Source organism: Vanessa atalanta, chromosome 12 (assembly GCF_905147765.1).
Source record: "Vanessa atalanta chromosome 12, ilVanAtal1.2, whole genome shotgun sequence".
Taxonomy (NCBI): domain Eukaryota; kingdom Metazoa; phylum Arthropoda; class Insecta; order Lepidoptera; family Nymphalidae; genus Vanessa; species Vanessa atalanta.
Window position 1 is genome coordinate 10,052,069 of NC_061882.1, and position 64,413 is coordinate 10,116,481.

Here is a 64,413-nt window from a genome sequence, read left to right on the forward strand (position 1 = left end):
TTTTACACGCACTTTTAAGTCTCGAGACCAAATTAAATAGCTCGTCGATATTACATAACTATTTTGAATAATGAATATAGTTTTGCATTTCAAAGATTAAATACAAGATATATTGACCGATCGTAGCATGTGCTTAACTTTTCTTATCACGTACATTTTACACTGTTGAGCTAATTATTAGGAATGATACAGGCGCTTCTCTAACTAGTTAATCGGCCTCGATCATCTAGTCTGATTTTGTTTTTGAAACAAATCTACCGAATTGCTTAACGTTACACACACAGACAAAGTACGAATCGATCGAGTTCGAATAACTATAAATTGTCGTAGCCAAATATCCAATCGAACAGATGAAGAAACACCACAAAGAAGAATTCCACTTTGAATGTAAAATAATTTCTAAAACAAGCTGATCTTAGTCCAGCCATTACAGATAATTACGCGAATAACACTAATTAGTGAAGAACCAACAAGTTTGATTGTATTATTTGTTCCTAATCCCTATTGCCAGCACTCGATTTTATATTACTTTTGACGTAGGCAGGCAGATTGGCAAATGGGCCATCTGATCATATGTGATCATTGCTGAGCATAAAAATTGGCAAAGTAATAATTATTAACAATTCCTTACATTGCCAATTAGCCACCAACTTTGAGAATTCATATGTTATATCAGTTGATTGGCTTACTCATCGTTTAAAACAGGACACAAAAGTACTATTGCTGTTTGGCGATGGAATATTTAATGAATGGGCGATACCACCAAGCCGCAACTAATCATATATTCTATCGCCGAACAGCAATACCTTGATTGTTGTGTTCCGTATTAGAGGTGTATGTGAGTCAGTGTAACCACAGGCACAGGGGACTTAATATCAAAATTTTCGAGGTTGGTGGCCCGTTGGAGATGTTAGGAATGGTTAAATTTTCTTACGGCGCCATATTGTCTGGTCACCATTAAGTGACTGATTTGCCCGTACGCCAAATAATGGTCGAAATCTGCTTCTTAAAGAGTTAAAAAGATATTATCCCACTAGTGGAACATTGGCTTACTTTTTCCCCTCCTGTGACAATATTGAATAAATGTTTTACAAAATCTCATTTAGGTCACATCGGTTTATTTAGTAATAGCGACCTGCCCGGCTTCGCATATGTACATTTTAATATAAAAGATAGAAGAGAACATAATTGATTTAATTAGAATTTTCATTATTATTATACATAGATCAACCATAATTATACATACCTTGGGTAATTTTAACTATCCATATCAAATTTTGTTGTTACAGCCAGTTATCCGACCTTCAATAACGCAACGAATATTTTTTTTGGAGTCACGCAATTTAGAATCGGTGATATCGTCTATTTTAATATTAGTATTCATTCGAATTTTAAAGTGTAAGAGACTTTTTTAATCTATTTAAAATTTCCAAGAAAACTAACATAATGTATTTGAATAAAGATTAAATAACAATGAATACTATCTTTGACTGTATACGTCTATAAATGTCATAACAATCACTTAGATATAGCATCTACTCTTAATCAATATTTATCGCAACTAACCTATACTTTTTTACTAATTATTATCAATATAAGTAAGGAACATTAATAAAAAGGTACTTTACCGTACTTTTTCTGTACGTGTTTCAAAGGTCTACAATTTTTTAGCACAATAATATGTTGGTGTTTCTTCTACAATATAGTCAACGTTAGCCGTGTAAGCGTGTAAAAATAGTCGTTATGATCGAATACCGTCATAGTTCAGCCATTTTGTAGATATTATGTTTGCAAATCTTCTTTGTTTATCGGTCTTTCTATTAGTTTACAACCATATCAAAACCCGTTGATTGGCTTAGAAAAAAAGCGGAAATACATACAGAAACAGAGATATTTTTTATTTGTAGTCCGTAAAAAATATTGTAAACCTTTTTAAATTTGCTCTATATAATATAAAAACATCGTGGGTTAGCCCGCATGTCTCGGATAATATTCAGCCCCATTAGTATCCTTTCTGTAGAAGCTTGTTAGAACTACCTTATAAGAATTCTTCGGTTTATCCAGAAGTGATGGTGTCATCATTTAAAGGCTATTTCTTGACTTTATAATATCAAAGTTTAGAAAAACGGCCAGCGGCACAAATGGGTCGATCATGTTGAGACTGGATATAAAATGTTTAAGCAATATGCGGCTTAAGGGGCGTTTTAAGCCACATAAATAGAGACGAAAATCCCGTAACCGACGCTATGTGACATAAACGTCAAACAAACGTTAGTGGAGAGCACTACATTTGATAAGGGGACGTTTTTATGTTTCTTTTTTTTTGTGGTATTTTTATTGACATGTTCGGAATACTTTTCTAAAATTCTGGAGGTTTATACGTGCATTGTTATAGCTATTATTTGTATTCGATTTTAAAGAATATTACGTTAGGCACAGTGAAATTCAAGGTCGTATTTGAATATAAATATTATATTTGGGCTATTGTATTAAAACTTGTATGATACAAAAACGTTTACCGACTATCATAATATATACTGTTGTATAACCTTAAATTTATACTATTGTTAGATGTGCATTTTATAGCCAAAATAACGATATTTTCAGTCTATTTATGCCGGTCCATATATTCACAGAACATTATATTAAAAAAGGCCCAAATGAAAAACTACGCATGTCTTTATTTATAAAAAGAAAAATATAAAAAAATATATATATATATGAATGACACATGTAAATTGTTTTTTCATAAAAAGGGTAACAACCGAGTTTCTTGGCGGTTATTGTAGGTAGACAACATTCGGAACTGGTCGTAGTTTGAAATTAAAATTACCTTTACAAGATTTTTATTCGAAAGTGCTTTAAACAGCCGACTTGAATAATGTTTATTTTGATTTTACATTTCAACATACGAAAATGATTTAGCTATTTTAAATATAAAATCAAGAAATAACAATATATTTCTCGTTCCATGTAACCACATCTTTACCGCGGCACTACAATTTTCCTAAGTGTCAGAAGCAGTTTTCTTCAACAGTATACTTCGTAAGCTTGCGATCACACTCTGCCAGCCATCAGCCGAGTGGTTTGTCTCGGTTAATGAGTGTTTTAAGTTGCAACGTCTCACCTACTTTTAAGTACTCATTAGCGGATTTAATTGCCTCGGTGGTTTTGTGGTTAGATAATAGGCTGACACCGAGGTCCTAAATTCCAAGCTCCTGTTCGTACTAAGAAGATAGGTATTATTATTGTAAAGGTCGAGGTTATGAAGTAAACCGTCCTACACATGCCTTTGAAAGTATTTGAAGTTGTTAGTCCCGCTTATTTCGTTCGTATCGCAATGCTTTCCAATTCAAATATGGAAATGAAATAGTAGAGACTGTACATTCATATTAGAGAATAATTTCCAAATTTCCCCCTCCAGTTAAGCGTAAAGATTAATCGTTGGATTTTCAAATCACTAGGCGGCGCGCGGCGGCCCGTGTTCCATTGACTATTAAATTATTACGCTTATTCATTTTAATTACCAACCAACTATAACATCTATTCGTGTTAGCATTAATAAATTCCAATTTTAATTTCCAAAACAAATATCGAAAACAAAGACAACTTTAATAAATGGACTGGAATGAACTTCCTGCCCTTATCCCAAATTTATTTGGGATCAGCGCAGCATGTCTTCTTCTTCCATACTTCTCTGTCTGACGTCATCTCACAAGTAATATTATTTCTAGCCACATCGGTTAGTACCTATATTTATTTAAAAAACATGTATTTATATAATTAACATTACTTTTTTTTAAAAAGTTTGCATATAATCAGAGAACGAACAAAAAAATACAATATTGTCGTACCGATTTAAAACTATGTATAAATCTATACTAATATTATAAATGTGTACTTCATCTGTCCGTAATGCTTAACCACTGAACCTAATTTGATGAAATTTGGTATGAAGCATACTTGAATCCCAAGGAAGGATATAGGCATTTTTTGTCCCTACACTTGACGAACAAACCCTAGCCCCTAACAAAAATTTCTAATTATTTTTTAGTCTTATTTACATAAGAAGGTTTTACAAATCAAAATTATAAATCATGGCGACATGAAATTGTGGCAAAATTGGTAACAATGTGTTCCAGTTGAATTGTATTTTATAATAATATCATATCAAACATTTCTGACATAAGACATTTGTAATAAACCGTTCGTGGTTCTTAACTCTTCACGAGCCAACACATTGTACAAGAGACTTCCGGTTTGGATACAGTCCAAAATTTTCCTCTTAATTGTTAATGAAATTAAACACCCACTGATATTACTCGTTATATATGGAATATCGTTTGTTTCATTTACAATGTCATTTCGTGAGGCAATTTTAAAGTATAAAACTATCACAGCGTTTTATGTCGTGCTTCAATATTTAAATTGTTTTTGTATGACAATATACGAAAATGGACTCTTATATTTACAAAAAATATTCCTAAGCTTGTATGATGACTTCCGTGGTGGAGCAGTGTGTACACCGGTTTTCACGGGTACGCCACTCCGTGGTCCCGGGCTCGATTCTCGGCCGAGACGATGTAGAAATAGTTTATTAGTTTTCTATGTTGTCTTGGGTCTGGGTGTGATACCATCGTTACTTCTGATTTTCTATAACACAAGTGATCAGAGTAATGTATGTGATGTTGTCCAATATTTATATATTTATACTTGACTGACTCGTTGATTTAGTGTTTAAATAAGGTTGCAGTTTAAAAACCTGGATTTGAGTGGGTTAGTAAAATGTTATTGGGGTTTTCTATTTACGGGTTAAAGGTAGTGCATCGGAAAGCAAATTTAGCTATTGGTTCTTTGCCTTAACTCTCTACGGTAATGTCGAATTAGATTGAAGAAATTGTGAATTAAAATATTTTCTCCTGTCTAGTTAGCACCTACTAATTACATATTTTACCGCTAAACAGCACTAGTTAGCTTTTTGTGTTCCAGTTTTAAAGGTGAGTAAACCAGTGTAATTACAGCCACTAGGTACATCTTAGGTCTCAATGTTAATCGCGTTGAGATGAGATAAGAGATGGTTCTTATTGGGCCAATGTCTATGTCTATGAAAATATATAAAAATATCGTAAATATGTATATCCCTCTGGAGGCTCACCTGATGGAAAGTAACTATCACAGCCCATGGGTGTATACAACACCAGCGGCCTTGCAGATGCGTTGTCGACCTTTATAAGAATTAAGAAGGCTTAGAATTTACTTCATAAAATGCAGTTTTCCTCACTATGTTTTCATTTAATTTTCTCCTCCGCTCCTTTATACAAGTTTGTCAAGTGAGTGATTGGGGGTCTTAAGTAAGACGAAAAATTGATTATTTTTGCTTAAATAATATAACTTTATTTTATTTATTTACCCGTTTCTGTCGATGTTCTTTTGTTCTCTTTCAGGTTAGTGGTCACCACCGTCCATACACATCATTAATAGCATTAGCATTAGCAGCCCGTAAATGTCCCACTGCTGGGATAAAGGCCTCCTCTCCATTTGAGGAGAAGGTTTGGAGCATATTCCACCACGCTGCTTCAATGCGGGTTGGCGGAATACACATGTGGCTGAATTTCGTTGAAATTAGACGCATGCAGGTTTCCTCACGTTTGAACCCGAAATCATCGGTTAAGATGCACGCGTTCTAACCACTGGGCCATCTCGGCTCATTAATAAATATTAATCATTCTTTACATCGTCAATGCGCCACTCACCTTGGGAGCTAAGGTGTTAAGTCCCTTGTGCCTGTAATAACATTTTTTACAAATTCAGCGTCATTCAAAATTTAATTTACTATAATTTGAAGGCCCAATGTTAATCTTAAGACTAGTTAACTACTTAGAATATATTATAGTTAACAAGTTTACAAACACAGACGGATTCTCATAAACAGATAGGTAGGACAGAAAGTTGATTTTTCCCATAAATTACAATATATAACAAAAATAGGAACTTAACGCAGAATAAAGCTTTATAAGTGTACGTTCTGAGTGATGGCGCACCGCGCATGCAGACCCGCTAGCAAAATGCCATTGAATCGTGTATCCGATCGCAATTTCAAACAGGTTCAATAATTTCAAGTATATGTTACGTGCGAGGTGCGCCATCACTCAGGACGCTCTCTCAATCATTAAAATCGGTTAGTTTTAAGGTAATTGGTGAACACATAAGAAAAAAACAAGTGAAAGAAATAGCCTCTTCAATCCTCATTTTTGAAGTCGGTTATATAACCGACATCAAAAATATTAGTGATATGTATTACTAATATGTACTAGCTCAGCATATTTGGATACTGGATAGATTGTTTGATACTATACTGTATTTTATCTAGTTCTTTAAAAATATCATGACATTAGTAAAAAATATAAAGTCAATAAAAAACAAACGAATATTGGACTATAAGCTAGTAATACGTTTATTTATAATTGCTAATTTTTTCATATCATATCTTAATTTTTTCATCGAAACGTCCAATAAATAAAATAGGAATAATGTTCAAATTACGTAAAACCTCTAAAAACCTTGAATTATCAGGTTGAACATTAAAAGTAAAAGTTGTAAAGTACCCAATGTTTATCGTCACCAATATTATAATCGACATTGTAAGTGACTTTGTCTGCCAGTCTGCTTCCACGTGAAATTTTAAATTCACTCCGTATATATTACAGGTAGTTTTCTTTATTGGATTTTCATAATCAAATTTTCATACAAAAATAGTAAAATCTCGTCCATTTTTTAAGTCAAAAAGCCGGTAAATTTTCACACATTATTCTCGCTTGTTTCCACGTGCACTCATTTCAAGCATTAATTGGTGCGAATTCTGACGTCATTTATAACATACGACCGGATTTCAGCACGTAATTGTATACGCAATTATGCGTTTTAATTTATTTTACCCCACTTCAAAGTGTTAGCTGGTATTTTACTGTTAAAATATAAAGCACTTGAAATTTTGAGGAGTTATATTATATATATTATTTGGATATTAAAAAAACTATAAACTAACAAATAAAAAAACAGCTAATCGTCTTTCAGCTTAAGAAACAAACCTGGATTGACCGTCAAGACACAATTTTTTTTTAACAGGTACTTCTGCCATTTTTCTACGTAAATCGAATTAAATAAATAAAACATATAAAAGAAACTCTGTATGTATCTGGTGCTTTTTCACGGTCAAGCCTCTGTTAGCAAGCTCGAACCCTAAAGAAGAACATATATATACTTTTTTATGCCTAACACTGATCCCTAAAACACGTACGAAGCCGAGAACGAGAGCTAGTTCCATATACATTATGAAACATCGAAGTGCCTCAAGCAATGTTCATTCATCGTCATCTAACACTGCGTGCGAAAGGTGCACGAGGTATTCGACGATACAAAATCATTAATAATGAAATGGATGTAAACGAAGAAACTCTTCTAGTCGAAGTCGGAGGTTGCGGTGATCTCAAATCATGATCACGGTAGATACAGTTCTATTAAAATATTTATTAACATAACAATTTAATTATTAAGTTAATAAAAATACAAAACACCGTTGAAACTGGTAAATCTTAAACCAATTTTGTATTTAAAGCTTCGTTAGTTAGTTCTAGTACTTTCTAAAAAAAACCTCACAAATAAGACATTTTCACTATACTAATATTTTAAAAATTACAACTAAAATATGCTAACCAAACTTCAATTCAAGTATGTAATTATAAAGTAATGTCTCGCTCGTTCTAAAGTTATTAAGCAAATCTTTTTTTAAAAATACCAAGGAAATATTTAGTCCAAGGTTAAAATAAAGGTTAATTTTAGAATCTTAAAAACTCATGAAAATTGTTATCAACAATAACAATCAATAAAGTAAATCATGTAAAACCTGCAATATTTTTAATGATTACGAATTAGAATTTTCAATGAATTTATGAACAGTAAATTAAAAAGACCTGCCCAACTTAAATTGGAGAGCCGTTTAACACCATTGGTCTTTTCAGGTCATCAAACTATACAGCTGGGCCGGAAGAAATTTGAGGAGACTCAAAGAAGAATACGTTTGGGCTGGACGGCTTTCGAGAGGTTCTTCACTTAATACCAGAGCCTACCTGCAATGATGTACAGTTCCCAGACGTAGACACTCGCCGTAGGACTGGTCCAAAACTCCACGGTGCCTCAGCAATTGAACGCGCAAAAAAAATAAAAATTGAACTACGGCAAGATATATTTACGCATAGTCTCAAAATCTTGTGTTATTAGAGTACAGTTTGAAATTAATTATTTTTGTTATTATTTTTCGTTTTAGATTTAAATTATATTGTTATAATCAATAGTATTGATATACAAACATATAAGGGCATGATACTACGCTGTTATGAAGTGAACGAACCAAACTATGGATTTCAATACAAAATTTGTGTAAAAATTTGAATACTTGGTTAAAATGATTATTTCAATGGCGTCTTGAACATTGATACAGTATATGAGTATTTATTTTTAGCGTGATTTTACCAAATCTATATAAAAATAAAATGGATCAAGTATCTATTACCTTTTATTTAATGCCAGACTACAAAAAAAAAAACATTAAAACAACACATAAAACTTATACGAAAAGATGCAGCTCGGTTTGGGAAAAGTATATACAATTTTATTAAACAAGTAGCGTTCGCTCATCTGGTTACACTGGCTCACTCATACTTCAAACTTGAACACAAAAATACTAAGTACTGATGTTTGACGGTAGATGAGTCGGTCATCGGTCTGATGAGTGGGTGATACCTATCCAGGCGTTGCACAAGATACTTGGTGGTAGGGTCTGAGTATTTTACTTCCGCTATTTTGACTACAAACATTGTATTAATTGGTATCGATCTGTCAGTGATCAGACTCTTTTTATTCGATTTCGTTTCCAGCTTTTGCATCAATTCAAACGATACGAACCCACAAATCAAATTCAGTACAGCTATAGATAATGAAAACAATAAACTCGTGGCTCAAAACAAACCACAGAATACGATCGTGAAATAACATATTATTCAAAATTGACTTTAATAATCATAAAAAAACACGTATCAGCATAAGTTAAGTGTTGTTTTCAACATTTATTTAGTGAGATACGAAATGAGATCTTACAAAATAGTACCGCAGGGGCTCAACTCTTGGCCAGCGACAATCGTGTCGTACGATCGTATTACAACTATCATACAAAGATCGTATCGGAAACTGTAATCCCAAATATTCTTCTCTCACCGCAACGCATGAAACCTATCGCGGTTAACCGCGTGCGTGTTTCCAGTTTCGACTCCCTGATAATCTTTTAATCCGGGATGCTTTATGTTAACCGCGATTGTTATGAATTATATGATATACGTTTATTATTGTATTCTTCTCACTTTATTTATTACAGAGAATACAGAGACATGAGCGGAATCAAGAAACCAAATTCGTTTAATTTAAAGACCAATTTATCCAAGAACAAAATAGATTTTTAAAATAAGAACATCATTTATAAAAATAATCTTATCTTTTACAAAAAATGCCATAAATATCGCTATCCGGATCGCTAGTTATCTATAAATCAGGTTATACATCGCCAATGGAATTAGCAACATGTGTTTAATTAACATAAAAACCTTGTTTGTATTTATTAATCAAAATAAATTTCAAATTACGAACGCTACTCACCGTCATAATTTAAACTATTTTTAATTAAATCTCAGATATCTTGACAAATGAACACTATTTTACAGCCCAAAGCTTGTTTCTTTTAAAAATAAACGACTAATAAATGTGTATGTCGCGTGATTATTTAAATAGTAACACTATGTAATTTAATATAAGTAAAATTTATGGTTTTTGAATATAATATATTACTTGTACATTTTATGTCGGTTTAATTAATCGGATTAATATATTAGACGAGATATCTTTGATTTTCAATTAATACTTAAGCGAAAATTAATTGAAAATCTACTTACGATACTCGTCAACGAGACAGCCTTTAATTAATATATAAATTTGTTTATTTTGCTCGAAGAAGTGGAAGGATGTTAGATGGTGGTGATTTGGTTGGCCTAGTTGGTGGAACTTGACCGGAGATATTTCGATCCATTTCTTACAAGGCTTGAGCTATTATATACTTTGAATCAGAAATCTCAGAATAAGTACGTCGTAGTTATGGTACGTAACATAAATAAAGATTGCACTTGTATTTTTATTGAAAAGCAAATCCTGTGCAGTTCCTTTAAGAATGGCCACCCTGGTAGAAATCGACCAAAAGGAGGTACCTAGTTTATTCAATGGTACGGCATTGTGCATGCCCATTTTGGTAGGTGTCGCCCACTAATCAGATATTCTACCGCCGAACAATAATACTTACCTTCAGTTGTGTTTTAGTTGAAGGGTGAGCAAGCTAGTGTTGATAAAGGAATATGGAGCATAACAATTTAGTTCCCAAAGTTAGTGGCACATTGAAGATGTAAGTAATGGTTGAAATTTTATAAGGCGTCAATATCAATAGGTGGTGGCAACCACTCACCATCAAGTTGCCATTTAGCCTAACTATTTTATAAAAATTAATGACATCATCATCAGTTAGATGGATCCGTGACCAAAACCAGTACCTTAATATGTATTTAAAATTCTCGAAATAATAATTTACCCGCACAAAGTCGGGTTGCTTGTAAATTATATTTATGACTTCTTAAATATAAATTTTTCAACGAATCTTTCTCAGCGTTTATAATGAGACGCTTTATTTCAACGTCGGATTGTCATTTAAGCTTATCCTTGTTAAGAATTTGCATTCCTTAAAGAATTTACTTAATTTTCTAAGTAAGATTAAGTGTATAAAAAAGACAAAATGTGATGGTCAAATTTAAATTGCAACTTTAAAGATAATTTACTTCATACAAACTAGAGTTTTGAATAGCCAGTCCAGTCGTATCAGTCAAAGTACATAAAGCTGAATCCACGTGACAGTTAAAGGTAAAATTTGGTATGATTGGGATGTGTTTCCAAGAAATTAAATACCTCCAAAAACTCGTTCAAATATGGAATTCACGCGAACTCACCCAAACATAAATTACTGTTAAAGATTTTTAGTCAACCTACACCTTATTTTATATTGAGCTTATAAAATGACAATTTTCAGTAAAAACAAGAGAATTCTTGCAAATGGTAACAATTTTATCTTCCAATTGTGAATGATTATTAAGATTATTGATATAAAACGTAAACTATTTTACATTGACGAGTACTCAGAGATTTGGGAACATCTCCCGGTACAAAGAGGTAGCACCCGGCAAGCTATCATTCGCACGCGCAAAAGCACGAACCACGTCCAAGTACTCCGCATTTGTGTAATGATAAGCTATACCTAATTACTGATGACGGGTCACACTCACACACAGTAGATTAGGTATACTCGTAAGATCGAACGCTAGGCGCGCGCGCGGGTAGACTGACATAAGAACCATACGGTGGCTCTCGACCTACTGACCTAATTAGCCATGGCCCACGGGACGGGGGTTGCGGGTGGCAAGCGGCACAGTACAACACTACGCCGCACGCGCCGCTGGCAATGTGTCCACGCTTCATTTATTCAAATCGTATTTTTGGAAATTTGGACAAAAATTAAGTACCTATTTTTTTTACATAATTCGAATGAGAATCATGTAGCAAGTATTCTCCTTAAATATTGATAGTAATTCACCAGTCACCCTGTATATAAAGGTTTTTCAATGTATATATTTACTCTAGTTTTCATCGGCTTTGTATCATTTTACAAAAGTTTATTAAAGCTCGTTTAGTTGTTTTCATATTTTACACAGAAATCAATATAACGCTCCGAATCCGAGCTGTTATAGCGATGTTATGAAACCACTTCAATAAGGAGCAGGTTATCAGAGTTGGAATTTCGTTTTTGTATCTGTTCCTCGATAGCTTCAATGACTGTTAGCAGATTTTTATGATTTTACAATAAGTTATAATAGATCTTTTTACTCACGAAGGAGTGCCCCTTCACGCTAAATGATTATCGGCGTTCATTACAATAATTAAGTGACGCTTGTCTCGTTAGAAGATGTCTTAATGTGCGTAAGACGACGAGTAAAGCAAAGCAAAAAAGAAATTATATTACATTTGTTGAGTTTATTTTATTATATAAAGGTGATAATTCAACAAGGAGGGCTGTGAGGGAATAGAGCGTACTTATTCCTCAAAGGCCGGCAACGCACCTGCAACCCCTGGTGTTGCAGATGTCCATGGGCGGTGCTAATCACTTTCTATCAGCAGGGCTTCCTGCTGATGGAACATCCATCAGGATGTTGTTTGCCCATGTAACATAAAAAAGTGGTACTTTTTATTTAAAAATAGTGTATCCCGATGAGTGGATAATAAATGAGTTGTTCTAAATAGGTAATAGTTTGAGTGTAGAGTTGAAAATTAAAAAAATCGTAAGTTGTATGCTTCGCCTCTTGCCCTTCGCCTTCTGCTTGGAAATTTCATTATAATATCATAATTAAATAGATTATACTCTGAAAGCGGCTTGATTAAATGAAAAGTAAATGTAGCAACGCGACTAGAAGAGCCTAAATAACGTTTATTATAAAAAAAAAATCTAAATAGTATTTTAGCAATTTATCCTTTTTACTATTTCTCGTTATTATTCAATTCTATTTCCAAGAGCTAATTTTAATTAAACGTGTATTACGTTTTATTAAATTATTATAATGTTAACGATTCTGTTTAAGACAAGCCAAAGAATAAAATTGAGATTTAATTTCGCTGAATATAATCCGATTTTGTTCATTAAAATGTTATATTGTTTATTTCTGTCTGTGGCTTCAATTATAAAGATTAGGGTTCCGTGGCTATAATTCAAAGAATAAACATTATTTATTCCATCAAAAACGCCACTTTTTAATGAATTACTAATATAGCTCAGAAAATAGCCGGCATGGCGCTGTACGGTGAACCATTAACCATTAAAGTGATTGTTCGGTACAAGTCCTTCTGCAGATGCCACACATGGTAACAGTCGTCAAGGCGATATGTTGTTAATGAATGTTAGTTGTAAAGTGTTATGAACAAAGGCGACGCTACTCGAGAGCGATCCGCCCTGAGAACACAAGGCGGAGGTGATGGCAGACGTCTAGCGGTTTCGGATGGCAGCCGTCTCATCCCTCTAGAACTAGTGCTTTAGCCCAACGAGCCCTGGATCACAGACGGCATCACAACTTGGGTTCAGCAGGGCTGGCGACAGTGGCAGGGATTCGCCCCCTTTTGAGTCACTGGATAGCGAGAAGAGATGAAACACTCACCAACAGACTGACGCAGGCGCTTACTGGACATGACGATTTCGATTAATATCTCCAAGGGATAGCAAGGCGGCAAGTATCACCGTCTTGCCGCGAGTGTTCAGTGCTACTGGATATGATGCATTAAACCCTACGGAGTGTACCCGTGGACTAGAGGCATTCCCTGGTAGCGATTTTTGTTGTAAGTCTTTCACTCTCTCTCTGATTTAACTTATATATATATATTTACACTTTGTGATTAATACCATGCTGGGCAGCGAGAGATCTCCGTCAACCGAGTAGATTGTCTCTTTTTGCAAAAGTATCATGTCACAGTAGGAGGCAACGAAGCGAGACCAGGACCAGCGGAGAGGTCAGCAGAGGCATCCTCTGCTGACTATCTAACTTCGCCTAAGTAGATCTTTGAACCGGGAAACCTTCTAGCTTGTAGATCCGCTTATTAGGTGTGTAGTCCCACATACCCTATCTAGTCATGTGGGGGAAATAACTTCTACAATCAGTCTGTCCCTTCACAAAGAAGTTGAGTTAACTTTGCAGATCGGGAATTTTTTTTTAAAAGAATAGTAGCAATGCCCAACTTAATTAAGGAATTACTAATATTTCCTATTTACCCCTCCTTTTAATCTTATCACTTCTGTTGGGAGTGGGAACGACAATAGCCCACGGGGTCAGGATCGATGCGACTTTCTCATCGCTAGGCGGCCCGTAAGCCATTGGCAAAACAAATATTACGAAATTTTAATACTGAACCCTGAGTAGCTAATGTAAGGTAAGTAATTCCTCCCACTTAGCAAAGGGTAACATCGCGGTTTCACACGCAAGCTTCGTAACAGGGTGATGAATCACTTAATTCGTTCTACTTAATCGACCCCGCAGGAATACGCTGCTGCGCTACATATTTTTATCGCCGGTAAGACTACCTGAATTTATCATGTTTGTTTACGTACGTTGGTTATCGTTCTGATCCATCATTTTGCCTCATCTGTTATTCGATTTTGTCAAATGAGATGAGAAGTTAGCGTCGCAACAGTGAGCTCTAGGTAAAGTTAATATTACTTATACTTAAAATACCTGCAAGCTAATTTTTCTCTAGTTAAGTCAGTTGTAATTTCTATTAGTTTTAGATCAATTGCTGACTATTTTTTACTATCTTGAAAAACTGTCACAACATTGATCAGTTTGTTTTTGGAAGAAAGCACGAGTCTGTACGTAACGCCATGCAATCACACACGTTTAACAAGATATGCAAATACAGCAAACATTTACTGAAAAAAGTCAAACGATAACTGTAGTAAGTAAACGTTAAGCACAAATACTCCGGTAAACTCAAACTCAACTGAAACTCAAGTTCCTTTATTCAATATAGAAGCATTACACTTACTGCATTGATAGTCAAATTAAACTCTACCACCGGTTCGGAAAAGGAAACACCCTGACCTGAGAAGAACCAGCGAAAGAAACTCAGTGGGTCTTTTTTTGTCAATACATATATTGAATATAAATAGAAATAGCCAGGAAGCGATCGTACTATCAATAAACTCACTAATTGTATAGTAACCTTTCACACACAAGCGTTCCTTAATTTTTTTTTTTAATTTGCAACAGAAGCAATTTGAACGCTTTCTGGGATCCTGTTGTAGAACAGTGTAGTAGTAATACATTGCCCCACAAAAGAGTTACTGACTGTATGCGGTCGAGTAACAGGAGGAACAAATTTGTGTTTGTTCCTTGTACCAATGCTATGAGAATCACATTTTCTCATAAAATCATTAATATTTTTCTGTAAGCAACAGTTAATATCTTGATATCTTTAAATTTATACCTTAATGATTCTTTCTTAATACCGTAAGGCATTATACTGTGAAAGTAAATGAAATATACTAAGCGAGGCGTATCAACATCGGTAAATAATCTAATTTTTTTGACCGCAAATGCTGCAGAACTCAGTCTACTCGCCAACCCGTTAATATGGGGGACCCATTGCAACTTGGCATCAACAGTAACGCCACTGTAACTGTACACTTCGGTTACAGGACTCTACAAGTCTACATAAAGAACATTCTCTTTTCAATATAGATGTTTTGACGCATTATTATTAAATGGTATAAATATATACAAAATATAGAAGATAGTTTTGTCCAGCGCCTTTTGATCACCGTCGATAAGCTGCCATTTGAAACAATCAGTAGTTGAAGTTACGTCAATTGTCACTCGGACTTCAAAGCCACCGTTTTTAACTTGGAATCGGTTCGAATGCATTTCCGATCTTCGAGTTCGTACTGCAAATCTTCGGGTTGCTCATAAATAAACCTGCCAATATTCCAGTTCTGATTCAAATTTTGTCCATTCGAAGGCTCAATTAAGGATGTTAAAAGTGCAGAAATGTTTATCTTAGAGGTATATTAAATGCAATAAACCCCTTTTCCACGCTTTTTATCATTAATATATTATCTTGTATGAAGTATATTACTTTATCGTTATAAACATCTTGTTTTATAAATTAACTAAAGAAGAAAACATCGCATTTTCGGGGTTAAAAAATCAACATGTAAATTAAATACATGCACAAACTAGAACGAGAACTAGAACTGTATACGTGTCCCATCTACGTTACGAATGAATAGTCAATCCAAATATACAGACATAAAGATTCGATAGAATTATGTCTATTTGTAACATTTGTCTCTTATAAATTACTAACTTGATATATTTTCTACTACTTTTCACTATTTTTTTCAGTACACAAAATAAGGAAAAAATATTTGAATAAATAAATACTAAAAAAAAAAAGATATATACAAGTGTACACTGTATTTTTAATTACTAAGTTTTGACTAGAAAATACGATTACACTATTCCAAATTAAGTTATGGATTCAATCATAGAGTATTTTAAGCATTTTGTTTGGGCAGTCCACATTTCTTCTATTTAATAGTTTTCCTACTATCCCTCAGTATTATATACGGAACTAAAGTAATCTCAATAAAATTGATATTACTAAAATAGAGCTTGAAAATTCTCAAGCGTATCAGAGAGACAACGTCGGGATTTTCCTTTATGCTATTCGTTACTACTTTTCTTATCAGAAATGTATTTATAACTGCGAAATTGAAAACAATCTTCAGTACATTTGAGGTCAGCATCGCAAATATGTCTGATAAAGTTGCTGTTGTCACTGGTTCCAATAAAGGTATAGGCTACGCCATAGTCCAGGAACTCTGTAGAAGAGGAGTTGGTACTGTTTATGTAACAGCGAGAGATGCAAAGAGAGGTCAAGAAGCAATCGAAAATTTAAAAAAAGAAGGTTACAAGCCCCATTTCTACCAACTAGAAGTCACTGACAAAAATAGCGTAAAAGCTTTGGCTGAACATTTAAAGAAAAAACATGGTGGTTTGGATATTCTTATTAACAATGCTGGAGTGATCACAGCAGACTTCACGAAAACTACATATGAAGACTCGAAATATGTTATCGACGTTAATTATTTCAGTATATTATTAATCCAAGAATACCTATTCCCGGTATTGAAAATCAACGCACGGGTTATAAATATGTCGAGTGATTGTGGTCATATTTCTAATTTGAAAAATAAATACTGGATCAATCGACTGACGAAGCCAGATATCAAATTGGATGACGTAAATGCTTTCGTTAATTGGTTTCTAGATTCAGTTAAGGCTGGAAGTGTAAACGATGACGATTTTGCTGAAACATCTCTACTTGCTTATAGAATTTCAAAAGTTGCTCTGTGCGCTTTAACCAGAGTCCAGCAGATGGAAATCGGTCGAGGGATATCTGTGAACTCCATGCACCCCGGCCACGTTAAGACAAATATGACGAAAAATTCTGGTTTCCTAACTATGGAAGAGTCAAGTCGTGTCCCAGTTTATTTGGCTTTAGATATTGATCAGTCAGTGAAAGGTAAATACTTCTGGTATGATAAGACTGAGAAAGACTGGACCGATCCAAACTTAAAGTTACATTGTGTTTTCGAGCAATTTATGAAATATATACAAGGTGCTAATTAAAAGGATATCAAATATTTTGTAAAAATAATTATTTTGCTATTATATGCGAAAGGATTATAAAAATGTCGTTTTATTTAATATTAATCAAGTTTAATATGGACATGATTGAAGGTTATTCGAGCACGCTGCTCCAATGTAGGATATATTTTTTTATGTTGCAATAAATTATATAGCGTTATAAAATCTTATGTTAAACTATTATCAAGTTATATATATAAAGGTGAGTATTTAATATAAATAAAGTACCAATATCTCAAGTCATCCTCCTTTAAATAAGCGTTTCCACAGCACAATGAATGTTTATTGCGGAACGAAATTGGCTGTCCTGCCGATGAAATGGATTGACCTCTTAGGGAATTACTTGCACAGATTTTTTTACCTTATTCACAGGTATAGAAGAACCAGTTTTCCTTATCAAAATTATACAAACTGGTCAAGTTTATAGTTGAATGCATAGCAGCCTGTAACTAAGCGAGCTGTTTCCGTTCAACTATATAAATGTATATTGGGTATTGTAAATATCTTCGTTCGCTTGATTGTTCATAATATAATATGCGGTCTATAAGATTCTCTATGAAATAATTGATTCTCATTCTCTTCGTGATATGAATAAATTTTAGGATACGTACAAATATATTAATGTATTATTATTTTAATATTACAATTGTACGTAATTACCAGTTTCCCAATCCTAAAGTAAAGTACTAACAAGTAACGTCCCACTGCTGGGCAAAGACCTCCTATCTCTTTTAAGGAGAAAGTTACTCCACCACGCTACTGCAATGCTTGGTAATTCGTGATAGCTTATCCTATACCATATGCAAGTTTCCTCACTTTTTCTTACTTTTACCACCAAGCACGAGATGTATTAATTGAACACAATTTAGCACTTCAATTCAGTAATTCTCCGGGTTTGAAATCCAACATCTGTAAAGATTCATGTCTTCTATCTACTGGACAATCACGACCCCAATCTTAAACTTTTACCTTAAAAAATTAAGTAGTCGCTTTATAAATACTTTTGAATAGTTAAGCGTTAAGACTGATTCGAAATGTGGGTTCTTAGGAAATAACAAGAAACACAGTAGCTACGCCTGTTTTAATACAATATTGTACAAATCACATACAATTATTTCATTTCTATACGAGATCTAACAATCACACGGATTGCCATGTTTTCTTATCAGATACATAGATGTATATTCTGAAACATATTTGTTTTACTAATAAGATAATTTTCGATATCAAATAAAAGCTATTCTGTAAGAAGATACTCGGATCTCACTGCAGAACACAAGCGTAAAATGCGAAATTAAGACTCTTAATGTATACGTTTACGAGTACACGTATCGAAATGGCGTATCACTTTAAGTCGGAAGTAAATTCTTACGGAACCGCTCACCGCTGCTTAGCGGCAGCTCAAATAGACTGTGGAATGTTATTAAAATTGCGTATGCCCTAAGAATGATTTATTAACTTTATTAGGATCTAAAAATGAAGCTTGGTATAATTATTTTGTTTCCAATTCTTGAATTATATGGAGTTGTGTCACTTTTTTATGGCTTTTATTTGTAACAGCAGGCCACAGATAGTTCCGCCAATGTCAAATGTGACTCTTTCAACTTTTGAAATCTCTAACAGACATAAAATACACAGCCTAAGCCGGTGGGTCTTACATCGTGAAATTTTGTGCAGGAATATGGAATGTAAGCGTATGTGAGAGAAATTTTCAAAATTCACAACCTAAGATTATGAAACTATGGAAGGCCATCTTTTCGAAAGTTAGAAAAAAGGAGAAATATGCATCGTTGCTTACAAATATATAGCTAATTATATTATACATAGTTAATAAATAATTAACGTAACGTGAGTAATTATTCAGTAGATGTTATTATTTGCATAATCTGCTTGTAAACATTTAGATTATGTTATCTGCAAGCGTTTAGCGTTACTCTGTTTATGTACATCATTATCATTATATAATATATATGTATGACGGTGCTTCTAAACGAATCTTTGGATTTGTTTTTAATTGTAGATATAGCTAATGAATGAAACCAAGTGCGGATAACTTACGTGCTTTCTGAGGCCCAGTGTAACACTTCAAACGTCTTTCCATATTGATACTTTAGAATTTCCGGCCATGGAAACTCAATATCTATGGTGCATTTTTGGTACATGCATGGTCATACATTCTATTAATACTAGGATAAACTTAATACTCCAAGTACTCGATTATACAGGGTTAGTAACTCTTTTTTGGGGCAATGTATACGTTTTTATAACAGGATCCTAGAAAGTGTTCAAAAATATTCAATTGTAAAATTTAAATGAATCGTTAAAGAGCGTTTGTGTGCTAAAGGATATTATAACACTAATGACTTTTTAGTTGATTGCACACCTTAGGAATGACATGATCGCCTCCAGGCTGTTTCAAATAATGGAAATATGTTAATTATAATATTTGTGAAAATAAAACTAAAAAATATATATGTATCCCGCTGAGTTTCTTTCGCCGGTTCTTCTCAGGTCCGAGATGTTAATTTCCGAACCAGTAGTAGATTTTATGACTTTGACTTTGGTGGTACGAGGAATTGTAACCCAAGACTTTGCAATCACACAAATCGTAACCAAAGTCATTCATTCAGTCGGTATTTTAGTAAATAAACGAATGAGGTAATAAAAACATATGTTGTAATGTGAAACAGCTATCGTTTTGCCTGTGACGGATTTATATTATTGTAATAATAAGAAAAATACATTCGTTTTATTAAGGAAACTCAATGTCTTCTTTCTTTATTTACTTATTGGTTTTCTTTTAATATAATTTTTTCCCCCGTCAACTTCGATATTTTTCTGCTACGACCCGTGTCGTATCGTGTGGTGTGTTTGTTTATGTTTCGCTTCGTAAATTATGAGCTTGTCACAGTTATAAAGTCCAAAATCGTCCCAAGAAATTGAATATCAATATTATTGACACGAGCTTTAGCGAGTACAATTCAAAATAAATATTCCAATGAACCGTTAGAATATAAAAAAAAACTTTTGCATAATTTATTACATTGATGTAAAAAAAAACGTGGAAGAGCGTCCCAAAATATTTTGTTTTAAATTTTACTAGATATTCATATTCAATTTATTGTTAACATTTGCCTGCCTCGACTATCGATAGCTTCATTGGTTTAGTGGCTGGCTCATAAATTTCAAGGTCCTGGGTTCCTTCCGTCCTTCCTGGGTTTGGTCAGAAAATTGTTACAGGTTATTTTTGACAAACAATGCTCAGTACCAGCTGGAAGTTTAGTAGATGGCAGTGTTTACAGTCCCGTGCCTCGGAAAGCACGTAAAGCCATTAGTCTTCCTCCTGATTACAAGAATGATGCAATAGTGCGTACGACGATGACGAGATGTTAGAGCACATATTTCGGCAAGCACATATTAGCCAGCTGCAATTTCCCGTGACTACAGTGGCCAAAATCAATCTGGAGAAGATACATACACTACACCAGAAAAACATGTATAAAATAAACAAAACTCTGATCATATAGCAATTTGATCAACTTATTTTATTAAAATTATAATTTGCGAATAAACGTCAAAACTATATATTATTATAAAATTTATTATTTAAATTCTGAGAAATAAAATAAATTCTGACACATCTATTAAATCTCAGTTCACGATTGCATTATAAGTGGAAACCTAACGATGGGAAATGTATGCGCATACATTTTATACATTCGCGCTATTGAACGCGACTGTACAGATTTTTTACGTAAATTTATTTCATTTGCCATTTTTCTACGTGAAGGTATTATTTGTAAATATTTGAACCTGAATGACATTTCCATATATATTTTTTATTGATTTCACTGTATTTAGAATTGAATATGATATGATCGCCGGTGACACTTCCGGTGATAGCAACGAATTTTAATTGCAAAATGAAATTGGAATTCAATATTTCCGTTTTCATTGAATTTTATTTTTAAGAGGCAAAAAATATCATCTCAAAGTGTGCCTACAATATTTTTCAACTTTTAATTATGCACTAATAGATTTACAAGTTAGCAAAAATAAAAAGGAATATTCTGGGTCATCCTCCTCTCCTTTTCCAAACATTTGACGAATACGTTTTTTAAGTCATTTATTATTCCTGTAGAACTGATAAATGAGCTACCCAATCAATGGTAATTACTACCCATATATTGGTATTTTAAGAAATATTCATCATTCCTCATATCAAAACTGCGCCAACCTTAAGTTATGTCGGAACAGAACAACAGTAAGCATTGCTGTTTGGCAGCATATATATGCTGAGTTGATGGTACCTACCTAACGGGCTTGCACGAATGCCAACCACCAAGTTTTTTACTGGTGCACACGACGCTGGTATACACGACGCTGCTCAAATTCTCTCGCATAGATTACACAAATGACAAATAAGTTGTTCTTCCTCACGAAGAGATCTTACATCTCCAAGTTAAAAACAATGTTCATAAGTCGATCATATACGCTTCCATAAAACAAATTTTTAGTTTTCAATACTTTAACCAATATCGATTTAACAGCGTTATATTAATGAGGATTTAAGCAAAATATATTTTTATTCGAAATCCGTTGTAGTTTTGTATATAGTTACACAATAATGCAGCTTACGTAAACGCTTACTGACATTCGCCGACTTTCTGATAACTTAAGGTCAAATTATTTAACATACTATTAATCCATATCAACATTGATAATATATTACTTTTAATCTATTTCTGTTAGTAAATACTATTGTTAATTTACAATTTGAATTTATTTTTTGGATTCAAATCGTTAGGTTGTTTGTTAAAGAGCCCTCTTATGGTCAAGAGGCACCCCTCATAAAAATTGACACTGTAATAAATATTTACCAATTTTTTACACCGCCTTGGAAACTAAGGTGTTACCTATGTCTCTTGTACCTGTGGATACACTAGTTCCCTTGCTCTTCAAACAGAAACACATGCTAGTGGTAGAATAAGTGATGAATGGTGGTACCAATGAATATGGGCTTAAACAAAGCCCATAAAAAGATGTGCATTACAGTAGCACACAATTAAACAACAAAATATAAATGATGAAAAATGTATATCTAATGAAGTTTTACAAATTATTTACAAATATATTTGTAATTATTAATGAATAGAAATAATTTTTTTTTAAAGACCTGAATGTATATTAGTATAGTTTTGATTTCGACCTAACTTACATCACTATAGTTTAACTAGTTATTATTATTAATTGTCGTTATTCAATTGTCTTTATAACAATCAATCTCAAAATTATCAGTCCTTCAGATTACAAGAGGATAATACCTAACTCCACTTATACATATCAAACAGTATTTCCTCATTGTAAGACATACAAACACATTGAAATAACAATTTCATACAACAGACGAGTTTTCCAACACAAATAATTGTTGTTCGGACAGGAAGACATATTGAATCAATTTGTTTGCTCGATTCTAACTCGGGACAGTTGGGGAATAAATCACAAATCACTATGAAATATTACGAACGACGTACCAGTCTGAGGTGATACCCGCCGACACTATACCAGTATAAAACTGAGGGGTCATAATAAATAGTTGACGCAACTTAAATAAAATTCAACAGAAAAGCGCCCATAAACTCAGGCCCATTCGTTTCGGAATATAGTTTAGTCTTTGCGGAAATAAATGTTGGGAATTCAATGAAAATACCGTTGTTAGACTGTAAAAAATTTACTACGAGGTGTAGATGTGATCAATCAGTAAGATTTAAATAATAAGTAATCTTTCTTTGAAGGTACTGATAGTAGATGACATTTTGAGAAGTTATCACTGGCTCAACAGATATTTTACCATCAATTGGTAAAACTCTTTTCTTAGTATGAAAGTTTGATAAGTTAACATAAAAATGAACATAGGGACAATGCAACTGGGAATTTCTTAAAAGAAAAGCCCAATAGGTTATATTAGATTCGATCCGAGAACTTAGGATTCCGAGACCTAGCCCTAAAAGGTAGCCAATAATACACAATCTTACTCCACTTGCCACTGATGATTTGGTATTTAAAACATATACATACATAATACATAAGCAGCCTGTAAATTTCCCACTGCTAGGCTAAGGCCTCCTCTCCCTCTGAGGAGAAGGTTTGGAGCATCCACCACGCTGCTTCAATGCGGGTTGGTGGAATACACTTGTGGTAGAATTTCGTTGAAATTAGACACGTGCAGGATTCCTCGCGATGTTTTCCTTCACCGACGAGCACGAGTTGAATTATAAACACAAATTAAGCACATAAAAAATCAGTGGTGCTTGCCTGGGTTTGAACCCGAAATCATCGGTTGAGATGCACGCGTAAACATACTGAATTTTAAAAACCAGGAACTTATTACCTCCAGAAACAAACTATAGACCAAAGACAGGGCCAATACATGTGAATAATAAAATTAACCCTTTCCCAAAGGTATATAACATAATTGTATAATAGCAGTAGTTTACATTTAAAAGAGTTTCTAGTTAATAGTTCGATGTTTAAAACTACTATTTGTTTTTTAAACTCCAGTACAAAGAATCATTCTATTATCTTTCAAAACATCCCTTTGAAACATCTCGTGACCGCAATCCTGACAGTTTTTTTCAAATAATTAGCCTTGCTTCACTGAATACAAATATAAAACGCTGCCAGTCTTCGTGACACAATACTTCTAAAAGAATACATTTCACCTTTACTAATATTTTATTTTAAAAAAAAATAACCAATGGATCTTTTATAACTAATGGTAATGTAACCATTTTTTTATTTAAGCATAAAATTTACAATTGTCGGATTAAATTATGAATCAGAAATTAATCTAATTTAATATTTGTGCATGAAATCGAATTGAAAAAAATTATATATCTGAATCAACTAGATCATTATCTTCAGGAATAAAACAGACACGGAATGGCGAACATTCCAAAGCCTACCCATTCATTCAGATATTGCACGAAAATAAACTGAAGAAATAATAGCCTACTTCACGCAGCAGAAGGTTTTCCCTCTCATTAGAAAAAAACATTGGGGAGAATGACTCATAAGCCTCAGGTTGGATAGTATGACTTTGTACCTCATTTCATCCCGTCTTTTAGCAAAAATATCATTAATTATAGTAGGAAGTTTCAACGAACTAATTTAGTATCGTTTTATTTTCATATTATTTTTCTATAATACTATTATTATTTAATTAGTGGGTCATATAAAACCTAAAATTGTCCTAAATTTTATCAGATACAATTAAATTTTAAAAATCGAACTTTTATTCAAAATTTCAAATCAACTTAAAAATAAAACAAGGAAAGGTCTCTTAATGCTACAATAATATAAAATAAATTTTAATAAATTGAATTAAATTATATTTTAGAAACATATTTTTTAATAAATTGCTAGGGATAAGGATTATATAAGGGATACGATATATATGTATATACATGGGATAGGGATAAGGATAGGTCGGGACAACTGGATCGTCTGATGACACGTGGTCACCACCGCCCGACTCTGACTCAGACTCTGGCATAGTTAGATATATTAACCATCTCTTACAAGACCGGTGCTCCACAAGACTGACACAGGCTAACCCACATTTTACTTTCAAACAGACCTATTCAATCACGAAGTCGAAACTCACCGATATTATCGTTTGGCGATAGAATATAAATTATGAGGGAATGATACTCATAATGGCAAATAAAATATAAGAATCTTATATTGTATTTAAAATTTTCCAAAAGAAACAAAACTGTGATTGGAATAAATTATAAATTTCATTAACACAAATGCTTAGGTAAAAAAAGTAAGGGCCGCCCTAAGCCAAGGGTCGATGTACCTTGACGCAAAACAAATGGAATTTGATCGATTATGAAAATTCCAATATTCTCGGCCTTAGAATATCCCAACTTTAAATTCCCTGATCGACTCTGAGGAAATGAATTCCACTTCGGCCTAATGAAAATTCTTTAATACTTCTCCTTAATCTCGAAATTTCTAACTTGGAGTCGAATTTTACTATTTGAATGAATCCAACAAAATTGAAAAGAAAATCTTTTTGCTTATATTATTGCTATGCGGAAATCATTGTATTTGCGTTCATGTTATCACAATTTCCGTGTTTACGATTCTTCGTATCTGTTATTATCTGTATTTATTACTAGTAAAAATCAATGTCTTCTCAACTAGGAATTTCATGTAGACTTGAAAATGGGCGCCAATCTTCGTTTCTTAATCTAAATACACACTAAAGGAGGATTGTGAAGTTTCTATTTTAAGGGGGTTCTGCAATCCTCAGTCTGCATATTTATATAATGGAAATATTCAGTTTCACTGTTTTTACATCACCAAGACTATCAGATTTGACAAGCTTGTCTCGTAAAAAAATCTCTAATACATTTAGCTCATGAATATGATAATTCTTACCAAAAAGGAAAATGATTATTATAAATGATAATTAACTCTTTTGTTACAAAAATATCGCCAACAACCTTGTCCAATGTAATCAGTCCAGTCGTACGGGAGTTCATTACACCTACAGAAGAATGATATATTTATACATAAGGATAGGAAGAAAAGAGATAATTTAAAAAAAAAAAGGTCGAAAACTACATTTCAAAGTCACTCCTCCCATTTAATTCGAAAACACAATTTGCATCCGAGTGCTTCGAACATTGAGACCAAAAATAAAACGTTTGATAAAATTCAATGAATTCGGAGACACAGCGGAGGGATCGCGATAAGACCGAGACGTTGTTTTCTGTATCTCATTTCACTTCATTTACTTTGTTTTGTAAAAAATCTTCAAAAGTACGCGGTGTTTTTTCAGCTCTTAAAATGTTATGGTGATTTACGTGTGACGATTCTTATTTATTCAAAGCAACGTTCATTAATTTCTTTGTTTTAATTGTTCATGAAAAAACATTAGTTTTACTAAACAACATAAGAATTATTTACATTACGCACATATGTAAATTAATCAAATATACTTATTATACAAATAAAAAACTCCCATTGTAAATAACTCTCCAGTTAACAATCAATATAAATAGATGTATTCATAAATTTTCTAATATTTGACGAATAATCGTTGGCTGATCTTTATTACGTACTAGCTGTACCCGCACTTCGTGTGCGTTTGAATTTAAGTTATTTGGACATTGCAGCGTGACTTTATCATTATTTTATATAAAATTCTTAAATTAACGAAGCCTAAGTTACTACTTATTACATTAATTATCTGCCAGTGAAACTCCCGTCAATTCGGTCCAGCCGTTCCAGAGATTAGCCGGAACAAACAGACAGACAGACAGATAGACAAAAATTGTAAAAAATGATATTTTGATATATGTACCGTGTATACATATTTAGTAAAAAGCGGTTATTTTAATATTACAAACAGACACTCCAATTTTGTTATATGTAGAGATTATATATACAATATTTGGGTATTTGAAGAAACCTGCTTCGTCGTTATATGAACAAATAACGTCATTAATATTTAAATAACCGTAAAAATATTATTGCAAAATATATTACATCTATTTCGTGCGTGCTTCTAATATTACATATAAACTTTGGATGGATGGATGTTTGTTACTCAATCACAACAGAACATAACATACATATATTAAGAGCCCGTAAATTTCCCCCTGCTGGGCTGAGGCCTCCTCTCCCTTTGAGCAGAAGGTTTGGAGCATATTCCACCACGCTGCTCCAATGCGGATTGGTGAAATACACATGTGGCAGAATTTCATTGAATTTGACATATACAGGTTCGCCTGGGCTTGAACCCAAAATTATTAGTTCAGATGCACGCGTTCAAACCACTGGCCCATCTCGGCCCTTCACACCAGAACGGCTGAACATATCTGAATGAAATTTGGTACATAGATTTTCATCTCTAATACTTGCAGTTAACCTCCTCTCATCCTATTCCCGTCACACGCAGACGAAGTCGCGGGCGGAAACTAGTCAAAATATGAAATTATAATAAATTTAAAAAATGTATCATCATATAAAACCTCTTTGTAAATCGAACAAAAAAAAAACTATTTACATTCAGATAGTTGAGAAACAAAGATAAAGTTTACACTATACGTTCACTAAAGACCGTTTAAAATATTCATACACTCCCGCAAGACATTCTAATATAACAAGGATTCTGGAGAAACGTATTGTCGTCGTGTTGAAACATTTTAAAGTGACCTACATACATCCAAGAGCAATTCAACTTGTTTTAATGCGGGATATGTTTTGACTTGAAATATTCGTTTATAGTATTCACTATTTTGGATTCAGTAAGCTATTCGCTGAATCAAATAATAATAGAAAATTTCACTTTGGAGAGATTTAAAGAATATTTTAATTAGGTATTCTATTTTATTAAAATTTATAAATGATGTTAAATTTAAGTCGTATCTAGACCCAAACGAACAGCTCTTAGTACTGAATATGAGCAATTAAAATAACCCCTAAATAAACTTCAAAGTTTTGGTACATTATCCGTCTAAATTTATCTTCATCGCACAATATTTTCAGAAAGATAAATAACAAATTACTAACTTTCTATTGATGTCGTTCTAACCGTTTTCTGTCACGACGGTCAAATTCAAGAGCCAACTACGTAAAACAGGTGATAGTGCAGAACTTTGTGTGCTAACACATGTGCGCTCTCTTAATGCGATGGCTTGGCAAATCAGACACGAGTGAAAACAGTTCCGGCACAGGAGCAACGGTTTTCCTTGCCTTCTGAGACTGTGGAGTGTACACTCCGACTTCAAGACTCCGGGATGTAGCTGAGAGTTTTTCGACCGAAACACCCAAAAAATCTTTTTATCTCTGAAACTTAGGGCCTCGAAGTCAACCTTATATCAAGTCACTGGACCAACGCTGCAGGTATTCTAATTTAACTACATACTTCATATCAACCAAATACAATTAAATGGATATATATCCTGCCTGGAAATAAACAAAAATACCAACTCGCGTGGAGTTGGTATTTTTTTATCATAGATTGAAATGATTTTGTAATATGCTTTATTTATCATAGAATTGTTCACGTAAAATTTTGATTTATTAATAGGCTAAGTTAAAAATAACAGTGGAATCCTATTATACAAATGAATACCGTACTCCGGAATGTATTGATTTTGCGGTGTTAGGAACAGGGTGTGTTTATACAATGATTATAACTGCTTATTTCAAACATATGTATATTATTATGAATAAAAATAACATTTTTGTTAAGATATTGTGACGTCACTGTCAGCATACCCACGTTATAAAAAATGTCCTAAGATTACAGATAGATCGGACAGGACATTTTTGCAGAATGTAAACAGTTTCAATGTCTGTAGCGTTGCCCCAAAGCAACTCTATTTCTATTATGTAAGTACCCTGAAAACTACTAAAGGTAAATAATAAGTTGTTAAATGCCTTATTTTGTCCTCTTTAGAACATCCTTCGGAAATTCAAATCTGAACTTCAGTACATCTATTTATGACCGTCCTTGAGATTTACATTACGAACTCGGAGCTTGGAAATGCACCATTCGACTAGACTTCAAGTCAAAAATGGAGGCTTTGCAGTCCGAGTCACAATTGACGTAACTTGAACTACTGATTGATTCAAATAGCAGTTTATTGACTACAATAAGAGTTCTAGTCGAATTTATTTTTAATCGTACTGAATTATGGAGGTTATTTATAACCCTCGCTATTGAAATGAAGGCTTTATACTGTTGAAAATAAGACTCAAAATTAAATATTATACAATTATAATAGCGAGTGAAGTACTTGAAGTTAGTTACATACAAAGTAAATATTTATCATTCAAAGTTAAAGTAACATTCGAAGTTAAATATCAAGTTAAACATCCTCTGTATTCCAAAAGAAGTTATTCTAGGTTATGTTTTCTCAAACCCTAACAGAGCTCGTCGTTTAAAAATGAGCTAGATTTCCTTGTTTACTTTAAATTTTCAAACTTAAGATCCGTAATGGCCCAGTGGAGTGTGAGTTCAAATATGAGTTAAATTAGTTGGGTTTTAAATAAAGCTATTTCTTTTATGTTGTCGGTTTGCCAACGGGCAAATGGGCTAACCGTTGGTAAGTCATTACCAACACCCATAGACATTGGCACTTTAAGAAATAATAATAATTTCATACAACGCCAATACGCCACCGATTATAGGAACAAAGATGTTATGTCATTTGTGTGTGTTATATGTGTGTTATATTGGCTTACCCAGACTTCAAACTGGACCACAACAGTACTAAATATTGCTGTTTGGCGTAGGAATATCTGATGAGTGCTGGTACATACTCAGACGAGCCTGTGCAAAATCTTACCACGATTTTTTTTCCATAATCTTTATAATTCATCTAGTGTTCCACAAATGTAATCTAATCTAGACTAGAGCAGCGGTAACAACCACTTCTACTTTACACGAGAGAACAATTGCCCAACATTGGGAAAATTTATTTACGATTTTTATTTATTAATTAATAAGTCTCAAACGTTAATTTAGTCCACTAACTAGGTAGTCTACTACATCAACAACCTTTTGGATAAAACGGGTTGACCCTTTAAATGTTTGTCTATTCATTTTGTACTAATTCACTTACTATTATAACCTTGTTGTAATTCAACAGCGTCATAACTATAAGTACAAACAAAGAAATAGAGAAATTCGATTCACGTATAAATGTGTCAAGTGAAATTCTTGGGAATATTTCGTCGGAATATTACATAAACTTTTAGAGAGGCAAGAATTATTAAAAAAAAAACGACAATATAATATATTTCTATTTTTAGTATTCCAAATAATGTCACGGATATATATGTCAGATATTATCTCGCAAATAACATATACGGACTTAAATAAATAAAGAAGATACATGTTATATTGCGTAACAAATAAAATAAAAACTACATATTAATATTAAAACGTGAACAACGAAAATTGACGTAGGTATATATTTTTTTAGTATCAGTTATATAAAGGGGATGGGGGATGAAACTTGTATCATTTGGAAGGTACTATATATGGATATGTCTAAAATATCTGGTCAGAACATGCCCGTGATGTAAGACATTGAAATTTATAGCTGAAACGAGTATCTTATACTGGTTTTCGCCCACGCCTTCACTCGCGTTTTAGGATTTGGTCCGCAAGTATTAAACATAAAATTAAAAGTAAGTAGCCTATGCCATTCCTTAAAGTTCAATCTTTCTTCATACTAAATTTCATCATTTTCTATTCAGTGGTTTAGCTGCACAAGAGCAACAGACAGAAAAACAAACAGACAGACACAGCTACTTTCACATTTATAATATTAGTATAGATAATAAAGGAAACGATAAATAAATAAAAAGACCAAAAGTCTGCGGGTGTATCTATTTTCCATCGAAACGGCGTGGTAAAAGGCTCCAACCATTCTTTACAATAAGAGCGGTGATACTTAAACCCAGTAGTGGGAGAATTACGTTAACGACATTACTTATTTTTATTCTATATGAACGAATAAAGATTTTAACGGAATAACATTATAATTCTATCTTTAAACTGAATGAAAATATGTAATCAAACTAAACGAGACTAATGTTTATTAAACTTTTCATTCAATTACGATCTTGGGACAAAATAATATAATGAAAATATTTACGTTTAAATTTCACACGAATGTAACTCGTCACGATTTGTGAGAATATATCAATACATTTACAAGTCCAAGCCTATAATGCAAGACGTCACACGGCTCTGTCGCTGGTCGTTAAGGTAAGACAATACCACAACTGACATTCCAATTACCCAGTCGCGATCCGCAACGGTCTGTTCGCGATGCGACTCATTTATTTACAGAGAAATGAGAGGCAAGAAATAATTGGTTCGCTACTGAAGTTATCGTTGATTTTTTTTGTAAACAGTCAGTGTCCGGCGTTTCGTTATTTCGTATTATGATGTTCTGATAGTTTTATTTGTTCAACTAGTTTGATACACTTTTTTATTTAAAATTTAATATAGAATATTATCCGACACTAATTTATTTATAATTAATTAAGTTGTAGCTTTTTATGATTACATTTTGATTTCTATTCGAATTTATACTGAACATAAATCATTGTCTCAATCTATGAATGTGCTACAATTTTAAAAAACTTCTCCAACTCTTCTTTATTTTGACAATCTAGGTTAACATTTAAATCAGTCCAATCTTTTTCGGTTTTATCGAACCACATATACTTTCCTTTTATGGACTGGTCACAATCCAATGCTAAATAAACGGGCGTTTTGCTTGCTTCTTCTACTGTCAATTCTCCTGTTTGTTTGGTCATATCTGTCTTTACAAATCCAGGATGTAGAGAGTTTATTGAAATGTTCCTATCGATTTCTCTTTGTTGAATCTTGGTTAATGCACATACTGCAATTTTAGACACAACATATGGAATAAGACATGTTGATGCAAAATCTTCCTCATTCAATGAACCGTTTTTTACTGATGTTAAAAACCAGTTGACAAATGAATCGATATCTTGAATCTGTACATCGTTTTTCGTCAATCTTTTAATCCAATAAACGTTTTTTAATTTCGATACATGACCACAGTCACTTGAAATATTGACAACTCTTGCGTTATATTTTAGTATGGGAAATATATAATCTTGTATATTGAAGTAACTTTTGTAATTAATTTCAATAACACGTTTGGCCTCTGAATATATTACTCTGTTAAAGTCTTCTGGTACTATAGCAGCGTTATTAATCAGAACATCTATACCGCCATGCTTTCCTTTTAAATAATCGGCGAATTTCTTTACACTCAGAACATCACTCACATCGAGTTGATGAAATTCGGGATGAAAACCTTCTTGTTTTATCTTTTCTACTGCTTGTAATCCTCGTTGGGTATCTCTTGCTGTTAAATATACAACACCTACTCCACGTTTGCATAGCTCTTTAACAATACCATATCCAATGCCTTTATTTGAACCAGTCACCACGGCTATCTTATCGGTCATACTTGATGAACGCTCTATAATAAACTGAAGTTGATTTTAGATTTTTGCTTGTTATAAATTAGTCATAACCTTATCAGCGTATTTGTGGTGCAGTGTTGATTACATCAAATATATTGATAAAAATTAAATTTCACAATATAATAAGAAATTAAAAAAGGAATATCACGCTCTAGTAAACTGATTTACAGATAATTTTATTGAAAGCTGTAATAATTTAATTACTTAAAACTAAATAGCGTTGCCTTTGACCTGAGTCTTAAAATGGGCATGATCATTAAAAATAAGTAGACAGAGTGATAAATGGGCTATTTTGTGGTAAGTTGTCACCACCGCCATCATAGACGATTAAGTAAGGAATATTACCCATCCTAATTTGCTATCAACCTTGAGAACTAAGATGTTATGTCCATTATGCCTGTAATAACACTGACTTACCCTTCAAATCATACAACAGTTTTGCAGTAAAATATGCCTTGAGTGTTCGTATACCATGTCGATATTGTCATACGAACATACAAATTAAATATATTAAAAACAATTTCACCTTCACGATGAGGCGATAAATGCATTCCATCTAACACGAAAAAAACATATTCACAATTTAATGAATAACTAGAACAATATTAATATTAGTACTTTAAAATATTCCATTAATATTATATCAGAATTAAAAGGTCTAAAGTCACTTATTTCCAAAAAAGTAACATACTTCACTTAATATTAAGAAATTATATAATAAATGTTGAATGTAACTTATAAACATAGAAAATGTTCTCAGGCGTAATAATTCGATTACCATGCCATATAACTTCATTAATCTAAGTCATTGGGTGGAAGTTGGTAATATTTTTCCTTACGAGGCGAACTCTTGGCCTTTCCTCGTAAGCCCTGCTACACAAAGTTACCATTGAGTGTATTTCGTTTTCGCGAGCGAATTGCTTGGAAACACACCGCTGTATAAATTGGACTTAAACGCTTTGTTATGGTAGATGGGGGACAAATGGGCCACCTGATGGTAAGTCGTCACCACCATAGACAATACCGCTGAAATATTAACCATTCCTTACATCACGAAATAAAATCGCCACCATCTTTGGGAACTAAGATGTGTCTGTAGTTACACTGGCTCACTTACCCTTTAAACTGGAACATAATAATACTGATAACTACCGTTTGGCGGTAAAATATCTGACGGGTAGATGGTACCTACCCAGTCGGACTTGCACAAAGCCCTGACACCAAGTTAATATTATTAGGTTATTGTATTATTATATTTAGGTTAATATCAAATTCAACAAATCAAAATCCGGACAAGCACGACTAAGTATGTTTTTCCGATAGTTTCAGCAGTAGCTCTTTATCCATTAACCCGCTTTTAAGCAATACATGAGAATAGAGCTCCTATTTTGCCGAGTCTTCAAGAGCAGTTTTGTTTTGACTTGTAATTATGTGTACTACTTAAATAAATTATTATATTTGGACTGATAACTTCTTAAAACTACTTCTGGGTAAACTGCTTCGTTACATAACGCGTTAGTCTGTCTGGCTTCCCTTTCTCTTGCGCATACGGCAGCGGTGGGGAGGCTCCTCTCTCACTCTAACCCACTGCGACAGCCGTATTTCGGAGAGACGTTTTTCTTAAGTTATTACTTCTGTCGAGCGTCACGAGACGCACACATATTTATTTTTTTTATTTTAGAATTTGTTACTTTCTCATATTAATATACATATAATTTACCAATAAATATAATCCTGGTCAATCTAAAGACGTATATGATTTTATTACATTTAAATAATATAATTATCAACATATATATTTTTTTTATTTTACATATCTTTGAACGCTGTTAGACGCGAGTTCCAGTATGTTATATCAAATTATATCTGATATGGAGGTGTCTCAACTTCGAATTATCCAAAAAGCGTCGTTCTTTATTCAAAAACATTCCCGTGTATTCCTTTTTCATTATTATTGTACGAAGCCGAAGACACCCGAAAACTTCCGATGTTGTATATGAAACATGAAAGTTTGATGAGATCACGCGGTTACCGGTTACCCTATCGACGTATTGCAACGTTTTATTCAGTTTTACTAGTTGAATTTGTGGACTGAGGAAAATTCGCATTGCGTAATTTTGTAATGAAAATATATAGAGGTATATCGTTGATTAATTCTTCCATTTAAAATATAGTAACAAAGTAAAATTTCCAATGCTAAAACATTTATGTATTACCAGAATCGTAAATATTGTTTAATTAGAATCTTTCTCGCGAGATTGTGAACAATCGAAAGATTGTGAACCTTGATTCAACTCACAATAAAACATATAAAATTTCGATAGTGTATAATCTTTCGTTTGAGATAAGTGAGACTGAGACTGTGAGACTTTCTATAAATTCAAGTGTAATTTACTTCGATAGATTATATATGGTAGATATAATCTATCAAAATACGTTTAATTTTACACAGTGCCGTAACACTGTGGTTCAAAATCTTTTGACAGGTTACAATTTCGCAATATAGGTAACAATCAAAAGTTATTTACAATTTTTCATTGACATATAAATGACTAGCGGAACATGCATGAAAATTATAAAATACCTATACAAGGCCGTCAATCCCTATTTTAAATCAAACCAATCCCCTCCATACTAAATCAAAATTTACAGCCTACATTTGACCTTCAGAAATTTGACGTTCCGGGACTGAAAATATCTCCATATTACATCTAATTCGGTTCATCAGTTTTTGTCACTTTCACATTTATAATATTAGTAAAGTTAACATTAAATCGCATCTAATAAAATGCTTTGTATTAATTAAATTTTTAGATTCTTTTTTTCATTTTGCTTTACTTTTAGAAATGTGTTAATGGATTATATTATGTCGTTATTTATCAAAAATAAATAGCTTGTAATTATGTGTTCTGTTGCTATCACATTATTGTTATACCCTGTTCGAGTTGGCTTGATCTTTGAAACAGAAAACATAACATATATAACAGTCAATGGAACGATGGAATGCGTAATTGAAATTAGAATTAATTTTTTTTTACCTTATTTTTCTAAAAAAGAGTTATACCAGCTAAAGAGACAGCTTTGAGTTAATTCTTCCATTTTTTTTAAAGAAAATATATCGATTATAATTAAAGGGATTATTGTAAACGATATCAGATATATTAAAATAGATTACCATTTATCAGGTAAATGAAGTTCACCTATTAGTCATTAATATTGTTCACATTACTTACTATTTCAAGGTCTGTACGAAGTATCATGACCTAGCCTTTAAGTGGAGCACTAGGGATCTAGGCAAATTGCTCGTATCTATTTAATCGGTTCTCGTGACTAGGCCACATATCGGAAACGATAGGATACGATGCCGATGAAAATATAAAACACGAGTAGTTAGTAATATAATCGATTGGCATTCATATAATACGAATATTATAATCAAGAAGAGGAAATACTCCTTGTTTCCAACTTTGCGACGTCAATGCATTCTTCGTGGGCCACGGTATTTGTTTCTATAATAGGATTCCACGGTTCTTTTAACTTGGTCTTTAAAAAAAATAATAATATGTCAATTACTTTTACTCAGGTGGAGTGGAGTCATATGTCTGTCCGGACATAAAAAAAACTCAATACAATACAAGATTATATTGATGATAAAAAACATCGACTTAGTATTTGTTGATTACCAGGGATATATGTATATAAATATAATTGTACTTTATTGACATATTCTGTAATTAAAATGGTGGAAAAGAGCAACTGGCCAGAAACTCATTTCTTGCCAGTGAATTTCTATTAAGAATCCTTCCGAACCGGTGATAGCTTTACGTTTAACTCAACACTCAACACATACGATTCAAAAATGTTTTTATGAGCCCCCTTGAATAAATTTATATTATATTTAAAGACGTATTATTCAAGAGAAGTATATTGCTATAATTTCGTTTAGGGCGTCAAAACAAACCTATTATTTCGAATTAAAATGTTACATAATTTTATATTTTAAAAGTAACATAGAAAAATTCTAAAGTATATATTAATTAAGAACACAAAGAAAACTATGAAGTAAATTAATTCTTTCCAACACTCCATGAAACCGAGTATTTTAAAGTAGCTCTTTTAAACGGAATAATTTCTCAAGCGTCAAGACGCTTCGGTTTCGCCTTATCGCGTACAAACAATTTATTTCATCCGGAAACTTGAAAGAGAAATTAAAGAAAGGAATTAAAAATATTTTAGTGTCAAAGCTAACCTCACGAACCATTTCAATTTTAGTCATAAGTCTCGACGCCGAAGTATTTGCTCTTGTGTATTCATTTAATTGTATAAAAATAACTTAAAAAAATTGTGTATTTTGATACAATTTTAATGTCAATCTTAATAACCGGTTAGTATTTTTTCAAAAGAAATTATTTATTAATTCGTAACAGCTTAGCAAAATGCCATCAAGATCCCATACCCCGCTATTAATACGTAAGATAGTAATAAAAATATATAATAATGCGAAAACCGCATTTCAACCTAAAAAAAATTAAACTTTTCTCCGCAAAAATTTGAAATCAATAATGAGGAATTAAATATTAAAATTATAACCATAGAAGACGTATCGCTTTCCTAGAATATTGAATTTCCGCGCAGACAATAAAATGGCACTTAGTATGGAATACAGGTCGAACGATAAATGTGCAAAACTGAACTATTAAGATCATAAATCTTCGAGCACTGATTTTGACCTCGTTCTAATACATTACGTGCGATAACTTTAACAGAAGACTTTTTGCATTTATAAAATACCTATTTTTATGAAATATTAATCTTACTTATAATTTAATTTATAAATTAATAATATTTATTTTATCTGCTCTTGTTTGTTATCATATATTTGTTGATGTTTTTAATTTCCGAGGTAGTTACCAGCTTAAAATTAGTACTGTTTTGATTCAGCGATACTGTTCTGGCTCCCATTGCCACACAACATTATCCGTGACACTGAAATTGTCATTATTGGTTCCGTATGTTGCATATTATCTTTAATGACGAGAGTGAATTATGAAGCGTTCGCACAGGCTGAAACGAAAACAAAACGATGTAATTGCTCGCTACATCGCCAGTATAGTCTAAGAGCCAGTGATCGGCAGACTTACGGTATAGTAGCAAACTCCATATTACTGCCAGGTATACTGCTTCACCCGCTGTTGGGAAAATGGAGGTTCACTATTCCCAGCAAGGGTTCCTTTGAGCGCACCAAGGAGTCGAAAAGCATAAAAATTGACTTTCAAAACGTGATCGCAGCATGTCTGCCATTTTGATATCTTAAAATATATGAAAAAAAATATAGAAAAAATAATAAGGATTTTTTATAATTTCAGAGGTACCTTATTTTAATACAAATTTACGTTATTTCAGCAAAGCCTACATTTATATATAATATTTATATTATTATTATATACATATGTTTTCAAAAGCAGATACATAGATCGGATCTAAGGTGCAGGCAGACCACATAACAGTTTCTTAGCTGTCCTTATGAAGGTGCATTATTTTGATTCTCGCACTCTTAATTTCGCGAAGAACACTTCACACCTTATGCTACAAATTTAAATTGTGAATGTTTAAATTTGACAGTGTGAGTATTGAAAGAAGAAATTGCTAAATAATAATATACAGAATGAAAACCATTCTGTATATTATTATTTTACTATGGATAAGTAGATTAACAGTTTTTTCAATCTTTATATTTTTTCAAATTTATATACTAAACCATTGTAAGTAAAATTATTTGACTGCAGAATATCATCGAAAGATAAAAATATATTGAAATGAATATTGTCGTAATTGAAAACCAGGTTTGTCAAAACGCTTTTCATGTGCTTTATTTGTAATTATGACATATGTGCTCAGTGGTAATAAAAAACATTGTGAGGAAACCCTATGCGGTCGTAAATGGGCCATCTGATGGTAAGTAATCACCATCAAATACAGAATATGGTGCTGTAAGAAATATTAACAATTTCTTACCTTCAGAACTAAGATGTTATGTCTCTTGTATGTGTCGTTACTCTGACACACTTACCCTTCAAACCAAAATTAAAAAAATATTTCCTACTACGGTACCTACCGCGAATACCGCTAAGTAAACCTGCATTGGACAAAAATATGTATGTGTATCTACCAATACCATATATAGAATATTAATATAAGAAAGAAAACCCAGAAATGTAACATTAAACTTTAGTTCACACGTTACACGTAACGCATATTCAATCCTACGTCAAATACTTTTACAGGGCTTTAAGTGAAATATAATTAAAATAAAATGCATTTTCCTCGCATCCGATGCATTTTACTTGTGCGTGATATATTTTATTTATGAGGTATTATTAAAACGTGCGTACAAGTGGTCGTTGCGAAGCGCGCGTCTGCAATTCATTACCGAAACTTTCGATATCGAAATGCATTTATGTACGTGAAGAATGAAATAACACTTTGGATTACCAATTTTATTTGATATGATCCTAATATATTTGTAACGATTATTGAAGAAATATTACAGTCTAGTCTACTGCCTTTAAAATCTTTCTCATATTGTAGTTGAATATATACTTTACTAGCGTAGAAACTTTATTATTTTCTAATTCAGGACGTAGATTATGAAATTAAACTTCATCTCATTGAATGCAGCCGTTGAAATTTAATTAAGCGTTTTCCTATTAGTATATTCGTATTTATATCGTATGGTATTGTTGAATAAGGGGGGATTCTTCGAAACATTGATAAATAATTAATCAGATCGATGAGAAATCAAAGAAAAGCTGTGAATCTAAGGGTCAAACTTGTAAAAGAGTCAAAGACAACAATTTCGAATAGTAAACTGCTATAATTTTATTTTTAAGCTTACATTCAAAATTTAAAATTAAACATAATACTACCATTATTTTTATATAAACTCAAGTTGCTGCACAACAAACAATTTGGATTTACAAAGGGTCGCTCGACGACTGATGCTGGTGTTGAGTGTATTAAAAATACTTTGTCGAAGCCTGGAATGACTCGCAAAATGATTCAGGGATATTTTGTGACATGCCTAAGGCCATTGTGTGCAACGTGAAACACACGTCAGGAAACATTGCAAGGGATCTCCTGAGGTTCCAGTAAATTTGGGGGTCCCTGAGGGTCCTATTCTTGATCCGTTTACATAAATAACTTGCCATGCTGGTAGGACACCAACATGAGATTGTATCAAATCAAATCAATTTTGTTCAAGAAAGCTTCATAATGAAGCGTTTTTAATTCGACAATATTTAAATACTTGTAGTATACCGTTTCGAAAATCAGCCTCCAAGAAGAACTGGCAAGAAACTCGCGTAAACTCGTATTGTCTGACGATGACACCCAAGTAATTTTAAAAATAAATAACCGTGAATTGTTTGTGACGAGATGTATGGTCTCTCTGGTATATTGGTTTAATGCCAATAAACTATTTCTAAATATAAAATAAAGTGTATTAAATTCACTACACCACAATTTTTCATAAGTAATGTATATTTAAATGAAGAAGCATCAGACATTATTGGCAAAACAGAACTTCTTGGTATATCTTTGAATAATAAACTATAATAAGATTAGTAAATTGTCGAGAATACTCAGTTCTACGATATTCGCCATCAAAAATATTAGTCCGTTAACTGATGTGAATACGGCGCTACTGGTATACTATAGTTACTTTCAAGGTATAATGTATTACGGGCATTTTACTTTGGGTTAATGCAGCCGATATAAATACGAACTTTGTCCTGCGGAATAGGGCAATTTGAGCAATTTATAACCTGGAATATACCTACTTTCGTTTTTATAGAAGTACATTTAAGGAAATAAAAGTATTGAGGGTACCTGCTTGATAATGTACGTCCGTAAAAAAAATAATGAATTGTCCAGGAACTGAAATGTACATGCTATGAATACTAGAACAAACATAATCTGATTATTCCTATAACCAAACTACACAGAGTTAGTAATTATTTTATGGAACAATTTAAAATGATGTTTTTTTTCCAATGCAGGGTTAACTAAAACGATGAAGAACGTTTGTGTGCTAAAGGCTATTTAACATTAACGCATTACAATGTGGATGGTAGCACGCCTTGGGATTAAAAAGATTATAATTTTTAACGCAAATTCAATAAAACAGTATTTCTTTCACTGATCCTCATATCTGAAGTGTCTATTTCTGAACCGGTGGTAAAAATCTAAGAATCAATAAGAATGTTGAATAAATATATTTGAATCTAGGATAGATGCCATCTGGCTGTTTGACATCCATTTAATGTACGTGCATTGTGCAATTTTATACTAATAGTCCTGAATCCCTTACAACAATAACATATGAGCTTTTAAACATCGAGTTTATATATTCGTGTGACACTAACAATATTCACACAGAATCTTATGTTGTAAATATGTTTAGGTGAATGTGCTTACCGCCACATGACCCAGCTGTAAACGTGAAGTAATTATATTTCTTGTTAATCGATTCATATTCAAAAGTATAAGCAAAAATAATGTTCTAAAATACGTACAAAAAATCCTCCTAAATTATGAAATACAATGATTTACCTTACCAGTAAACGTCAATGCTGATAAAACATTCCGTTAACAAATTGACCATCTTGTTTTTATTAGATCCGTACAAAACCCTTCGAGAGCTAAAATGGGCTTATAAGATATTTTACGTCGACATGATAGAACGTACCCTTTTTCAACAACAAAATACCTGAGTACAAAAAGGAAATCCTTTTCATTTGGGTTAACAGTAATTACGTATAGTAGGCCCTTTCAAAAAAATCGCAATTTTTTTAAAAGAAATAAATGAATATCTTTTTACCATTTTATGCTCCTAAGTTACCGTCTCTCATTTGTTGTGGCTTTGTATCGAAAATTGAACTCATTTCGTACAAACGGCACCACCGAGAGTATCAAAAGTAACTAATTAAAACCGGCTGGATTTCAGCCACAACAAATATAAACAGCAATATAATACTGCCATCATAACCACTACCACTACCCGTAAACATTGGCGTTGTAAGAAATATTATCCATTCCTTACATCGCCAATGCACCACCAACCTTGATGATCTCATGATCTCATGATGTTGATGTTATTTGTGTATGTAGTTAATTACCTTTGGCCAATTCATCCTTAAAACTGAAACACAAACGTAATATGTAGTGCTGTTTGGCAGAAATTTATCTGATAAAAAAAACAACAAGTAAGCCATTTGTTATTGCAAGCTGAATAATTTTAAATAATTCCTGTCATAAAAAATGGCAAACTACGCAAAAATATAAGATAATTTAAATAATCTGAAAGAAACAAAATGATATATTATGTAAAACTGCCCTTATGCTTTTAAATTGTTGCCCGATAGCTACATGGTAAATTAAATTACAAAATAATGTTACTTTCTTCTGATTAAAAACTTTCATTCCGAATTATCTGCAAAAAATGATAAGTTTTACACACTAAATTGGAACGAGCTTCCCTCTTAACTGTGCAAACAAGTTTGCCTGAGTAAGCGCAAAATCTTACTTGAGCGGAACAGTTTCACTTAATTTTCTCATTGTTAAAAGTCATGACTTCTATTGTAATTATGATTGTTTGGCAACAAACACAATTTAATTTAATTAATAAAATAACAAGCGAATTTCATATAAATGAAAGGAAATTTCTCGAATAAAGCCATCGCAACATTGAATAAGTGTCAGAGGAAAGGCTTTATGAAGCAACAGGCGACATTATGTTAGCTTCCCTTTGTTTGGTTCAAGTCAAGAGTTTGTGACCCATGAAAGACTTTATGAAATTTAATATCTTCACGGATATTATATCATTATAGAAACCATTTTCGATTTAATAAAGTCAAAAATTAAAGTCAAACGCTCACTTTAATAAAATTGATAAAGGTGTATATGAATTTTCCCATAAAAATTAATCAGATCCTACTTAAAAGCATTTCCTATATGATACGTAAAGTTACTTTTACTCTCAATACTGTTGATGTTGTGCTTATTAGATTTTTTGTGGATTTCCATGTGAAAAGACTTTCAGAATGATTTTCGTAACGTACCCATAGTTTGACAAGAAGAGTCGAAGGAATATTGGGGGACTAATTTTATTGCCAAACAGCGTTGCTTCGAATTGTTGTGTTCGAGTTGTAATTACAGCAATAGGGACGTAATGTCTTAAATTCGGAATGTTTTTGAATCATTTTCGATGTAAGAATTGTAATAACAAAATGCTTCATACTTTTGAACATCCATGTTCAAAAGCCTAATTCAGTTTATTTAATGAATTAATTTCGAAATGGCCGGACCAATACTGAAAAAACTTTATAAAGACCTATCAGTACATTTTGTCGAGAAGATATTTAACGAAGGATCTGGGATACTTAAATTAAATCCTGTGTGATGGTTAAAAAGTTCAATCACGTGACGACTCCGCAGATTCAATAAATCCTCTCGATTTTCGTTTCTTTAATCAAATTTTGCACATATTTTTACAAAAAGTATTTTAGTCCAGAATCCCGAGTCAATTTATTATGTATTTATGTTATATTTCAAGATTCTTAATTATTCTAAAAAAAAATTTGGTAACTGTTAGCTACCACATTCGTTATTTTTTGTAAAGGAACAAAGAAGGAAGTTGGGCGTCTCATCAAAATGAAGTTACTCGCATTTTCGAACCTTAGTAAAAAATATATATTCATATATTTTATTCCAGCAGAATATATCCTGTAAAGGCTGTCGAAAATTGGGCCATTTTGTTATTCATATGTGACAATTGTTTGACGTTTAGTTAAAAGGAAATATTTGAAACTCCAAAAAGCCATAGTTGTTCGTATTATTAAGCAATAATATAAGTCATAATAATATGACTATTATAAAACAGAGCAATTTTGTCTACGCGAAGTACTTTGAAGCTCTCTCTATTTCATTTTTTTTTTGTTTATTTTTTTATTGCATAAGTAGTCGGATAATTGGTCACCATAGCACAATGCCCAGAGCCATTGGCGATATTAATCATATCCTACATCGCCAATGCGCCACCAACCTTGGTAACTGAGATGTTATGTCCCTTGTGCCTCTAATTACACTGGCTCACAAAGCCTGCAAATAAATAATAAGTTTTGCTGATTGGCTGTAGAATATATGGTGAGTAGTTCCTACACAGACGAGCTAACCTAACTCCAATTTCGATAGAAGCAGAACCAGAAGCAACGAGCAATGGATGCTAGGTTTTTCCAGTACACTTTCAAATAATTCAGTTTAATACTACATGTGTGTATGAAGATTTCTATTATGGTTACACATCAGCCCGCATTCGTCCACTGCTGGACATAGGCCTCCCCAAATGCACGCCACTGTGGTCTTTCTTCGGCAACTCGCATCCAGCTCCTGCCAGCCGTCTTGCGCAAATCGTCACTCCACCGTGCCTGAGGACGTCCTACACTACGTTTGCTGAGACGCGGTCTCCACTCTAGAACACGTTTACACGACACGACAAATATGGCCAGCCCACTGCCACTTCAGCTTACTAATCCGGTGGGCTATGTCGATGACCTTGGTTCTCTGACGGATCACCTCATTTCTGATGCGATCCCTCAGAGATACTCCGAGCATAGCCCTTTCCATAGCACGCTGAGCGACTTTAACCCGTTGGACCAGCTTTGTCGTGAGTGTCCACGTTTCGGCTCCGTATGTCATGACGGGTAGGACGCACTGGTTGAAGACTTTCGTCTTAAGGCACTATTATGGTTATTACATATTATATATAAATAAATAGAACGGTAGCTATAAATAGCTGAATGATATCAAAATATATTTTTTATCGAAGCTATTTTCTTGGGCCAAGATAATAAGGTATGTCTTGAGTTGAGATGGTAAGTTTCGTTAACGACGACGGTCATTAAATTCGGCTTTGCGAAAGCATAGCTTATTGTTTTCATGCTAAAGTATTTGTAGATCTCAAATAAACCCTCTCATTTTAATATGACGTTTAATAAAGTTCGCCAACGCTTGATAGATAATATTTCGTGACAGTTGAAATAAGTAATTTTAAAAGATTTGTCGAATACTAGCTACCATTTCCGGCTTCGCACGATAACTTCAACAATCGTCATCATATTTCAGCCAATTCACATAAAATTTTAATGAACTATATACCAAAACTTTCCTCATGAACCACTCCGTCCATTAGTAAACCGTATAAAATTCCGTTAGGTTGATTTTAAGTATATCGCGTAAAGACGCATCGAGAGGACATTATTTTATATGACGTAATGATTTGATAACCCTCTTAGATTTAGTTAGAAGTTATTTTATATCATAAAATGTTTGCTTTTAAATATTTTATTTAAAAAAAATATATACTAAATTTCAGGTAAATCGGGAGTAACAGCTATTCGTAAGTTTATACTTTATTTACTTTACAAAAAGTAATATTTGTAATCAATAAAACTTTAGTTGGTTTTACACTGCGTTGTCATATGATAGTATTGTAAACAAATGTATAAAATACAGTATTAGACACATGAGTATTCTATGGAATCCAAGATGATATGTTATGTCGTCTGAATTTCCATTCCGACAAGGCTATGACATATGTACATATGTGTGAGTGAGCCAGTGCAATGTAAATGTCAGCGGTGTCAGCTATTTACAGCACACGTATAAAGTTTTTATTATTTTATATTATAAATTATGTTTATATAGAAGGCGAGAAAATTTACGTTTAGGGATAAATAGTTAAAAGTTGTTCTCTAAATTGTCAAAAGATAACGTCGGTATCAATTTCAATATAATTGTAAATTAGTTTGGGTCTAAACTGCGGTACCAAAACACCATAAGTTTAATAAGAAGAAAACTATACCAAAAAAATGACAATTACTTCAACAGGATTGATTAGCGTCTCAGTATTTGGTCGCTGGATATTATTGCATACTTTCGGATATAATCAACAATTTTTGTAACAATGCAATAAGACAGACGTAAGGTGTAGCGTCACTACAAAGTTTGGTACATTGCTGGCGTTCAATCGAAGGGAATCTTTGGCATTGGATTGTACTTTAATACTCATTTTTATCACTGCTAACATACTTTGGAAACTAATGATGGCCATAATTATGCCTTTATTGTTTTAATTTAAATCAACAAGGGAGGTACATATTATAAAAGCAGGAGAAATTATATATCATAACATTAATGAAGTAAACTATCAACCTCATGTAATGCCCTAGTCTAGACCGCCTCGCGGCCGGAGGTCACGAGGTGCTGGGCTCAACACCAGATCGGTCCGTCAAAAAGGTTTTCTATTGAAAAATTCTCAGTAAGAGTTCGGAGTTTGGAAATTTCAAGTGTGTTGGTCCTGCGTCGTAACTGTTTGCTGTTCATGTCGGATTTACCATCCCATGGTTCATGGCTGAATTTGGTATAGACCACATCAATGCCCTTGCCTAAGATACTTCGAGTTTTATCCACCATTTCTTTATTCTTCTTCCTTCTGCACAATATTTCCCCACACCGCCAAACACTATATGAATAATAAATATATTCATAAGGAGTAAAAGCCACTATTACCCCGTATTTGAACCTACGCACAAACATCTTTGGTTACGATACGCGCGGTGTATCCAATGGGCTTCTTTAGAACAAACAACAGAAACAAAACATTGTAGAACTTAAACTAACTCGAATTCCTTGAAACAGAAATTACTATCTGCAAATTTATTTTCTTTTAATCGAAAAATCCGAAACGCCGAATCGATTTGTCGACGTTTTTATAGCACTACGTACAAATGGCTCTATTCGCTTGAAGCTATTATTGTTTCTTTTCGATCGGTCCTTCTACATATATGTATATATAGAAATGTATGTTGTGCACGTTTTGTGATACGGTTAATCCTTTATTAAGATATCGATTAAACATGTATTGTTGGTTACTATAACAACAATTATATATTGAACTTCATACGAGATTGTTTGTGATTGTTTATTTTCTTTGTATAAAAGGACTGGTTTTGTAAATTATAGTCACAGTATGTAAACGTCCCATTGCTGGGCTAAGGTCTTCTTCCTCTTTGAGGAGAACGTGTGGAGCTAATACTACTGCTAATACGCTTCGGGTTAATGTATACACAAATGGCTGACTTTCATTGAATTAGATACATACAGGTTTCCTCGTGATATTTTCCTTCATCGCCATCATGAGAATAATTATTGACACAAGTTGAGCAAAGTTAAATTTAGTTGTGCTTGTCTGGGTTTGAATCCGCAATCATCGGTTAAGTTGCACGTGTTCTAACCACTCGGCCATCTCAGCTCATTAGAAAATTATATTATAACAAATATAAGTATGCAATTACATTGAAAACACATTTTTCTCTTGACTACATTCGTTCATGGGATGAATCACGAATACTAGCCATCTAAGCAGGAGGTATTTCAGTGACAACTGTATGAGGGCTGTATGATAAGTGCACTCACTTTTTCCTCACTCTCATAGTTCAATGGGACGAAAAATCCGATACGGCTCGGGAACAACGGCTTTAAGTGCTTTTCCCTAACTTCGAACTACTGAGAATCTCTCGATAAAAAAAAACTAATAACTTTTATTAGTTTAAGCCAGGACGCTCGGATCTGCCGTTTAAGCTTTTTTTCACAGGATAATGTTTTTACGTATACACTAGCGGAAGGCGATGTGAAACTTCTGGCCGAATGCCAGACTACCCATTATAAACCAGCGGTACCCTCTCTCAATATAGGATGTCACGGGATCACTTACGCGTAGTATGCGTCACTCTGACGGCTGGCCTACCTATTTCGCCCTAGCCAGCCTAGCTGACCACTCGAGCAACAAAGCAGTCTATAAACGAACATTGTCCAAACATAAAATTAAATTTAAAAAAAGGAATATTAAATGAAATTAAATATAAAAGTTCTTGTCTCGCGTATGCATTTGAAATCAATATCACATGCAATTTTTTAAATATTTTAGGATCAGGTTGTATTTCAGGTTGTTAATATAAAAAAATGTAATGTAACTAATAAAGACTCACTTTGTATTAATTCAAACGGACATCATCTCGTAAGAAGAGTGTGATATTCGTGCAAAAGTTAAAAAAGCTAGATACGATAAGATTTGATTATTCCAATTTTAACAAACTTTACAAGTGAAACAAACATTTAAAACAAGAATATATTTTCATTACTTGTATAAAACAAAAGCGACGCTACATCAACCAGTCCTAGCGGTGCTTGTGAAAACTCCAAAATAGCAAGCATTAAATAACTGTTGGGGAACGATCTAGAAACTCCGCACAAGCCATTCATTAAGGAAGCCAAAGGCAGAGCTACTTTCCTTCTGAACTTGTCAGATATTAGTCCCACGAGAGGCGTGGATGCGAATAAGCCTGCGTTATGTATTGTACCTATTAAAGTCCCTTTCAAGTTTCAGCAGCCAAGGTCGAATTGTAATAATGTCTACCTCAAAATCATCTACTTGGTTTATGTAACAGCCTAAAATTCCCTTTTCGTTTTTAAGCAGATGGTAAAATATGATTGGTTTATACGGATGATTATCCAAAGTTGTTTCCTTGAATACGAAATTATTTCGTATGATTAATTGGCATTACGGGCTTAACGGAGTTAATTTATAATTATAAGTATGTAATAAAACAGACAATATGAATGTTTTTCGAAACAATCTTGTCTTCTACAAAGGTCGAAAGGAAGAATTATTATTTGATATATGTAAGTTTTGTGTTTTTCAATCTACGTAAAATATAGTCAAATATTTCAACAATAAAAGTATTTGATTTTACTTGGGTGATTTTTATAGGGTGGGTGAAATTTTCTAAGATAACCTAATGAACAATTGAACCAAAAGAGTATTTTTTTTGTATTTATAAAATGAGTAACAATCAAGCTACTTATTGAATTATAGTTAAACCGAATTTTGATTGGTGTTTAATTATTGGACAGATAATTAAACACCAATCAAAAAGTTCATCGAACTGTCTAGAAACGTTTAAAAGCAATACCTACTTTACTGCCCACAGAGATATATATTAATCAACTGTTTGGCGACCTTATAAATTCTTCTATTTATTATTATTTATTCTTATATATATATATATATTCGTATACCCTTGCGTAATGTTAACGTCAAAAGAGTCTAGACAACATGTATCAAATTTTGTACCATTATATGTTTGAACATCTTACATGTTGAATAATCCCCACCCGCCAAATCGCGAAACCAAGCCATAGATTGTCATTACTATTTTCGCATTCAGACATTTTGTCATGAACATTATTTATTCCGTTTTCATCCATGTTTAATATTTACTCATTATAATGTGTTATTAATATTAAGTCCTTGAATATATACAACTGTGAATTAAAAAAAGTTAATTCATAAATCTTGACCGCGTAGAATGCTAGCAGCATTTCCCCGTTGAATTGCAATTCTGATCCTCTGGGAAAAAAAAAACCTGTCACCAGTGGAAGCAATAAGGTGAATAATACTTTTAGTGAAGCTTTTTGTACTACTAGTCCAAGGACCAAGTGTTTCGAGAAAAAATGGGACAAAACATAATTTGGAATAAGACAGGAATATTTGGGTCGTTTGTTCGTTTCAGGTTTTTATTTACATCCATACATTTACATTACCTAATGTTAATTTCAGAAACAATTTAACTCGTCAGTATTCATTGACCGAATTTTGTTAAAACTCAATCCAGTACGATATGTACTATTATTGTATTGAACACACAGAACATCCAACGATACGCGTTCAGCTATACAACAGATTGCTCGCGTTAAAGGACCAGCAGTAAGCCTAAAATAATGCTCTTTCAACCTTCTGGTTAGGTCGAGGAAATATTTTTACCAGTATATTATCCCTCAATGTTAAAGTTCAACGTTCACAGCCGATTAGATTTAATTTAAATTGTAAAAAAAAAATATAATACCTAACGAAAAATATATACAACCTTTTTTTTAAAAAATACAACATCATTCAAATAAACGTTGATATTATTGAAGGGAAAAAAACATATTTTTTAGATTTTCTAAATATATACATATAGTTAGGTATATCAAATAATATCACTTTTCGACCAAATTTAGGGGAGAGAAGCTTCTAGTTATAATATGAAATAATACAATAGCGATATATAAAATATATTTTTTTTTATTGAAATGAAAAGATACTGAAATACCTAAAAGCAGTTGTGAATAATAATGTTGTAAAAAAAAAAATATAACGGCTAACACAGCAACAACAAATTAATCATCCTCCTTCTCTTATCCCAATTTTACTTAAGGTTGGCTCAGCTCATATCTTCTTCTTCCATACTTCTCTGTCGGACGTCATCTCACAAGGTTTACAATACTGTAGTACATTATTTTGATCTATTTCGTAGGGTTCAGCCAGCATTTGCAAGTCCAAAAAAAAGTATTTATTTACGACATCACTTTAAAAACCTCTAAAATAATCAGTGTTTCACTACTGTATTGTGCTGTATTATACATATAAACCTTCCTCTTGAATCAATCTAAAAATACGTTGTGTAATTTAAAAGATCAAAGCACATACAGGGACAGCCGGCGGTAAGTAACTTTTTATTTATACTATACACAGTGATAAGTTATCAACGAGTCTACCGTATCCCGGCACAAAATTATTATTTGGAATACCCTTTCTGAACGCACCCGTAAACATCCAACATGGCCACCCGTTGAACTGTCATGTCATTTTATGGATTTCATATCGAAATATCTCGATTATACGAATTTTGCTAGTCGACTAAAAAATCATTATTTTTTAACGATCTATAATTGTGGATAGGTTACCGGGTCCATCGTAGACCTGGACAAAATTAGATAAATATAGATAAGTCTTACGGTTATATAATAAATCTAAATCTATATTTAAGTAATATTTCACTTGTAGACAAATCCGGCTTAAACGTCCGATTTCTTAGAATATAATTAAATCGACTGTCGACCTACTTCTTTGCAGATTGATAATAAATTATTAGCTAAAGATTAATGTTTCTAATGGCAGCGTGCTAACCTATTTCCAGTTAAAATCGCGATTAGAAAGATTATTTAATTAATATGTTCTTGTATAATATAAAATTTATAGTTATATTCAAGAATTGTTTTGTTTCGCTTACGCATAGTAGAGTAAACACATAAAGATGAGAGATAGTTGTGTCCCAATAAAAATTGCAAGCGAAAACGAAACGTTTGTTCAATATAGTAACTATGAAATAGTTAGCTTCTGACTTATATAACTTTTTAATACGTTCCTGGTAAAAAATAACCAAAAGCTATAATACGCCCATCGTTATTTTTTAATCGCATACGAGCGAGGGCGGTTGGTCAGCAAAGCCTAAAATAATGGCATCCCGACTTATTCGGCAGATGCAACAAAGAGGTTCGTTAGTGGGCCACTCGTGAGTTTCCCGCCATTTTGAATTGCCAAAGGCACCTTAGCTGAGTATCGGAAAGTTCGATCAGCTAATAGATTTTAAAGTGCATTTTTGTCACTCCTTTTTTTGTTAAAGTTGTGTATTTAGAGCAATTCATTCAGTTGACTCTTTATAAATAAAATACATTGTGTAAATAATAGATATTGATGGATCAAATAATAAAAGCAATACAAAATAATTATATATATAAATGAACAAGAGTTATAATATACAAAAATGATTACTAGACGAACCAACGAAGATAAATACTTGTACGTTAAAACACACTGAGTATCTGCATTTGTGCAAGCCCATTTGAGCTTGTACTCATAACATCTTAGATCAAATAGATGTTGATACATTGACAGTAAAATATTTGGCTTTCTCAAGAGAGATGGAGTCAGTACCGCTTAATTTTTAGTGAGCTGGGGCGCACCAGGCTCTCTCAGCAACACAATTTCCATGTAAATCCCCCCCCACTAGTTCAAGTGGGCGAAACGCGTGAGAGCGTTTTTCCAGCGCGAAAAAAATGTAATTTCGGTAGATCAGGATGACAAAATAAATTCAAGCTTGATAATAATTGCTCCAACAAATATATGTATATCTCAATCCATTTTTTTATAAAAGATATCAACGTATTTATACCAGTATTAAATGTTATGTCACATAAAAACATATAAATTAAAGTTTAACAAATTATTCAAGAATTAATGACAATAATACTGTTATATAACAAACTTCTGTATGAAAGATTTCTGTTTTATATTTAAAATTTGCGGTTTTCAGAAATGTTGCAAATAATATTCTTTGTTAGAATTTTTCTCGGAACTGAATAGGTTAAGGGTATATATTTCAGTTTCTAAAATATACCTAAAATTCCATGAAAGAAATACAAACTCCTAAACTCAATTCAAAACTAACTTTTCCTAATAAATGTACCAGAAACCTTCGCCTGCGAAGTCCATTGGGAGATAAGGCGAAAATTTTAAACAACTGCCGAAATACGATTAAAGCCTATTTAAGAGTATACCGGGACGAGAATTTAATAGAAAAAATGCTCCTATTGTGTGTGTTTATTTGTCGTCCACAGTTAAAAGCAGATTGCTATTTATTTTTTAATTTTAATAACAACAAATCTTAGATAACATTCATATTATTATTATTTAAGGCATGCAGGTATGGAACACCTGATGGTAAGTGATCAACATCACCCATAGGGTCTTATATAGGCCGTGAGAAATATTAACCTTTCCTTAAAAGAATACGCCACCAGTCGATCAAATCGAAAGAGGTAGTAAGACATAACTTTCTTAATAAATAAAACGATCACAAAGGAGTTTCTATATTGTTTTCTAAAACAATCAAAGTAAAAGTTTTTTGCACCTAAGGCAATGGATAAATCAATCAACGCAATGAGTGTAAAAATAAATTTAAAATATATTGTACTTCTTACAGTCCAATTCTGTTCAATCTCACTTCATATTATCTCAATTGTGAAATGTTGAGCCGACTTACTTCATCCTTTAAACTTTATATTTAATATGGTGAATATTAAATTTCAATTTCTAACATATCACGTCCTTCATATTCTTTGATGACTTACGAATTTGTTTTTATAGAATAGTTCTACAAAAACATAATATTTTTGCGTCGGAAACTTTGCGTTTCAAATTTTACACTCATCATTACATACGTAAAACTATTGTTAATTTTAAACAGAAAATCAATCAATTTTTTGGTAGGGGCATAATATCATCATGTTTTATTTAAGGTATATTTTATTAATTTTGTTTTTAATTTAAAAAAAGGTAGACTGGCACTAGGTAGACTGGCAAATTATGGCCACCGCCCTTAGGCATTGGCACTGTCAGAATTATTAATCATCATAAGTCAACGACCAACAACCAACAGAAACCTTAGGAACTTAAATATGTATCTTGTGTCTGTAATTACACCGTCAAATCAGAATACAACAATGTTGTTTATTAGGTACTACCCAGACCTAGTTTTGTGCAAGCCCGTTGCGCAAAGCCCTCCAAGAAATTAACTTTCTAATTGTGCCTACTTAACCAATACTTAGTATGTATATACAATATTAGTTTATTATTATTAAATAAATATAATATCAAAGGCAAAAACATTTAAAAGAACTAATGGACTAAGTTTGTAACTAAAAGCCAAAAAAACGTACCGAATCACCTCTCACTTTTGAAACAGTCGACATAAATTTCAAAGAGTCGTCCAATAACCGTTGAAGCAGAAAATTCGACTTTGCTGATGTAGTTAAAGCTCCACGGATTTGCTTGAAGTTTGTCGCCCGAATAGATCAGTTTAATGTTGTGGAACGAAAAAATAAATTTCTACAACTTGATGTTTATGGACGAAGATATTCAATAAGCTTTACCGGTTAAAATGGCATACCCTAAAATATTTTGGAAACTAACTTGGCGTAAATTCGCTGGCTCGTTCACCAATGGTTGGTGAAATGGATTTCTAACTCTGCTATGCTTACCTGTACTGAAACAAATGAAAACCGTTTCCTTTTTCGAGTTGATAATATTCATTTCAATTTAGATTTTTATACGAATAAATATAAAATAACGTAATAAATATTCGTCGGAAAGTAAATCATAGATATATCTAATAGTTATTTCTAAATAAAATTACCGATATTTACGTTTGCCAATAAATTTGAGGTAAAGCTGCATTTATCTACGTATCAAATGAGAATACGTTTTTTATAAATAACTGATCTACTAAGCCAACTCAAATAAAACTACAACCAGAAGACGCATTGCATTTTCGAGAAGATTTTTAGTAAATCATATTATTATTATTAGTTCCTAGTATTATTGTATAATACTATTATTTAAGTAGCTATATGCAGCTTTAAGGGAGAAGTATAAATTACGTTTTGAAATTGACAAAATGATTGCGAATATTTTTCTTGTGTATTTTTGCTGTTTCTTGGTACGTGCCGTTTATTTGCCCAACTGAAACCCTGCTTTATTTAAGACAAGAGATCTACGCCGTGCAATTTTCCTTAGTTTTTAACATCTTCGACCACCATTTACACGTGCATTGCACCTCGATGATATATTTCATACCTAGTGCCATCCTAACGTAGACAATTTTGTTTGAAGTAAAAATTTGAAACATTTAATTTTTAACAATATTTGATTTCTTTATTTTTATTTAGTTTGTATAAACATAATAACAATTTCCTTATGTGTAACATAATAATGAAATACAGTCGCCGATGTCCACAGACGCGCTCAGAATGAGACAAATAAAGGACTGCATTTCGTATATAAAGTGCGAGAGCGGGCAAGATATATGGCGCTCACCCGTCGCGCTCTTACAAAATACGCATACGATAATACTGCGTATTTGCCATTGGTAGAAATAATAAAATATTTTCATCTTTAACTTTTAATTGGCTATATGTATCGCATCCATATTGTATTATTTTTTATTGGTAGAAATGTAAGCGTTTTCTTTTGACAAACTAATTGTAAATGTGTAATACATTGACACATTTTTAAATACATATATTTATTCCATGCAAGCGTCGTTTTATTACCAAGAAGAACGACAAGTAAGTTAAGGACCAATACCCGACACAGACCTACACGAGACGAGAAGAAGCATTCCTAGTCAAAATCACCAATTTGGTTCCTTCTGACTAGAAGCGTCGTTTGTTTATGAATTACTGTGTTTAATCAAACCAATATCAGCTCACTTTTAGCTCTCAATATTATAATTTAACTTTACCGAATGCCAATACGTGATTCATTATGTCCAAATATGATTTTAAATATTAATTACAATTTAACTGAAAATTATCTGTTAAATTTTATGAAATTCATAAACTATACATCGTAACTTAACTAGTGTAATTTAAATATCATAGCTTTAACAATCATTAAAAATATAAAATATACTTTTCAAAACATTTACATATCCAGATTGATGTAAAGTTTATTTAATATTCATTAAAATTGTTTGATTTCAGTAAATAATGTGTATTTATTATTTCGTTCAATTTAATATGCAAAATTCCTATGACAATAATAATTCATGCTCGCGCTTTATTGCAATGCAACCAAGATATATTGCAGGGTGCATATCGCGAGGACAATAGCTATTTGAGTTAACAATCAACGCTCCCACTGAGCGGTGACGCCATTACACATAGCTGTAACTTCGAACTTCATCATAACTACATATAATACGAAATTTTAATCATCATTCAAGTTTATTTTAAACTAGCTATGTATCCTGACTTTGCACTGGTAGAATAAGGTTTTATTGAAGGAAACGGACAAAGAAAAATTCTAGTTTGTTCTTAGATGTGGGTGGATTACAAAGGACAAATCACAAAATTGAATTGAAAGATGGAAAGAATATTAAATTACTTAATATTTATAAGAAAGTCAAGTGATTAGTTTTACTTTTAATCATGTCATGACATAAAATCTTAGCTCCCAAGGTTGGTGGCACATTGGTGTGAGGTGAGTATAGTTATTATTTCGTAGAGTGCCAATGTCTATCGGCGGTGATGACCACTTACAATCAGCTGACCCATTTGTCCGTCCGCCACCTATTATATTAAAAAAATGAACCCATTTTTATAAAATTTGGTATTTTGCAAGCTTGAATCCGAAGAAAGTAAATAGGCAACGTAACCTATAACCCATGACAACATTACATTACATTAACAGCCTGTAAATTTCCCACTGCTGGGCTAAGGCCTCCTCTCCCTTTGAGAAGAAGTTTTGGAGCATATTCAACAACGCTGCTTCAATGCGGGTTGGTGCAATAAAAAGGTTACTATGCTTGAACCCGAAATCATCGGTTAAGATGCACGCGTTCTAACCACTGGGCCATCTCGGCTCACATGACAAGCTCCCCCCTTAATACGCGGGTGGAAACTAGTATACATTAAGTATAAAGAGGTTTTTGTAATACCTAAAAGGACCTACCAATTCAATATAGATAAAAAATTATACCATAAAATGCAACGCATTTCGAGGTACGCTCCTTAGGGGTAGGTATATAATATTATTATATAAGTAGCTGCGCTTCACTGTTTGGCCCGCTTTATATTTAGACTACGTGACAAGCGTGAATCGCATATGCTTGTATTAAATATTTTATTATATAATTTATTCTATGATAATAAAAATGATGAAATCAATTAAAATCTCCATATGCATAAAAAAATTAAATAGCATTGGGAATATAAATACTCGTGACGGATTTTGAGAAATTATAATTCACAATTGCGGGCTCAAGCACTGTCTATTACCTCGCCCTTATAATTACGAAATACACGACTAGAAATCATTCAGGCCTTACTTTACTTTACGTGCTTTCCGAGGGCACACTTACAACGTCTAGACTCAGTTCCACTACTGAGAATTCTATGACGGAAAAACTCAATATCTTTTATCGACTTGATCTGGGCTTGATCACAGAACCTCGACATTTACCTTAGCGACCTTACAGGCACTGGAACAACGAGACAATACAAATTGTATGTCGATAACATAGGAATATATAGACGAAGATAATTTACGTTAATTACTATCTTAGTTAAGCATTTTTGATCACCAATTATTATTATTAAGCCACCAACGCCCATAGAGATTAAGTCAATGTCACCAAATAAATGATGTCCCTTATGCCTATAGTTACACTAGCTCACTCATCCTACAAACTGAAACAAAACAATACCAAACATTGCTGTTTAGCGAATAGCTGGAATATACTACCAAAGCCGAGAAGGCCCACTGGTTAGAACTCGTGCATCTTAACCGATGATTTCGGGTTCAAGCCCAGGCAAAAACCACTGAATTTTCATGTGCTTAATTTGTGTTTATAATTAATCTCGTGCTCGGCGGTAAAGGAAAACATCGTGAGGAAACCTGCATGTGTCTAATTTCAACGAAATTCTGCTTATCGCTTTCGCATGTAGCGTTACGAGAATTCTCCTGACTCGTAAATCAGTTATAATTTTATCTAAGTAATTTATATAAATCTAGAGCCAAGAAAGCAGAGTCGTGAATATGAAATGAAGAGTTAATACTTGTTGACTTCCAGGCAGGATATACTACATACATATACATACATAGAGAGTAACCACTGAGTTTCTTGGTTCGTTTCGGTATAATCTACATTCCGAACTTCACTTAATGTAGTTTGTTAAATGACGATTCAAAGTGCTTGTCAATGCCTACTTGAATAAATTTTATTTTGATTTGATTTGATTTAAACAAGTGAATCTTAACCAATTTATGATTCAAATCCAGGTAAGCACCATTAATTTTCATGTGTTTAATTAGTTTATTTATATATTTAATTCATCTTTTGCTCGGCGGTGAAAACTTCGTGAGGATACCTGTATGTTTTGGATGTTTTTTCTTTTTTAACATTGATAGATGCAAATTATATCCACTGTTATAACTAAACAGAATATGCCTCCTTGTATATAAAAACAAAACAATGATAAAACCTCATTGAATCGCATCTTACATAAAAATATGTAAAAAACAAACCCATGCCTATGAAGCATTTTATTGTTATTTGTTTTAGTTTCATTTCTCATACTCATTAATTATTTCCCTGAATTATATTATGTATGTAAATAAATTGTTTGAATGGAAGAGCAATGTGACTCACATACATCTTAATCTTAAAATAATTTTCCAACGAAAAACATATTATATTGTTACGTTGAAATAGGCTATTTTTATTATTTATTTCAAAATAACCTATAATTATATGATATATGATTTTTTTTTAATATTTTTTGACTTAGTAGTTGCAGTACAGCTCTACGAGGTCTGTATGATTAAATTTAAAAACTCTAAACGTAATTGAAATAATAATATAAACCAATCAGCATGCATAATCGATTTGATCCTATAATAGCACACTATAGCGTCTTAAAGACGGCTAATCGCCTATCTAACGGTACAACTACCCTTACTCGAGAACGGTTTGTAAGTAGCTCCAATTGTCTAAGACATACGGTTCAAATTGCCATGATTCGATACAATACATCGTCCATAAAGCGTGTTTCAATTAATCGCGGTAACAATGTATTGGTGACTAGGATATTACGCACGGATCTGCCCCGGGCATTCGATTTAGTCCAATACGCAATTATAATACTAATACTGAATAATTAATAGAATTATTATTATTATATATAGGCGGACAGGCAATTGGGCCACCTAAAGGTAAGTAGTCATCATCGCCCGTAGACATTGAGAGTGAAAGAAGTACATCGCTAATGCACCACCGACCTTGGAAGCTTAGATGATATAACCCTTGATCCTGTAGTTAAACTAACTCATTCATCACATAAATTGGAACACAACAACACAAATACTGTTGGCGGTATGTGTGATGAGTGGATGTTACCTACCCAGAAGGGCTTGCATAAAGCCCTGTCACTAAATATGAATTATTTATTTTAATAAATTTTTTTAATACCAGGCCCAGTAGCTACAGCATGTATCCAACGACCTATCTTCGAGCTGCAAGTTAGAATGACAAGCTTTCTCAGTAAAATATTTTTACCCAGCATTGGTATGCAAGGCTGTCAGTCCTACTTTTGAATTACTGATTACTTAATACCTAAAATATTGCTATAAAAATAAATACCCTTCATAATAATTATTATGATATACACCAATTATACTTGGGTATTTTAAACATATTATCAACTGTAGTGGCAAGGATTCACTAATTTCGATATGCCATAACTTAAATAGGTCAAATCAAAATGTTCACGAATTAACGTAGCTTTAAAATTGTATAGACATTATATTAAATTTCTATTTCTTAATATATTTTTAATATGATGGTACAACAAATCTGTTCATATAAACGAGCTTTGATGACTTTACGCACGATATTAAGATAACGTCGAGGAGTAACCGAAATTGTTTGGGAACTCCTCACGAAAAAAAAAAACGGTTTTTTTTTTAGAGTATTATTATCACTATTAAGGTTATAAGTCTTACTTAACTATACACAGAATCGTGGATGGATGACCGCCGTGGTCAAGTAGTATGTTTTCATGGGTACGCCACTCTGAGGTCCCGGGTTCGATTGAACACCTCAAGACCCGGCCGAGTCTATGTAGAAAAAGTTCATTAGTTTTCTATGTTGTCTTAGGTCTGGGTGTTTGTGATACCGTTATTACTTCTGATTTTCCGTAACACAAGTGCTTTAGCTACTTAAACTGAGATCAGAGTAATGTATGTGATGTTGTCCCATATTTATTAATATTTATTAATTATTATATCATAGTTATTCGGCATAAACTCTGCTCTTTCATAACCTTTTGGTTACGTAGATACTACATAACGCCTACCACATTGCTCCAGTGACTAGATATAGGGCCACAGTTCCCGCGGTTCTAGGTTTAAATCCCATGACCATCTAATCAAAGACAATAACATTTAGACATAAACAATTTTACTACTTTTTTATGTTTTGATATATTTCTAAGAACGAACAGGTTTATGCTTGATCGCAGTCCACTTGATGGTATGTGTAAAACACTCGGACACTAATCTTTAGGAAACACAGACGCCGGAAGAACATTCCACACCTTGTCTGATATGAAAATAGAAAGCAAAACGCTACGTGCAAATAATCGGTATACCGTATGGTTACTAAAATATATGACGTACCTTCACACTTGTAAATTAAAGTAAATAGACCGATTATCAAGAAATAGCTTAAACACAAGCAAATCCTTTATTTCCTCCTTCTAAAGTCCCATCGGACGGTAAACACACGGCCGGTGATAGATGATAGATCAGACAGGACCAATTACTACTCAGATTTTTTTGACAGAAATACCTAATCCATTTCATAAGCCTGATTCAGGGTTAAGTCGCTAGCCTATGCGGCGCCTATTGAGGCGGGAGGAGAAGGTGGTGCGTAACGTTGTTTCCTCCTCCCCGGTCTACTTCGGTGGATAGGTTCTGCAGCAGCGTTAACGTTTCGCTCCCGTTCCACTGCCTCCTTCTGAAGTTTTGCATAAGGAGCGCATTTCTGAGCATTGCATTGATGATGCTCGGTAGCGCGAGGTCATAGTCACCGCTAGGGAACGCCTCTGGGGCCCCGACGTAGCACACTCAGTCAGTGTGTGAAAAATGTGGTAAAATATTGCCTTCACCATTTTATTGTGTTTCATCCTTGTAAAGGGATGTGCTAACCGCCTTCCTTATCCTTATCCTTTGAATAGACATTATTGGTGAAACCTTCATCATTTCTGTATTCCTAATAACTTGTATTTAAAATTTCATGATCGGTTAAAACAGTTAAAAAATCAAAGTAAGTATAACAAACGAAACTCACTTTCTCATATAATACTGTTAAATTAATTTAAATTATAATCATTTCTGAATAGTTAAAAGAAGCATCCGATGATATAAACGGGCTTTACTAGATAATATAATCTACAAGCCGAACGCGTGCTAAACTGTAGATAAGGCCACGTGTAATTTACTGCGTTATGCTGCCTCTGGCCGCGTATAACATGATTACACTGTGTTAATATTAACCGCCTATACTGATAAATGCTGTTCCATTGATTAACTAGTCAAATCTATATTTATACGTTGTTACACGTGTGTGAGCGGTTTTAGGATACACTGCGCCTATACGTGGAAGATCTAGAACAATCTATTAAAATTTACGGTCGTAATATTATTCTTAGATGCTACAAAATATTTTTGAAACAGAGTTCTTTTATACGGCTTACACTAAAGTGAGCTGGCAGGAAAAAGCGTTGGCAATCTTTCTATCTCTTTTTCTTTCTCTCGTTCTCTATCTATCATTATTATATTGCATACAGTTCTATGTAATATTCTTTAAACCTTTTTTTTATTTATTTACACACAGGATTTTAATAACACTTTTATATTTTTTTCTATTTTAATGATTCACAGACGTTATTAATTAATCTAATTGCGTCTGTTTTTTAATATATATTATATATAGTAAAAGCAAGCTCTGTTTATTTATCTTTAGTCGTTTACTATAAATTCTTTCAATAACGACCAATTTCTAAGAATCATATCCGCAGTGTTCCGCAACTTTTTTTTTTTAAGTTAGGGATCAAATGCAAGAGGTTAAAGCTCAAAAAATATACAAGCCAAGACGTTTAATTGAAATAATTCTAATGTTAATTTAACTCTACATGCTTCTATATTACGTTGCTTTTTCCAACCAATGGCGAAAGTAAAAGCAAAATTCACGTTATATGTATTTTGCCATTGTTTTTATTACACTTCGAGTACTGTTTTTTTTCAAATGTATAGTGATATTTATTATAATAATCTATATGATTCTGTCTGTTACTCTTTCACGGCCAAATCACAAATCGACTTTGATGAAAATTGGTATGATGGAAGCTTGAACTCCAAGGCAACATAGGCCTTTTGTCTCTAACACCTGACGACCAAACCCTAAAACAAGAGTTAACATATTTAAACCTACTCTCCAACGCGTAGCATCTTCTGGTATAACTGTAATGTTTATTAGTTTAGTAGTATATCAGACAGACGTAACAATACCTCACCGTTATTAGTATATATGTACATGTTCGCTACAACTTTTACGTCCTTTTGGATTTGAAGTATTTTGTATTCCATTTTCTAAGCTTCGATCGTGTCATCTATAATATTTAAAAACAAACCTTCGATAAAAAAAATATTTAAACATTTGACGGCGTATGGTCCGCCATCTTGTTTATTCATACTGGTTGGAAAAGAGTGTCAATGGGAGTTAAACGGCGCTCTAGTGAAGCCTCTATTCGATGGTAGCGTGGCAGCCATCTTGAATCGACAGTTACATTCAAGATTTCCCGCGCACCACGTTTGCGACGAATCGCTAATTTCCAACATTATCTTTATTCTTTTGTAATTGATTCAGTGACTTATGTGTATTTTTGTAAATGCTTTATTAACGAGTCGATATTGATGACTATTGTGAATACATCTGTGTAATTGATTTGTTTAATTAAAAACTAACTAAATTTGTGGATCGTTCATATAAAATCGTTTGAATTTACGCCCACTTACCTTGAATAATCCTGATATTGCCAATAAAATGTCTATACATCTATAAAGCAAAAAAATTTAAAATATATGAAATCGTTAAACACAGAAAACATGCTTGTTACTATATAAATGAACCGTGTTATTCACTATACCGCACTTAGCAAAGGCAGTCATTATTTTTTACAGCGCGATCATTTCAAAGAAAACGCCGTTTACACATAAATAGGGTAAAGTTTACGAGACCTTGTTAGGTTCCTCGTTACGCCATGAGTACTTCAACTTTTATTGTATAACAAAAACATTCGTTAGACCGCACCAATTTTAACTTAAATATGTTATAAAATAGTTTTATATATAAAGTAATATTATTGCAACAATAGAATTTCATTTGTTAACATATTTTAATTTGTATGCATAAAGAGCCGTATACATGATACGAGACTATCAATGATATATATATGTATATACGGATATTATTTAGAACCGGTAATTGGAAGAATACAATAAAATGTACGATTGAATACGTTGAAAATAAATAATAACATGCGGTGGATCGTAGCTGTATTTGTATAGAAAGATATGAAAAAAAGTATATTCAATTATGTGTACGTAAAAATATGTTGAAATTTGATCACAAACTATATTTAGTATCATTAACAGCCTGTAAATTTCCCAATGCTGAGAAGGTTTGGAGCATATTCCACCACGCTGCTCCAATGCGGGCTGATGGATATGTAGCTTTGATTATTATGTCCATATTATGATATATGTGACTAAGAGGCATATGTTGTTTATATACTACTTTTCTCTCATGGCTTTTCTCTTGTAATTGTGGGAGGGGGTAGGCTTTATTGTCTAAAAAGTATATGTCCGTCCTTGAGGCTTTATCTTGCTACATACAAATTAACCGTGAAAGCTTAACAGACAAAAAGACTAGAAAGAAAAGACAGAAAAATTAATAATATAAATAGGTATAATATTAGTATAGATTTCGGGCTCGCGCTGTAAGAAAACATCGTGATGAAACATGTGTCGACTTTTATTGAATATTTTTGCCCAAGATTGCAAAATAGAGGCTGTTATTTTTGAGCGAAACAATTATTAATTAATCCATATACCTATTTCCATCCTACACGTATACTTTAAAGTATGTCTTTCCACTAACGCCAGTGAAACGGCAGGCTTTATTTGTACCACGATTAGTCCATGCCGCCCGCATGTTGTCCGCACTGCGACTGTTTGCTTGCGGCATGCAAACATCAACCGAAACTCCAACAATAGTCTAATCTATAATCGTGTATACTAAACATTAGCCACTAAATGAATTTTGAGACATATGACATCAATTTCCTAAGTTATTAAGTTCCCCTTGTCTTGCAATTGCTTTTGGTTCATATTGATTCATGTTTAGTCAAACTTAATTCACTTACTTAATTATTAACAATAACTCACTTAATTTTCTTTGATTATGGTTTCATAATATATGTTGACTTATTGTTGATGTATGCTTTTGTTAGTTACCTTCAATAGCAGTGACATTTATCTTGCCATGTAATAAAATCCAAACCTTGGTGGACCAAAGGTTAGAAAAAATGAATCTTAAGATAAAATTGTAGGTTCAAGCCTGAACAAGCACCACCGAACTTAAAAGTGCTCGATTGGTGGTCCGATGTTTGTCTGTTCATCTTATGCTGAGCGGTACAGGAGAGCATAATGTAAAATACTCCATATGTCGAATGAAAAACATGCCAAGTCATCAATCCTTTAAACCGATTTAAGCCACGGCATCCATCCTCAAGGGAGGCTACCCTAGTTAGTATATCTAAGCCAATCCAATAACGAGCAACAGAACATATATGAGTTTTTAACTCATATTATATTCATATTTTGTTTTAGAATCAATGTTACTGGATACTGTGTTGATGATCTAATAAATATATTAAAATGTAATAAAATAACGTTTGTCAATAATTTATAGTTAATTTACAGATATAATATAGTTAAATACATTTAACATCCAACGTACATAAAATAAAAGTTTCTGTCGAGCTCCCTCTCTCATAAGTTCAAAACTAGAATAGAGAATATAAGAATGAATTAGATTCAGGAAAACTCGTAAAGTTTATTTTATTACAGTTTTCCTAAAGCAATATACTTAAGTCGAAATAGTAGGTATTCATGTCACGAATATTTTTTTTTATTTTTTTTTTAATTTATGTGCAAACAAGCAACAGGCCCACCTGATGGAAAGTAATTACCACCGCCCATGGACATCTGCAACTCCAAGGACATTCTGGTATTATGTTTAAAATGTAATATTTATTTGATTGAAGGGAGACCCTT

General features: G+C 32.9%; 2 protein-coding genes and 1 non-coding gene across 3 annotated transcripts; 1 reads left to right on the forward strand and 2 right to left on the reverse strand.

Annotated features, from left to right (window-relative positions):
* Positions 1-16,474: 16,474 nt before the first annotated feature.
* On the forward strand, positions 16,475-17,462 carry LOC125067687 (carbonyl reductase [NADPH] 3-like). The gene has a single exon (XM_047676406.1). It carries the CDS (start codon positions 16,491-16,493, stop codon positions 17,367-17,369), a length of 879 nt encoding a protein of 292 aa, XP_047532362.1. The 5' UTR covers positions 16,475-16,490; the 3' UTR covers positions 17,370-17,462.
* Positions 17,463-30,796: 13,334 nt separating this feature from the next.
* On the reverse strand, positions 30,797-32,441 carry LOC125067706 (carbonyl reductase [NADPH] 3-like). The gene has a single exon (XM_047676431.1). The coding sequence runs from the start codon at positions 32,433-32,435 to the stop codon at positions 31,548-31,550; it is 888 nt and encodes a 295-aa protein (XP_047532387.1). The 5' UTR covers positions 32,436-32,441; the 3' UTR covers positions 30,797-31,547.
* Positions 32,442-60,153: 27,712 nt separating this feature from the next.
* Positions 60,154-60,243, reverse strand: LOC125067982. The gene has a single exon (XR_007119756.1). It is a non-coding gene; the product is annotated as a U6atac minor spliceosomal RNA (small nuclear RNA).
* Between the last annotated feature and the right edge of the window lie 4,170 nt (positions 60,244-64,413).

Coding starts and splice junctions, on each gene's coding strand:
- LOC125067706 (XM_047676431.1), bottom strand. CDS start 32,435: ATGACCGATAAGATAGCCGTGGTGACTGGTTCAAATAAAGGCATTGGA.
- LOC125067687 (XM_047676406.1), top strand. CDS start 16,491: ATGTCTGATAAAGTTGCTGTTGTCACTGGTTCCAATAAAGGTATAGGC.